Source organism: Marmota flaviventris, chromosome 1 (genome assembly GCF_047511675.1).
Source record: "Marmota flaviventris isolate mMarFla1 chromosome 1, mMarFla1.hap1, whole genome shotgun sequence".
Classification (NCBI taxonomy): Eukaryota; Metazoa; Chordata; class Mammalia; order Rodentia; family Sciuridae; genus Marmota; species Marmota flaviventris.
Window position 1 is genome coordinate 213,628,580 of NC_092498.1, and position 72,089 is coordinate 213,700,668.

The 72,089-nt window shown below is 37.3% G+C and overlaps 4 protein-coding genes and 2 pseudogenes across 4 annotated transcripts; 5 read left to right on the forward strand and 1 right to left on the reverse strand.

Moving 5' to 3' along the window:
• Positions 1-361: 361 nt before the first annotated feature.
• Positions 362-6,428, reverse strand: LOC114082402 (tubulin alpha chain-like; annotated as a pseudogene).
• Positions 6,429-6,939: 511 nt separating this feature from the next.
• Positions 6,940-21,431, forward strand: LOC114083711 (olfactory receptor 7E24-like). The gene is made up of 2 exons (XM_071601990.1): positions 6,940-7,001; positions 20,489-21,431. Exons 1-2 carry the CDS (start codon positions 6,940-6,942, stop codon positions 21,429-21,431), a joined length of 1,005 nt encoding a protein of 334 aa, XP_071458091.1.
• A 9,520-nt stretch (positions 21,432-30,951) lies between these two features.
• On the forward strand, positions 30,952-31,944 carry LOC114083710 (olfactory receptor 7E24-like). The gene has a single exon (XM_027924957.2). The coding sequence runs from the start codon at positions 30,952-30,954 to the stop codon at positions 31,942-31,944; it is 993 nt and encodes a 330-aa protein (XP_027780758.2).
• A 13,665-nt stretch (positions 31,945-45,609) lies between these two features.
• LOC114107499 (olfactory receptor 7E24-like) lies at positions 45,610-46,608 on the forward strand. The gene has a single exon (XM_071602001.1). The coding sequence runs from the start codon at positions 45,610-45,612 to the stop codon at positions 46,606-46,608; it is 999 nt and encodes a 332-aa protein (XP_071458102.1).
• An 18,341-nt stretch (positions 46,609-64,949) lies between these two features.
• On the forward strand, positions 64,950-65,863 carry LOC114107548 (olfactory receptor 7E24-like; annotated as a pseudogene).
• Positions 65,864-70,908: 5,045 nt separating this feature from the next.
• LOC139705216 (olfactory receptor 7E24-like) lies at positions 70,909-71,856 on the forward strand. The gene has a single exon (XM_071610127.1). The coding sequence runs from the start codon at positions 70,969-70,971 to the stop codon at positions 71,854-71,856; it is 888 nt and encodes a 295-aa protein (XP_071466228.1). The 5' UTR covers positions 70,909-70,968.
• The last annotated feature ends 233 nt before the right edge of the window (positions 71,857-72,089 follow it).

A 72,089-nucleotide genomic window follows, 5' to 3' on the forward strand; every position in this document is an offset into this window, starting at 1 on the left:
TCCAACCATTATGAACCCTCGACTTTGTGGCTTTTTAGTTTTGGTGTCTTTTTTTGGTTAGCCTTTTGGAATCCCAGCTGCACAATTTGATTGCATTACAGTTTACTACCTTCAAGGATGTCAAAATTGCTATTTTTTTTTTCTGTGACCCTTCTCAGGTCCTCAGTCTTTCCTGTTCTGGCACCTTCATCAATATCATAGTAATGTATTTTGTTGGTGCTCTATTTGGTGTTTTTCCCATCTCAGGAATCCTTTTCTCTTACTATAAAATAGTTTCCACTATTCTGAGAATCCCATCCTCAGGTGGGAAATATAAAGCCTTCTCTACCTGTGGGTCTCACCTATCAGTAGTTTGTTTATTTTATGGAACAGGCTTTGGAGTGTACCTTGGTTCAGCTGTGTCACATTCTTCTAGAAAAGCTGCAGTGCCCTCGTGTTGTACACAGTTGTCACCCCCATGCTGAACCCCTTCATCTACAGCCTGCAGAACAGGGACATTAAAAGTACCCTAAAGAGGCTCCACAATAGAATCATCTAACCTCAGGATCTTTGATGTCCATTTGATGGATAGTTTGGACAAAGCAATAGAAGCTAGCACCTAGACCTGTAAATCCCACCCCTTTGGTTACATTATTTTCTAGTTGATAACTTTAATTTCTCATGTTTCATTATGTAATGGTAGTTGTTGTAGTTTTTGGACAAGATTAAAGGGAATTTGAAAAATGTTTTTATTAGGGCATTATAGTTATACATTTGTTCCATTTCAATCTACGTACTTCTACCTTCCCTCCCCTTTTCCTTTCACCTGCTCCCCTTCCTCACTTTGGTACTCTTTTATTTATTTATTTTTTAAGTTGGTGGTTTACAAATATACATAAAGATATGTTCATGGCATGGTTTAGTCAATTTTATTCCACTATTTCTCCCTTTTCCCATCTGTCCTCCCTCCCTCTCAATCGCCTACCTCACTCCACTGATCTGCTTTCTGTTTTCAAGATCTTCTACCCTCATTTGTTTTCCATATTTCCTTCTAGCTTCCACACATGAGAGAAAATATTTGGCCTTTGACTTTCTGAGTCTGGCTTATTTCACTTAGCATGATATCTCCAGTTCCATCCACTTAACTAGCAAATACCACAATTTCATTCTTCTTTATGGCTGAGTAAAACTCCATTGTAAATATATACAACATTTTATTTATCAGTTTTTCTGTTGCATACCTTTTCCAGTCCCATAACTTAAAAAGGGGTATAAAGTTTCAGTTTAGAAAGGTGAAGAATTTCTGTGAATGGATCTTGGTGATAGTTTCCTATCAATATGAATGCAATTAATACCATCAAACTGTGAATTAAACCATGGTTGAAATGATAAATTTTTATTATGTGCATTTTACCACAACAGAGAGTATAAATAAAAATCAGATTGCTCATAAATTTTAAAAAGTTATTTCTATGGATATGCTAAAGAAAAAGCCGAAAGAGAAGGGTATAGGTAAATATGATTCATCCTGAGACATATTTTTGAATTCACATCACTCCAGACTCCAGGGCATTTGAAAATTTTATTCATTATTAAGCTCATTTTTTCCCATTGTAATGAAATTCTTTCCATTAGGTGGCCAACATGGCCTGGAGATGAGTGTTATTCCATCCACTTTGAGTAATGAGTATAAGCAGAGAGGTGGAGAGATTTATATACTTACTGCACATAGAAGCAGTTGATCAATATGGGACAAAAATGATCATTTTCTCATTTCCATTGTAGGTCATTCTCTGTTTTAGTGGCACAAAATAGAAATATTATTCCTTATACCAGATAAAATTTCTTGGTGATTTGTTATGGCAAGATTATTACTGTACAGACTACAATGGTGTTTCAGTAGTAGAACTTCAGAATATGAGAATGTTTTTAATAATGACTAATTTTTCCTTTGGACAACAAATATACATGTCTAATAGTAAAGATGAATATCCATCAATTGTTGGAAGTCAAACAAATATAGTCCACTCTCATATCATATAAAAATTCTTTAGTGTGATATAGAGAAAGGCAGGACCTTTTAAGGATGGTTGTAATAATAAACTGACAGATTGAATGATGTTGCTCCCTCCAGTTAAAGTCTGTGTTTGTGTTAAAGCATCTGTTGTAAAAAATGTACTTCAAAGACAGAATCAAATCCAGCTGTTGATGTAAACAAGACATTTCAGGGCCATATGTATTGTGTTGTAAACTACTTAGGTGAGCTTACTATTTTGTGTAAGGGACTATTTAGTGACCTTCCCATAAAAGTCCTAGGTTGGGTGAATATTCATGTATTGACACTTCCACTCAGTGTTTGTCCTCTGCAGTTCCCAGGATCACACCACTTTGAGAGATGACACTAAACTCTTAACTACAATCACTTCAGAGAAGAGCCACATACTAGTCAACCTTCAGAAAAACAAAAACTTGTTGATGGTGTTCTCTACAGTTCCTCTAATCCAGGTATAAACTTCTAGTAGTACTTTGGAATAGGTTGAAAAGTTAATTATTAAAGATTAAAGGGGAAGAGAGAAAAATTGGGCAAAAGAAGAGAAAAGACAGAAAAGAATAATATAAACCAAGGTAAAAAAAAAGAAGAAAAAGATGAATGGGGGGGCAAAATTTGAGGTAGTAGCTGGTAATGTAAGAGGAAAAGAGGGGTAAGAGGAGTGGATGTATGGACTGATTCCACTCAATGCTTTAAAACATAGAAAAATACAATCAAATAGGTCAGTGACACAATATTGAATATAAGGGTAACAACTATGAAATCAAAATGAATAATATAGGTATGAACAAAGTTGATGTTAGAGCTGTTTACAGTAAACTGTGTGAAGGAGAAGGTAATTCATATTGAGTTTTATTGTTCTGGACTTCATCAGGATTTGGGCCATTAGAAGATGTCCATTACTCTTCAGCTTTTTATCCCCCAAATGTTCCAGGGCACAAGAGCCACTCCCATGGTTGCTATGGACCCCTCATCAGCCAGTTCACAGTTTTCCTTTGTCAGTCCAGGGGCCTGAGTCTGGATGCTCAGAGGGTGCTGTGCTGCCCTGGCTGGCTCTTTCTACTGGGTGCAGGAGTATAGGATGTAGGAATCAGGGCTGTTGCTCTGAATGTAGTGGGACACCATTCCCTCCTCAGGGCCCTCTTCAAATTGGCATACAACCTGGTGGCTGTCTGCAAGCTCAGGACCTGTGGTTGTGGGCTCTCCATAGTAGTCTGTGGTGTAGAAGTGTCCCTGCCCTGACCAATGCAGATCACCCAGGCTGTGGCCTGTGCCTGCAAATCTTGGGTGTAGTGCCCTTCTGCTGCCTGGGACTGAGTCAGCTGTCCTGTCAAGGACAACTACCAGGGGTTGTGAATCTCAGGCACCCACTCCCATCTCTTCCCAAGCTGCTGCAGAGGTCGTGTGAAGCTCTGGGTTGGGTTAGCCGTTCCTGGAGTGACCAGCTCTCAGATCCCCACTCTGCTACCCACAGTGAGGGGGAGGGATTTGCAGCAACTTTCATCTAGTAGCCATTCCTCTACAAATTCCTTCCAGGCAGATGATTGAGATGTTCCACTGCAGAGGTTCTCCCTCTGGTTTTATTTGTTGCTATCTGAAGGTGGGAAGAAGCTATGTTGACTTAATTCCTTCTTGGAATTGACCAGCTGTGAATTCCACAAAATGAATTTCATGCTCAGCATGGCTTTGAGTTCACAATTTGGGTTAAACTGCTGTCCTCCACTGCTTCTGCCATGCTTTGATTTGGTCTTCTTTTCTTTCTGCCTCTTATTAAGGAGGTGAGTTTATTTGTTGTTCCTCTTTCTTTCTCTCTCTGTTGTCCCTCTCCCTGGTATGGGTTTGTGATTAAGCAACTCTGTCCTTGTTTTCTTCTCCAGTAACCAAACTTCAAGTCTCTCCAAACCTCAGACTGTCCAGTATTGACTCTTAGACCATTGACTCTGTCATCCACTTTTCTGGTCAGCTGTTTTTTCTCTGTCTCCTTTCTGGATTGTGGAAGGGTCAGGGTTCATAATCTATCTCTGCTTTATAGTGAGATTTAATAGGTTGATAGAAATAAGCCTATATTAAATGGAAAATTTAAGATTTTTTCCTTATAATTTCATTATGTTTTACTCATTGGTAGGTAAGTGTAGTGTGTACCGATACCATATTTGTAGATAGTAATTTTGTATGTTATTTGTATGTTATAGTCAGGTTTTTTGCTGCTGTGACTGAAAGACCTGACAGGTACAACTGTACAGGAGGAAAGTTATTCAAGGGCTCATGGTTTCAGAGGTCTTAGTTCACAGAAGCCTGGCACCATTCCTTGGGGTTCAAGGTGAGGCTGAACATCATGGTAGAAGAGGGAGGGAAGCAGCTCATATGATGATCAGAAAGGAGAGAGAGAGAGAGAGAGAGAGAGAGAGAGAGAGAGAGAGAGATCTTCATTTGCCAGATACAAATATACAACCCAAAGCCACACCCCCAATGCCCCACCTCCTCCAGCCACACCTCACCTGCCTTACCACTCAATTAATTGCATCAGATGATTAATTCACCAATTGGGTTAAGGTTCTGGTAACCCAATCATTTGTTCTCTAAACCTTCTTGCATTGTCTCATACATGAGCTTTTGAGGGACATATTACATCCAAACCATAACATATGATTTTTGGAATCTAAGTGTATTTATCAAAATTTAAAATCTACCAAGACTAATGATAGGAGTCATATATTAAATGATTTTTAAAAGATAATCATATTTGACTGAACACTTTTATCTACAAAGAAGGGAAAATGGAAAACCCAAGAATGATGAAAAACTCCTGGGACAAATGTCACATGACAAACTACCAACTTTAACCTATGGTTCAGGTAGGGCAGTCCTAGCTCTTACAGAGAGTTCACAAGCATTCTAATGCAGTTTTGTACCACTGTTGTGGAATAAAGCAAGGTATATTTGATTCTTTTTATTTTATCTTAATGAGAATGGCTTTCCTTAAAGGTTATGGACATTTTTTATTCTGTATTTTCTTCTTCAAAGAATAGAATATATTACAGAGCCATTATGGACTTGTTATCTCTCCTGCTTTTAGTCTACTAACGTTGCTCAGTTGATTGTCTCTAAAGAGGGTGTGTATAGGAGATAAATATCACAGAAACCAGTAATGCAAGAGTTCTAAGAAGACTGGGCTTGTCACAACTGAGAAATAATGCTGAAGTTGTGTGGACTTCAGGTGTGAATACTTGTGAATGTGTGAATTAAAATATAAACAGAGTTGTAAGTGCTTGCTTGTTCATGTCTTTCACCCAACCCTGTTTACATTTCCCAAAAGGTGTCAAAACACAATAGAAGAACAAAATCTTACTCATGGGTCAGAATCTTTCCTCTGGCCTCACAGGTGTTCTGGAACTGCAGCATTTCCTCTTTGGATGGTTCCTGTCCCTGTGTGTGGTTATGGTGCTTGGGAACTGCTCATCATTTGGCTATCAGGTCTGTTTCCTACCTCCACACAGCCACACACTTTTCCTCTCCAACCTGTCCTTGGTTGACTTCTATTTCTCATCCTCCACAGTTCCAAAGATGACTATAAACATCAACATTCACAGTGGGTTCATCTCCATAGAGGGCTGCCTGAAACTGATCTTTCTCTTTTTGAATAGAAACACTTATTTTTGATGGTCCAGGGCTACAAAAAGCAGAAATAAGACAAATATAAGACAAAAGAGTGTAAAATTGCAGCAGAAAGATGAATACTCTTACCCTCATCCTCTTTCTCAGCACTATCTGTTTCAACCTCCTCATGGTCCTTCTCTTGGACAGCCATGTCCTCTTTACTCTAACCCCTTGCCCATGTACCAGTGAACTAAGGCATGCTTGGCCTACATCAGGTTAAAATTGTGACCTGGATAAGCCCAGGCCTCAGCAATAACTGTGGTGTTGCTTAGCATACACACAGCTTGCTGTACCTTGACCAGGTGTTCACCAGATACCACAGAGGGAGGCTGATAATTAATGCTAGCCTTGAATCATTAGGGACCAATCCACAAACTGAATGGTATGCTTGGTTTTGATATCAACAATGGCAGCATTAACATCTTTGGGGACCACATCATCATGTTAAAACAGGCAGCAATCTATGTATTTACCATGGCAAGGGTCAGAGTTCACCATCAGGTTGGCTGGCTCAAAAAAAGCAATGGTGATCTCTGCTACAGTAAGCTCTTCATGGTAGGCTTTCTCAGCATAGATTACAGGGGCATATGAGGTTAAAGGAAAGTGGGTGTGGGGATAGGTTTAACTGGAATTCTGTCATGTCACCATACAGGACTCCATAAAATTTGAGGGAAGCAGTGATGGAAGACACAATCTGGCTAATAAGGCAGTTTCTGGATTTCGATGATGGCAATGATTGCATAATTATGTGAACACAATTAATTAAATCTATGAATTCATATTAAATATCCACCATGGTGGGTGGGTACTCAATATGGTTAAAATGGTGATTTTTTTGTTATTTATACTTTATCTCAATAAAAATGGATAAAAAAACAGACATACCTTTACAAAATGTAGAGGTGAAAGAAGTGAATAGTACATGAACTTCCTCCAAGGTAGAGGGAAGGTCCAAGCGCCTTTGTGGACATTCATTTCCTCTTATTATTCTTCCTCCATTAATGTTAGAAAGTCCTCAGAGACTGGGACAACATGGATTAATTTGGCTAATTATGAGCTCTGTGCATTTAACATCCAAGGTCCTTTAATAATCAATAAAGAGCCCGTGGCTTTAGTGTTTTTCTTTGATGGTCCATCCCAGAGACCTGCATACTGTGTCTCCTGCTGTGCTCGAATGCATCAAGAAGCTCCTAGTTGACACCCTATCCATATGAATGCCGTGAACAGGGCCTGAGTCTAATTGAGCCCCAGTCATGGGTAGATCTTGGGATCTGTACTTCTTGGTCATGACCCAGCAGAGAAGTGGCCTAACCCAGTAAGTGCAGAGGGAGCCAGTGGATGTGGGAAGGATTACTGGAATATTGTTTTTTCACCATGAGGATGAACATCACATTTTGGAGAGCCAGATGGGAGGATACCATATGAAAATTTCAGCTTTGGGGATTGTAAAGTTTACTGTTTGGTTTAAGGTGGGAATATCAGAAATCTTATTCAAAATTTGCTCTGTACCCACACTGGTTCTATTTCTCATAGAAATCTCACCAACAACAGCACAAAATGGGTCCTTCTAAAGAGTTTTCTAAGCATTGAAAAGGGACTATGATAGTGATGATAAGGATGATGAGGAGGATGATAGAAGCCAGAGCATCATGAACTGATACAGAGGGCTTCTCCGGTTCCAGGTGCTGAACAATGTGTTCTGTCATTTGTTTCATTTCATGTGTACCATCTCACTCTAGTTATATAGGTCCACTTTATTACTGTTTTATACAAAATGAAAAGTGTCTGGCTTATTTCCACTTAACACAATGTTTTCCAGTTCTATCCATTTACCAGCAAATGCCATAATTTAATTTTTCTTTATGACTAAGTAAAACTCCATTGTGTATATATACCAAATTTTCTTTATCCATTCATCTGTTGATGGGCACTTGGGCTGGTTCCATAATTTGGATATTGTGAATTGAGCTGCTATAAACATTGTTGTTCCTGTATCACTATGGTATCCTGCTTTTAGTTCTTTAGGATAAATACCAAGGAGTAGGATAGCTGAGTCATATGGTAATTCCATTATTAGATTTTTTTGGCCAATCTCCACACTGCTTTCCTGGGTAGTTGTAGCAATTTGCAGTCCCACCAATAATATATGAGGGTACCTTTCTCCATATCCTCACTGGACTCTTTTCTCTCACAAACAGAAACTAGAGCAAAATAAGGAAAAAAAGGAGGGATACTGTGAAAGTAGAAGTGAGTTCACTGGTGTAGAGGAAGAGGATAGAGGAGGAGGGTGGAGGGACGGGAAAAGAAAGAACCATGGAATGAAATTGACCAAATTATGATGTGCACATATATGAATACACCACATTGAATTTCATCTTTATGTATATCTATAAATCATCAGTTAAAATAATAACTAAATAGAAAGAAGACCCATAGAGTAGAGGAAGGGGAATGGGAGATGAGGAGGAAATGAGAAAGTGATGGGGATTAAAATGAAGCAAAATATATTTCATGCATATATAGGTTTATCAAAATAAATTCTACTACTATGTATAACTATAATGCATGAATAAAAACATTTATTTATTTTTTTTGAAGGTGCTGAATCCCAATCTTTACTTGTGAAGTTAATCATATATACTTTTCATTTTGGCAGGCTCACAGTATTTTGTGGTTACAAAACCGGAATCATTATTCAAAGAAACAAAATATTACGTAGCTACAAGTAGATATGAAGAATGTATATTGTGGCTTATGCATAAGCCAGCATTTTTACTTTCAGTTCGCATTTTGCTTTGAGCTGTTTCTGCTTAGTTAGCTTTTAATAATAGTTAGAAATGTCCCAGACTATTGGCCTATACCTTGACTATTCTTTCTTGACTTGCTGACTAGAACCGGCGCCACGGTTATGGCAAGTGGTTAACTTGAAAAGAGAGGCTACTAATTTTAATCAAACAAGAGTAAGAGCACCAAACCATGTTTTGAACAATCAACAATAAAAATTAAAAAAAAAAAGAATGAATCTGCTCTAAATGGAATGATTCAGCTGTGGAACATAAATTGTTAATGTTTAATGAGAAACCCCCTTTAGGAAAAACAGTCAAGGAAGTTTTTTTTTTTTTTTTTTTTTAATTTTTTATACGTTGATTTATTTATTTTTATGTGGTGCTGAGGATCGAACCCAGGGCCTCGCATGTGCTAGATGAATGCCCTACCGCTGAGCCACAATCCCAGCCCTCAAGGAAGTTTTTGAGAAATTAAATTAAAGTCTAGAGAAGAAAAATTAATATTAAGAAGACAGATTAGTGCTTGGTACTGGGCAACTTGTTCTTGTTCCTGTGCACAATGGTTTGGTGCTCTTACTCTTGTATGAATAAAAATATTTAAAAAATAAAATGAAAATGTGCATTATATTTATGTAACTTGTACTCATTTGTTAGGTAGAAAATATTAAAGCCATGTTTGCTTTGGGCTGTCTGAACATGGACACAGGGCATGGTGCAGGAGAATCCTGACAGGCTGTCCCATCAACAAGCCATTTCTCTTCCCAGCAGAAAGAGATACTTGCCCACTGTGTTCTTTCTTTTGGGATTCCTGGGAACCACAAGACAGAGTAGTTGGGGTGCCTGCTGCATGCACTATGGAAGAACAGCCACAGGTCACAGTAGGGGAGACTCATGATCATTCAGCACAGATCTCCATCTTGTACCCACTCTGGAACATCCTTACAGCTGACCAATTTTTGTCTGTGCTTGTAAATAGCCCACTCAATCTCAAAAAGTCACCTTATGTCAGGTCTTGATTTCATTCTTACTCACAGAACTGGGAAGACTTTAAAAAATATAACTTGAATTGTACCTGTGGTTAAGACCTCTGCTAAAAACGTTCTGTCAGCTGGGAAATAATGAAACATTTAGTGGACCCAATTCAGAGTCTAAGCATTTATTTTTTAATCTTTCTACTGTACTTATCATTTCTGAGCTGTAGGGGAACTTGTTGGTATCTGAAACTCAGCCTTGTTATCTGAGTTGATTTCTAGTTGAGATAACTCCAATGAGGAAGGATTAAATAGATATAGGGCCTCTGTATGTGATAAATGTTTGATCATATATAAATTTAGGAAAAAAAATAAATGTGTTATTACTAATGATAAGTTTATTCTTCATGCTATTCAGCTAAAATATCAGTCACCTGATGTTGCTGTTTTCCTGTTTCTTTATGGGACATTTTATTTTCAGTCCTACAGATGTATATGCTCTGTATTTGGGAAGAAAATTCTCTCTCTCATTTTAAATTCTCCAGAGCCTATGCTTGCTTGGCATGAGGAGACACAGCGTTTAAATATTGCAAACCAAAGAAATTAGTCCCAAGGTCTTAGAACAAAACAAGATATATTGGACTGCCTCTTAATTTCTTTTTATTAAAATTGTTTTTTTAATTAAAAATGTTTTTTTTTTTTTTAATAAAAAGGAAACTTAGCACCTTCTCCCATTTTCCCTTAAAGAGTAGGCTGCATTTTACTGTGATCACAACTTGTTCCCTCCATTGCCACTGGACTTCTGATGGTGTGGAAGGAAGCAATGAATAATGCAGAAAGCAATAACCAAAGAGTACAGGAAGACTGTGTTTTTTTGCTACTGAGAAGTATTGTTGAAGGTGCATAGATATTAAGCATGAATACGTTTCTTGTGAAGACTTGAATTCAAATGTATACAGAGTGCTGGGTGCCCATTTATATAGTTCTTTTTTAATCCTCTTTTCTTTTTCAAAAGGTGTCCAATCAATATAGACAAAATCTTACACGTGTTTCTAAATTTCAACTTGTGAACCTCTCAGAGGATCTGGGCCTGCAGCCCATACTCTTTGGCCTGTTCCTTTCCATGTACCTAGTCACAGTGTTTGGCAATATGCTTATCATCCTGGCCCTCAGCTCTGACTCTCACCTCCACACCCACATGTACTTCTTCCTCTCCAACCTGTCTGGCTGACAATGGTTTAACCTCCACCACAGTCTCAAAAATGATTGTGAACATCCAAACTCACAGCAGAGCCATCTCCTATGTGGGCTGCCTGACACAGATGTCTTTTTTCTCATTTTTGCATGTATGGATGACATGTTTCTGACTGTGATGGCCTATGACCAGTTTGTGGCCACCTGTCACCCCCTGCATTATCCAATCATTATGAACCCTCAACTCTGTGGCTTCTTGGTTCTAGCCTTTTTGAATCACAGCTGCACAATTTGATTGCATTACAGTCTACCACCTTCAAAGATGTTGAAATTTCTAATTTCTTCTGTGATTCCTCTCAAGTCCTCAGTCTTTCCTGTTGGGACTCCTTCACCAATAACCTAGTCATGTATCTTGTTGGTGTCATATACGGCTTTTTCCCCCTCTTTGGGATCCTTTTCTCATAAAATTGTTTCCTCCATTCTGAGGATCCCATCCTCAGGTGGGAAGTACAAAGCCTTCTCCACCTGTGGGTCTCACCTGGCAGTTGTTTCTTTGTTTATGGAACAGCTTTTGGAGTGTACCTTGGTTCAGTTCTGTCTCATTCTTCTAGAAAGGGTGCCGTGGCCTTAGTGATGTACAGAGCTGTCACTCCTATGCTGAACCCCTTCATCTACAGCTTGAGAAACAAGGACATTAAAAGTGTCCTAAACAAGCTCCTTAGTAGGATAGTGTAATCTCATTATCAGTGACATATATTTCATTTTTAATTTGGAAAAACAATGAAGTTTAACACTGGTACCTGTAAATCTTGCCTCTTTGGTTACATTACTTTGTAATTTAATAACTTTAATTTCCCATGTTTCACAGTGGAATTGTAGTTATAAGGGTTGGGAGAAGAGATTAATGGGAGTTTAGAGTTGAGTATAAAGGTTCAGTTAGGAAATGAGAAAAATTTTGTCCCTTTATGATGGTGATAGTTTTCTAACAATTTTAATGTTATTAATGATATTGAACTACAAAGTTAATAATGACTAAACCCATACATTTTAATATATTTCAGCACAATAGAAAATGTAAATTAATATTGGACAGACCTTGAATTTATAAAAGGTGATTAACATGAATATAAAAAGAAAAGAAAACAGCACAAAAAGAAGGGTGTAGGCAAAAATTATGATTTGGTCTGAGGCACATTGTAGAAATCACATTACTCCAGACTGCAGTGACAGTTGGAAAATTTATTCATCATTAAACTCACCTTTTCCATAGTGATGGGATTTTTTATTTGAATAATATCACGATGACCCAATATTCATTAAGTTCCACACCACCTGTGGTGCTGTGTTGTGGAGATGGGTGCTATTCTCCAAATTTTCATTAAGCATTATGAGCACAGAGAGGTGGAGAGACTTGCACACATTCTGCACATAATGTCAGGTCAGTGATACAGGGCTAACATGTTCACTTCCCGCCTCTCATCCCCGGTTCCTCTCTTTTCTACTGAAGCCAATAGAAATAATGTTCATAACACCAGAGGAAAATTCTTGGTGATTTATGGTGGAATTTTATTAATCAATAGACTGCAGTGATACTGCCATAATAGGTCATCAGAATAAGGGGATGTGATGGAAAATGACTGATTTTTAAAAAGTTTGGACAACAAATGTAACTTTTTTATAGTAAAATTGAATATCCAAAATGTTAAAAGTTAAAGAAATATCCTCCTACATATTATATGGAAATTCCCTTGTGTGATATGAAGAGAGGGACAAGAAGTTTTAAATGATTGTTGTAATAATAAACCGATAAACTAAATGATATCCTTTCCTCAAATTAAATGCTTTGCTCAGTTATAGCATTTATTGTACAGGTATGTACTTCAAAAATATAATTAAATACTCATGTTGATGTAAACCAGTACATATTGGGGGCAATAGATATGTTGTATAATACCTAGACAGTTATTTCTTGGTAAGATTCTATAAAAACTGTTTATGGATATATAAATTAATTGACATGAAAACTTTTGTGAGGAAAATCCACTTACAAAATTCCTTATACTATTTTCCTTTGCAGAAGAGGTGTGTAGGAGGAGGAAATCATGCAGAGATACAAAGAACTGAAATTTCATTGGTAATTATCTAAATATCTACAAAATATTAGTTTTGATGCAAATATGATTTAACTTCCACATTTAATATAGGTATTTGGGCTAGGCATGGTGGTGCTTGCCTAAAATTTCAACAAAAATTTCACAATGAGCTTTAGTGTTGTGTATAATTATAATGCACCACCAAACCCACAAAATTAATAAAAAATTATATATATATATATATATATATATATATATATATATATATATATATATATATATACATACATACACACACACACACACACACACATAAACACCCACACACACATAAAATACACATATAAGCATATTATATATATCTGGTCTTCTTGATATCAGTAATGAGCAATATTAATTGGCCGTTTCTCAATAACATAAATATTTTAAGGTCATTATTTTTAACATAGGTATAAGAATGGACCAACAAGAACTTCACAGGCATCCCAGGGGCTCCAGAGGCTAAGACAGGAAGATTAAAAGTTCATAGCCAACCTCAGCACGTTAGGGAGGACCTAAGAAACCTTGCAAGATTCTCTGTAAATAAAATATATTAAAAAAAATGTTCAGTGGTTAAGGCCCCTGAGTTCAATCTCTAGTACAAAAAACCTTAAAACCAAAAAACAAACAAAAAAACTTCACAAGCAGATGTTATGATTAAGTTGTTAGTGTGTTAAGCCAAAGTACCTAGATATTTCAAATATTCACGTCAATATATTGTTAAAAAGGACTGAGAATCACCACTGTACTCAATTTAAGAGATTTAATAAAAATTTTCTTCTTTCCCTGTATGGAGCAAGAGTAGATGAAGGGGATTGAGGGGAGGGAGGAGAGGAGAGACAGGGGCGGTATGAGGGAAAAAAAAATTGACAAAACTATGCTATGTTCATTGCAAATATGCCACAATGAATTCCACTTTTGTGTATAATTATAGTGTATTAATTAAAAAACAACAGATAGGAGACCAGTAGAGGAAGGGGCTGAAGGTGAGAGAGAAGGGTAGGGAAAGGAGAGGTCCTGGGGAATGAGACTGAAAAAATTATGCTATGTGCAAGTACAAAAATTTCACAATGAGTTTTAGTATTGTGTATAATTCTAACACACCATCAAAACCACAAAATTAGTAAAAAAAAAAAAAATTAAAAAGTCATATAACTTAAGTGATTGTTTTTCCTCTTTTACACTGGAGCAAATTACCCTGGTGTGTTTATATTATTTCCTGTTATTTTCTCTTTTGCTTTTTTCCTCCAGTTGAATCAGAGTGTGATCTGGAAAAATAATGGATTAGATTTGCCTTCAGGTCTCTCAAGTAAGCCAGTAGCAGTCCCTATAGTAGGAAGTATTGACCAGAAAGTCTATTGAGTAGGTATATGAAAGTTAGCACCCAAACTCTGGGGTTTAGCACATTTTCTGGTGTCAAAGTCTCCAAATAAAAAATGGAGAAAAAATAAACAAACAACAACACACACACACACACACACACACACAAAAAAAAAAAAAAAAAAAACCAAAAAAATAAAGAGAAAAGGAAAAGTATTATCAGACTAATGTAAAATGGTCAATGAGAAAATGCCACAAAATGTCTTATACGACAGATATTTTACTAAGATTTAATGGTCTGATAAAGAAACCTATATTGGATGGCAGCTGGGAAGAATTCAAATAATAGTAAATGTTGGAGAGGAGGATGTGGAGAAAAAAGAACACTTTTACACTGGGTGGGACTGTAAGTTAGTACAACTATGGGAAACAGTATGGACATTGCTCAAAAGACTAGGCATGGAACCACCATAACACTCAGCTGTACCACTCTTTGGTATTTATCCTAAAGAATTAAAGTCCTCATGATACTACAATGATGCATGCATACCCATGTGTACAGCAGCACAATTCATAATACCCAAATTATGGAACCAGCCTAGGTGTTCAACAACACATGAATGGATAAAGACAACCTCTCTCTCTCTCTCTCTCTCTCTCTCTCTCTCTCTCTCTCTCTCTCTCTCACACACACACACACACACACACACACACATACACACACATACACATTTTATTCATCCATAAAGAAAAATAAAATCATGTCATTTGCAGGAAAATGAAATGAATTTGAGATCATCAGTTAAATAAAACAAGCCAAATTCAGAAGGTCAAGGGTCACATGTTTTCTCTCATATGTGAAAACTAAAGAGAAAAAAGGAAAAGAAATGCGGTGGTGGGGGTTTCATGAAGATCAAAGGGAAATCAGTAGAATGGAGGAAAGGGACTGGGGGAGTGGGGGGAGGGAAAGCGAAAATGCTGAGGAGTGATGTTGGTCAAATTATGTTGTTATATTGTGTGCATATATGAATATATAATAACAAATTCCACCATTATGTACAACTATAATGCACCAATGAAAATATGGAAAAACCATATTAAATAAAAATTTCAAAAATGTTACTTCAAACTTCATTATGTTTTAATTATTGAGCAGTATAGTGTACGCTAATGCTACATTTGTGGTCAGTGATGTATATGTATGATTATGTAGATTGAACTAAACTATATTAAAACTTTTAGTTTACTATGGCAAATGAGTCATATATTAAATGATTTTAAAAGATAAATATTATTTGACTGAGTGCTTCATGTAGAAAGAAGGGAAATGAGAAGACCCAAAAATGTTGAAAAACTGCTGGAATAACTGGCCCACAATGTTTTCCAGTCATTAACTATTGATCATAAATTAAGGTCTGGATAAGGTAGTCCTAGTTCTTATAGAGTCTTCACAAGCATTCTTTGTTTTTTCTTCTTCTTTGTACTGGAGATTAAACCCAGGGGTGCTTAACTACTGAGCCACATCCCAAGCCATTTGTCTAATATTTTATCTAGAGATAAGGTCTTGCTGAGTTGCTCAGTGCCTTCTAAGTTGCTGAGGCTGGCTTTGAACTCACGATTCTCCTGCCTCAGCTAACTGAGCCACTAGGATTAAGTTCACAAGCATTCTAAACACAGATGGTTAGTGCCATTTTTGTAGAATAAAGTTTGCAATAATATTGAATTGTTTCTTAATTTTCCTTAATAAGTGACTTTTCTTTCTTTTTCGTTTTTGGTGATACTGAGGATAAAAATCGAGGGCCTTGTGCATGAGAGGCAAACAGTTTACCATTGAGCTACATCTCATTTCTAAAAGTGATTTTTATTAAAAGGGGATGTATATATATTATTCTCTATATTTTTCTTCAAAGAGCTGTATTTATTTTAGTTACCATGAATTTATCTCTAATGGTCTTGGCTTTTTATGATATCATGCTCAACTGAGTGTCTCTAAAGTAGGTGTCCATAAACAATAGCACAGAATACGTAACTTAAGTGTTGTAAAAATAGTTTTGTCACAACTGAGAAGTATTGCAGAAGGTGTGTGTACCTCAAGAGTGAATATCTTACTTTGAATACCTGAATTCAAAATATATACTGAGTGGTGGGTGTTTCTTTATTGTTCTTTTATTTATTTATTCATTTTCATTATAAATGTTAATACACTATTATACCATAATTTATCATATCTTTGATTACATACAAGGTATGTTGACACCAAATTCACATCTTCATACATATATTTTGCATAATGATGAGGGTCTCCTTTCACTATCCATACAATTCCCCTTCTCACTCCCTTTCCCTCCCACCCCTATTCCCTATCTAGAGGTAATCTTCCTCCCTTGCTTATTTGTTCTTTTATCCAACACTCTTTATTTTCCCAGAATGTTTCCAAACAATATATTAGAAAACCTTATATATGTCATAAAATGCTTATTCCTGGGTACCTCCCATGGTCCAGTTTAATCGTTCCTCTTTGGACTATTCCTGTCCATGTACCTGGTCACTGTTCTTGGAAACATGCTCATCATTCTGGCAGTCAGCTCTGACCTCCACTTCCACACCCCCATGGACTTCTTCTCTCCAACCTGTTATTGGCTGACTCTGTTTCACCTCATCAGGGTCCCAAGAATGATCGTGAACATCCAAAATCACAATAGAATCATTTCCCATGTGGACTGCATTACACAGATGGCTCTTTTTTTTTTCTTGTTTTTGAAGCAGAGATGGTATGTTGCTGTCATTGCCTAGGACATATTGTGGCCATGAGTTCCCCCCTGCATTACCCAATCATCACGAACCCTTGACTCTGGGTTTCTTAGTTTGGTGTCTTTTGGTTAGCCCTGGGACATTAAGGTGCACAATTTGATTGTATCATAATATTTTTACTCTATGGATATAGAAATTTCCAATTCTTCAGTGATCCTTCTCAACCCTTTAATGTCACCTGTCCTGATACCTTCTCTAATATCATTGTCAAGTATGGTGGCATATTTGTGTTTTTCCCATCAGGAATTCTTTTATCTTTTTAAAATATTGTCTCCTCCATTCTGAGAATCCCATCACCATGTGGGATGTATAAATGCTTCTGTAACTCTGGTTCTCTTCTGTCAGTTGTTGGCTTATAATGTGGAATCATCATTGGAATGTGCCTTGGTTCAGTTATGTCAATATCCCAGAAAGTGTTTGGTGACCTTCGTCATTTACACCTTGTTCGTCCTTACCCTGAATCCCTTCAACTACAACCTGAGGAACAGAGATCTAAAAAGTGTCCTAAGGAGACTCCACAGCAGAACTGTCAAGACCTTAGCAATCAGTTTAAATGTAGGGTGGAAAAGGCAATAGAACTACAAAAATAAACCTGGAAATCTAGCCTGCCTCTTGGTCACATTATTGTTGTGGTACAATGGCTTCAATTTGTCATCCTTTTTGATGGGAGAATGTTGGGTGCCAATTTTGTGGCTGGGAGGACTGTCAAGATTTTTACATTGTGTAGAAATTTTCAGTTTGGCTACAGATGCTGGTGATGGATTCACCACAGTGTGAGTGTGATTAATGCTGCTGATCTGTGCCCTTGGCAATAGGGAAAATTGCCATTTTTAGAGGGAATGAAATTTCGCCATCATAAAAATGGAACAAGGCAAAGGAGAAAAATTAATGAAAGAAATTATAATACCCAGGAGCTTCCTCTGGTGTAGAGGAAGAGCCCAAGAGCTTTTGTGGACACTGATTTTTCTCTTTGTCAGCTGGCATTGATATGCGGAGACTTTTAGAGTTTGTGATAACCTGGACCAATTTGGCTAATTAGGAGCTCTGTGCATTGGGCTTCCAAGGTCATATAACAGTCAACAATCAGTCTGTGCCTGCAGCCCTTCAGTTTGATGGCTCCAACTCCAGTGGGCTCCATCGCTGTGCCTCCTCCTTCCATGGTTGGTCTGCTTCAGGAAGCTCCTATCTGAGTCTGGATGCATAGAAATCCTGGGGAGAGAGCCTGAGGCTTCATTGAGTACCAGGCATCAGATGGGCTCTGGATCTTCAGTCCTTGGCCATGACCCACCAGAGTCCCAGTGCAAATCATTAAGTGCTGAGGGAGGCGAATCACGGAGTATGAACTATATGAAGCATTGTTTCCTCATCACCAGGACAGACATGCATTTTGGGAGAGCCAGAAGGGAGAAAAAAAAATGGGTCAAATTGTAGTTACCAGGATTTTGAAGTTTATGATCTTGGTTGTGGAGGGGTCCTAGAAATCTCATTCAGAGTCTTGCTTTCCTCTCACCCTGGTTCTACTTCCCATGGACAGCTCTCAGACCATAACAGAAAGTAGGTCCCTCTGAACTCTTTCCTAAGCTCTCCAAGACATTTATGAAGGTGATGATGAGGATGAGGATAGTGTCCATCACATCATGAGCCAATATTAATTGACCTATACAAATTTTCATCTTTATTAAATTTACTATTGAAATTCACCTTTTTGTTTAATAATAATTAAGCACACTGTTGTGTGCCAGTCATGGGTGTGGGCATTTTATACATGCTGAGTCTTTTTAAATGATAAAATCTTCATAACTAATTAGCCAGTCTGGCAGAATTAGAAAAAAATTAATATCCAGGATTCAAATACATGTCTACTTGGCTCAAGTATTAGCCTTTTAAATATTTTTGGCATATATTAATGACACAGAATAGTGGGTTTCATTGTGGCATATTCACACATGCATATAGCATAATTTGATCAACTTCGTTCCCCCCCACCTTCAATGAAGACATCTCCTCTTTTCTTCTGACCCTTGCCCCTCTAATCATGAACCATTATTGGGAGATTTCTGATTGCCAGGCTTTGATACTGCATACTATAGAGATTGTATTCATTTCTTTCCATGGTTTTCATAATGTTAAAACTGCTAAATATTTTAATTTTATATGAAATAAAATTAAAATCATATTTTTATGTAATTCATAGTAGGATTTTAGGTTGAAAACTCTAAAATCTTGTTTAAATTGTGTTTTCTTATTAGAGAGAGGCACGTGTTTTTAAAACTGATTGTTATATAATAAACTTACAGGTTAAATGATGTCCTTCCATTAGGTAATGTTTAATCAGATAAAGTCTTTGAAATAGAAGAAAGTACATCAAACAGACTTAAAAATCACATATTCATGTAAACTAGTACATTATAGACACATTAAGCATTGTGTTGTCGTCTACTTCGCTGTGCTTTAAGTACTTTTTTGGTCAGATTTTTAGGAAAATGGCTTCCAGATATGTTAATACTAATATGGAAACATCGACAAGAAATAATACCCTTCCTATTCATGACAGTACCTGTGTTTGGAACACAGCTGAGCAGGCAGGAGAGTGGAATTATGTTGTGATACCCAAAGAACTCAAATTTCATCAATAATTATTCAGGTCACTTTTAAATGGAGACAAGTATTATCAAATGCTGTTATTTCAATATGGATAGTGGGTATTATTGGCAATAATAAGAGAATAGCATAATCCTAATTTTTTGTTGGGGGACTGGGGATTGAACTCAAGGATACTCAACCACTGAGCCACATCCCTATCCTATTTTATATTTTATTTAGAGACAGGGTCTCACTGAGTTTCTTAAAACCTCACTTCTGCTGAGGCTGGCTTTGAACTCACAATCCTCTTGTCTCAGCTTCCTGAGATGCTGGAATTACAGGTGTGAGCCTGGTATCATGATCCTAGTTTTAAGTGCCAAGAAATATTTTAAGGCACTGAATCTCAAAGCTGATATAATAATGTACCACCAAGAACTTCAAATACTGATATGCTGACACAATTGCTTTTGATCTGAGATCAGGGTATTGGACAGTAAATGATTTTACATTAATAAGTGAGACAGAACTACTTGTTGTACAATTTAAAGAATTTTAAAGAAACTTTTGTAACAGCCATATAAAGTAGGTAAGCTTCAGTGCCATTTTATAGGATGAGGCAATTTCCCAGTGATGTTTACGTTATTTCCTGTTCTGTTCTCTTTTACATTGCTTTCCTGTTCAATCACAAAGCTGTAATAATGAACCTGAGTTTCCTTCATGTGGTTGAAGTAAGAGAATATGCATTACATGTATCAGGAAAGATTGACCAGAAAATATATGAAGTATAAATAAGAAGGTTGGGACAAAAACTGAGCTTTGGGGTTTTCATGGATGCTAAAATAGAGAGTGTTTCAGGGAGTTGGATTTTTCACTACTGAGAGTTATTGTTGAAGTTGTGTGGACTTAAAGTGAGAATATTTTTCACTTGCAAATACATGAATTCAAGTGTATTAGGTACTTATTACTGTGTCCCCTTTTCCTCAACCTCTTTTCTTTTTTTGAAAGGTGTCCAAACAACACAGAAGCACAACATAGAACACATATCTCTGAATTCCAACTCATTAGCCTCTCAGAGGACGCAGACCTGCAGCCCCTCCTCTTTGGACTGTTCCTGTGCATGTACCTGGTCACAGTGCTTGGGAACCTGCTCACCATCCTGGCTGTCAGCTATGACTTCCACCTCCACACCCCCATGTACTTCTTCCTCTCCAACCTGTCCTTGGCTGATATCTGTGTAATCTCTACCACAGTCCCAAAGATGATTGTGGACATTCAAACACACAGCAGAGTCATCTCCTATGTGGGCTGCCTGACACAGATGTCTATTTTTGCCATTTTTGCATGTATGGATGATATGCTTCTGACTGTGATGGCCTATGACCGATATGTGGCCATCTGTCACCCTCTGCATTACTTAGTCATCATGAACCATCAACTCTGTGGATTCTTAGTTCTTGTGTCTTTTTTGGTTAGTCTTTTTGACTCCCAAATGCACAATTTGATCATCTTACAATTTACTAACTTCAAAAGTGTAGAAATTTCTATTTTCTTCTGTGACCCTTCTCAACTTCTTAACCTTGCCTGTCCTGACACCTTCTCTAATAACATCCTCAAGTATTTTCTTGGTGCCATACATGGCCTTTTCCCCATCTCAGGGATCCTTTTCTCATACAATAAAATAATTTCCTCCATTCTGAGGATCCCATCCTCAAGGGGGAGGTACAAAGCCTTCTCCACCTGTGGCTCTCAACTGGCAGTTGTTTGCTTGTTTTGGGGGACAGGCTTTGGAGCATACCTTGGATCAACTGTGTCATATTCTCCCAGAAAAATTGTGGTAGCTTCAGTGATGTACACTGAGGTCACCCCCATGTTGAATCCCTTCATCTACATCTTGAGGAACAGGGACATTAAAAGTACTCTGAGGAGGCTGCACAGCAGGTCTGTCTAAACCCAGGACATTTGGTGTCCAGCAGCAGGGTATTTTGGAAAATGTAGTGAAGTCAGACATCTAGTCCTTTCAATCTCATCTCCTTCAAAACATTCATGACTTTAATTTCTCATCACATTTCATATAAGAATGGTTGTAACCAGGATTGGGAAAGGAGGTCTGGGGAGTTTTCAAAATGGGAACAAAATATCACTTTGAGATGGTGAAAAATTTCTGGAGATGGATGGTGATGATAGTTTGACAACAATGTCAATGTAATTAAGGCTGTTGTGCTGTGTACTTGAAAATGGTAAAAACTGTAATGGTTTTGAGATTTAAATTTACCACAGTTTATTTTTCTTACCTAATTTCTCTAACAAATGTTTCAAGGATGGTATTGAATAGAGGTGATGGAAGTGTACATTTTTGCCTTGTTCCTAAATTTGGGAAGGAAGAATAAAGAAACATAAATCATGTGGAAGAAGTCTAATTGTCTATTTGCTGAAGATATAATCCTATTCTTGAAGATCCTAAAAACTGCACCAATGGTTTCTTTTTCTTCTTATTATTATTATTTGGTTTGCTTTAGTATATTGAATATCTTTCTAAAATAAACTATGAGAAAGCCATTCTAATTCAATGGAAGAGATGCTGAAAGATTCAAGATTAACACCCATTATTAGCAATGTAAAATGGAGGGAAAGATCCATGAATTATGCTTGTAGAAATCTGCCCCCATGGTAGAAGGGTCAAGCCGAAAGCCATCAATGGGAAAGATGAAGAAAGATGGGCTCTCAGAGCAGGGGTTTCTGGCTAAAAGCTGTTCCTTGCTCACTGTGTCAATTTTTTTTCTCTCAGCCCCCTCAGGCTGATTCTTAGGCTAAGATGGTGGAGATGGTGTTTGCTGTAGTAGAGAAAGAAAGTGGCAAGTTGAACCCAGGGGTAGTGCTAAATAGCTTCCCAAGTCACACTTGGCTCAGGCTTCTCCAGGGAAGATGGACAGAGGAGCTGTCTCCCCTGTGGGACTTATCTAGCCCTATTAAGCCCTTGGTGGGCAGCCTGGGAGAGCAGGGGTCAGGGTAGCCCAGTGTTGGACAGGACACCATGGGAGACAGACCCTCATGTGTTTTCTGGCTCATCTCCATCTCTTAAAGCTTTTGGACATGCACACAGCTGGAGGAGATCTCCCTGGCAGAGAACGTTGGAAATCTCCCTCTAGTGAGACTGGGCAGGGGTGGCAGGGTTGGGGTGGGGAGTGCCTTGAGAAAGCAGCTGAGGAAAGGTTTCTTGAGCTTATAAACATATTGAGCAATTTTGTAGTATACAACATCAGCACACAAAAACCAGTTTCTTTCTTACATGTCAATAATGAATATGTTGAGAAAGAAATCAGAAAAACAATTCCATTCACACTAGCCTCAAAAGATCTTCAGAATTAATTTAACCAAAGAGATGAAAGAGCTCCTCAAAGAAAAGTATGGAAGGCTGGAAAAAGTAAGAGAGAAGACACCAGAAAATGGAAAGCCCTCCCATGTTCAGAGTTAGGAAAACATAATATTGTTAAAATGGCCACATTACCAAGCAATCTACAGGAGTCAATGCAATACTCATCAAAATATAGTTCTGAGAAGAACTGGAAATAACAGTTCTAAAATCTGTGTGGAAGAACAAGAGACCCAGAATAGCCAATGCAACTCAGATGCAGAATAACCAAAGCAGAGTAGAGCTGAAGGCATCACAATACTCAATACTGAAATACTGAAATCCTTCGGGATTTAGATAACATGGATCAATTTTTCTAATTATGAGCTTTTTGCATTGAACCTCCAAGGTCATATGAATGTCAATTATCAGTCTGTAGCCCTTCAGCTTGATCTATTTGATCCACTGGCCTCCATGATTATGTTGCTTCCTTCCATGGTTCTGCATCAGGAAGTTCCTATTTGATACTAAATTGATAGCAATCTTAGGGACTGAGCAGGCACTCAATGGGCACCAAGCAAAAGAGGGGTGTTAGATCTGTGTTCTTTAGTTGTAACCCAGCAGAGATGCACCATACACCAGTGAATCCTGAAGTAGACATTGGATGGAGGAAGGTCCATTAGAAATGTTGTTTCCTCCTCCTCAGGTCAAACATCACACTTTGACTAGCTAAACCGGAGGATACCAACATGCTAAATTTCATAATCCATTCTCCAAATGCCACATCAAAAATGCCACAATTAAAATCAGATGACTGAAGACTTGTGTTTCAAAACAAGAACCCCACAATGCCATCCAAAACCAAACAACAGAGGTCATTCCTTGGGCTTCTACTATTTAATGTGTGGTTTGTGGATGACTTGCTTAAGAGAACTGAAAGGCAGGAAAGAAGCAGGGAGGCCCATGTTGGGGTTGAGGGAAAGAAAAAAGGGCTTCTAGAAAAAACAATGATTTGAGATTGGAGAATATTGCTCCAGAAAATAGAAAGGATTTATGAAAAAAAATAGAAAAAAAATGAGATTAGAGAGAATATAGGAGTATAAAAAACAGGGTGCTGTCCATGCTTTGGATGCTTTGGACACAGGCATCAGACATTCTCTTCCTCTTAATTAAGAAATATAGGTGTGTGTAAGGAGGTGAACGATACATCAAATATTAATAAAATAATCCCAAGATCATTGGGTTGCTTACAACTGTGAAATATTACTGAGGGTGTATGGACCTCAGCCTGAATACTTTAATCATAAATATTTTTGTTAAAAATATACACAGAGATCTGGGGTTGTAGCTCAGTGGCAGAGCACTTGCCTAGCATGTGTGAGACACTGGGCTCCATCCTTGGCACCACATAAAAATAAACAAACAAAATAAAGAGAAGCTGTCCATCAGCCAATACAAAAAATAAATAAAAATTAAAAAAAAAAAATAAAATGCAGTTTTTGGGCCTGCATGTTTCCTTCTTCTTGTCCTCTTTTCTATTTAGAAGGTATATAAGCAATATAGAAGCATAGAATCTAACATGTGTCTCAAAGTTACATCTCCTGGGACTCTCAAAGGATCCAGAACTACAGCCCACCCTCTTTAGGCTGTTCCTGTCCATATTCCTGATTGGGATGTTTGGGAACCTGCTCATCCTCCTGGCCATCAAATCTGATTCCCCCTGCCCTCCTTCATATATTTATTCCTCTCCAAAGTGTCATTAGCATGCACTTTTAAATCTCCACCATCCAAAATAAGACTCATCGCCTATGTGCACTTCTTGACACAGATCTCTTTTTATCATTATTGGGTACATAGCTGATCTGCTTCTGACTGTGTTGGCCTATGACATCTTTTTGGCTTTCTGTCATCCTACATTACCCAGTCATCATGAGCTTTGGCCTCTGTGGCTTATTAATTTTTATGTCTTTTTGGTTAGCCTTTTGGATTATTAGCTGAAAATTTGGTTGTCTTACAATTTACTGACTTCAAGGGTGTGAAATTGTCTAGTTTCAGATGCTTTATCTTACCTGTTCTGACACCTATTCTAATAATATTGTAAAGTATCTTATTGTTCATATTTATGGCTCCCCCATCTCAGGAATCCTGTTTCTTAATGTAAAATTATTTCTGCTATTCTGAGAATCCACCCACAGGTGGAAAGTACAAAGCCTTTTCTACCTGTGTATCTCATCTGTCAGTTGTCTGCTTATTTTTCAAAACATGCATAGAAGTGAACCTCAGACAAGCTATATCATTTTCTTCTTGAAAGGTTGTGGTTACTTCAATGATGTACTCCTCTGCTGAATCCCTTCATCTATGGTATAAGGATCAGGGACATTAAAAGTGTCCTAGGGAGGCTCCACAGGACCTGTGGCATCCAACTGGAATATATATATTGTAAAATGTTGCAAAGCTACATTTAGCCTCCTTGGTGACATTATTTTTGTAGTTCCCTGGCTTTAATTTCTTGTCAGGTATCATAGGACACTGGAGTAGCCACTGCTGAGGAGGGTGTTTTGGGGAGTTTTTAAAATGGAAACAAAGCCTCCATTTGGAAACGTGAAAATTTTCTGGAGATGGATGGGATGATAGTTTACTACAATGTCAGTGTAATTAATGCCTATAAATGTGCACTTGGCAGGGAAGGACTCTCATTTTTCCCCAAATATTGATTTTACTGTAATAAAATGTAAATAAAAGCAAAATTCAACCCTAAAAAGAAATCAAAGAAATTAATTATACCCAGGAGATTATTTTTCAGTAGTGGAAGGACTACAAACACCTTTTGACATTTTCTCCCCCTCTTCCTCCAACATTAATATGAGGAAGTCCTTAGAGTGGGCCAATTTACCTAATTATGAGCTTTGAGCATTGAGTCTCCAAGGTCCTATAAAAGTCAATGTCAGCTTGTACCTCTAGTCCCTCAGCTCAATGGCTCCAGTCTAATGTATGCCATACCTATGTCTCTTCCTTCCATGGTTTGGATCAGGAGGCTGCGCTGATATCAATCCTAAAGCCTGAGCAGGAGGTCATTTACTACCAAGCAGGGAGGAGTGTTGGAACCACAGTCCTTCATCATGACCCACCAGAGACACAGGGCAAACCAGTAAGTGTAGGAACTGAAGGATGGAGGAGGGACTACCCAAAGCATTGCTTTCTCTTCATCAGGAAAGTCATAATATCCAGGTAGTTGTATTGGAGAAGAATAATGTGCAAAATTTTACTTATGAGTACTCTGAGTTTGCATATGTGATTTTCGCAAGAGAAAACTTTCCTCTCACACTCTGCTTTCCATAGCCTGTTATCCACCAAAGCAAAATAAATGTACCCTTTTCAACTGTGTCCTAAGCACCACAATAGTACCCATAGCCTCATGAATCTTTATTGGAGAATTTTGAGTGCCAAGTTCTGAGCTATGTGATCCATGTAGATTGTTTGAATTTATCTGCAAAGTTCTTCCCAAGGTATAAGTACTACATTATTTTTACAAAGACCAAAGGAGCACAGCTGTTTATGTAAATTTGTGCTAGGTGTTTAGGTTGGGTAGAATAACTGAAGCCATGTTTGACCTGAGCTGTGGATTTGAGACACAGGGTGTCTGGGCTCAACAATGCTGACAGGTTGTCCCCTCACAAGCCAACCATGCATTTCTTTTTCTTGGACTTCAGGATGGGACTTTACTATTGCTCCCATTTTGGAGTTTACGTTAGTTCTAGGGATACAATAATGTGTGACATCTGCTGCACAAATTCAGGTAGAATGGATGAGATGCCTGAGATCTAAGACAAAGAAGCCACACAATAATTCTACATAGACCTCCCTCCTTTCCCCACTCTGGGATTTCCTTTCAGCAGTCCATATCCTCCTGTTCTTATAAATAGAGCACTCAATTTGAAAAGGGGACATAGTATCACATCTCTATTTCATTACTATTCAGGAAACTGAAAAGAGATATTAATGTATTTGTTATGTGCCTGCAGTTCAGCCTCTGGATTATGTTTAAATATTCTTAAGTTTGGAAAATAATGAAAAAAAAATTAGCACATCAGACTCAGAGTTTAACAATTTCATTTTGACTGCTGCTGTTGGCTCCAACTTAGTATTTCTTGAACGTACTTCAGGTTGTTAGTATCTCTGAAAATCAATATTATCATTCAAACAGATTTCTAATTGATACAGATGTATTAAGTAGAGATTAAAAAGAAAATGGGTATTCCCATTTTATGTGATTAATATGTGATGAATGTATAAAACAGGGGAAAATAAAAGTTGGCTGGTTATTATTAATATGGCAATATGGCAAGGTTAATCTACATACTCCTTCAAATAAAATATCTTATGACCTGAAGTTAGTCAGCCTTTTCCTGTAATGTTGTATTTTAATTGTGTCCTTATGTCCTGTATGTTTGGAGAGGATTGTCTTATTTCTGATTCCCCAGAGCCTTAACATATTTGGTATAAAGGACATAAAAAAAAATGTTAAACACTGGATAGAACTTCCTTTGTTCACAGATCCTGGCCATAATCTCGGTGTCTTCAACACACTTGAGGCTTTCCTGTCTGTGCTTTCACCTTCTTAGGAACATGCCATAGAACAAGAGATATGATGTAACAACTCTTGTTTTTGCCATTGTCGTGGGCCCATGGGCCCTATACTTATGCTTCACAGCATCTAAAGCATTCAGTTATTTCTTAAACAACAACAGAGATTTTCATAGGTATAAGAAAAGCCAACTAGGTACTAATGGGAGTGCCAGGAAACCTCTTTTCTTGGGCTGAGACACATGTTAGACTTCCACATCATTCCATCGTTCCAGTGTCCTTTGACAATAGTGTTTGCCAGCAGATAGCGAGTAGGTAAACAGAGAACAGACTGTTTTCTTAGTGATTTCTTAAGAAAAACCCCATAATGATCAAGTATTTAGTAAGATACAAACATGTATATTATGAGCTACACATGGTGTGACCATGAGTGTTATTCTTCCTATTTCCATTAAGTAGTACGAGCACAGAGAGGTACTGCTTATGTAGCAGGTCAATATACATGCCAAGAATGTGTATTAGTAACTCCTAGTGCAGGTTATTTTCTCTTTTACTAAAGTCAAATGTAGATAATACTCCCAATACAATATAAATTTTCTGGAGTAGATACTTCAGATGAATTGTTCTTAGCTGGGTCTCAGGGGTAATTTTGATAGTGCATATTAGGAAAACAGTGGGTACACATGATGATGAATTTTTTTCCTGGGACAATAGATATAGGTGATTAATAATAATATTAACATTCATCCATAGTAGATGTCAAAAAATTATCCACCACACACACATTATAATTTTCACTTTTGTGAAGTAGACATAACAAAGAATATTTTGGGGGGGGTACTGGGTATTGAACTCAGGGGCACTCAACCAGTGAGCCACATCCCCGGCCCTATTCTGTATTTTATTTAGAGACAGGGTCTCACTGAGTTGCTTAGCACCTCACTTTTGCTGAGGCTGGCTCTGAACTCTCCATCCTCCTACTTTAGCCTCCCAACTCGCTGGGATTACAGGCATGTGCTACTCTGCCCAGCTAGACATAACAATTTTGAAAGTAGTATTATAATAATAAACTTAGAAGTTACATGATGTCCCTCTCTCAGGTCATGCTGTACATCACTTAAAGCTTTGGAGACCGGTATTTGTACTTCCCAGGGAGACTAAAAAGCACATGTTGATGTCCAGTAGTACATTTCAGGGACAAGAGAAGTTGTGCTGTGCACTCCTTAGATGAACTTATTTACCTTTTGGATATTTCTGAGAAAACTGTTTATGAATAAATAAATCAATTGTTATGGAAACATTGACAGCAGCATCTGTCCACCAAATTCATGATAGTAGCTGTGTTTGGAGGAGAGCTATGCAGAAGAAAGGAATCATGTAGAGATAACAAGAGCTCAAATTTCAAAGATAATAATTCAAATCTTGATATAATTTTAGTTGTGAAACAATTATTACCAAACATTTATACTTTCAAATTGATATTCTGTTTTATTCATTGTAATAACAGGAAATGAGACTGTACCATATCTTAAATCTTAATGCCAGTTATAATTTAAGACAGTCAGATATTCTCATGAAATTGGGTTTGGTGTGACACCAGGCTATCTGAATGTTTTAACATTTACATAGGTAAATATATTGATACACAGATTGAAAGCCACTAGTTAAGCAATATATTTTATTTAAAAATTTCTTACAACAATGTTGCAAATTAGGTCATTTTTTTTATTACTTTGTCCATATGAAGAATCTGTTCCTCTGAGTTCACAATGGTTCATGTGCTTTTCTCTTTTGCCTCTTATCTCAATTAAATCATAGTGAGACCTGACAAAAATCATAATCCTGAGTTTTTTTTCACAGAGTTTTCTTCACTAATTATAATTCATATACCAGAGAGATTGATGTGAAAGGTTTTTTTTTTTTTTAGATTTTTTAGTTGTCAATGGACTTTATTTATTTACTTATATGTGGTGCTGAGGATCTAACCCAGTACCTCACGCATGCTAGGCAAGCACTCTACCACTGAGCCACAACCCCAGCCCCTGATGTGAATATTTATATGATAATCAAAAAAAGTTGGAACTGAAACTGGGTTTTGGGGGCATATAACTGGTGTAATGAGAGTGATTATGATCAGAAAAATAGTGCTGGATGGGATCATGTTATCATAGATTATTCTATCAAAAACTACAAAGAGGAAATTAAATTCTGTGCATGCATGATGATGTCATAGTGAACTTAATTGCCAGGCATGGTGGAACATGCCTGTAATCCAGAGGCTTGGGAGGCCAAGGCAGGAGTATTGTGAGTTCAAAGCCAGCCTCAGCAAGGGCTAGGTGCTAAGCAACTCAGTGAGACTCTGTCTATAAATTAAATACAAATTAGGGCTGGGGATATGGCTCAGTGGTTGAGTGCCCCTGAGTTCAATCCCCAGTATTAAAAAAAATAAATAAATAAAACAAACTCAGCTGTTATGTATAATTATTAGACCCTAATAAAATCATTAAAAAACCCTGAAAGGGATAGTTTTCCCTCACCAGATAGGTATGGGGCTAATATAAATAAACTTGTATAAAATTAAAAAAATTCAAAACCGTTTTCTAATATTTCATTATTTTTAAATCACCGACAGGCACCATGTGCACTAATGCTATGATTTTGGTCTGTGACATCAATGATTATGTACAGTTATCAAACCATATTTCTTAACATTCAAGTCTATCTAGACCAAGGATAAGAGGAATATGTTGATTGCTTTTCAAAAGATAAAGAGTGTATGACCAAGGTCATAAATCCATGGAGGAAAATAAGAAAACCTAGAAGTGATATAACCCCGGAAGAAAACTGGTCCCTAGGAATCCATTCTGATTATGAATTTTCATCTTTAATTTAATATTCAGATCATGCAGTTCTAGCTCTTATGGGGTGTTTATAAATATTCTTCATAAAATGGATTTGTACCATTGTCTTAGAATATGGTAGTGTATAATAGACTGTCCCTTAATTTCTTCTAATAAAGTGTGTTTTTTTTTTTTTTTCTCAAAGAGGAAGCAATGTTTCTTATACTATTTTTTTTTTTTTCTGGAGAGTAGACAGCATTTTACTGTGGTTATTATCTTGCTATATGGAGTGTTCTTGGTTTTCTAACATTGTTCATTTGAGTGTCTCTAAATCAGGTATGTAGGTTGGGTGCAGAGATTCATGACTGTAATACCCACTACTAGGCTTTCTGAAGCAAGAGATCTATTTCAAGGCCAGTCTGGGCAACTTTAGGGAGACCCTGTCTGTCTCAAAGTAAAATAAAAGTGGATATATATACAGTTTAGTAGAGTGTTTGCCTAGTGTGAGACCCTGGGTTTGCTCTGTAGTATGGCAAAAAAAATATGTGTGTACAGAAGGGATAAATGATACATAAAACAGTATTGAGAAAGTTACAAGAGGATTTGTTCAGACTGTGAAAGGCTGGTGAAGGTGTACAGATCTGAGTCTGAATGCTCTAAGGATAAACAATTCAGTTAAATGTGCCTATGGAGTGATGAATGCTGCTCATTTGTTTCCTTTTTCCCACCCTGTTTTCTGTCAAAGATGTCCCAGCATTAAGGATGCACTAAATGTAACAGCCATCTTAGAATTCCAACTCCTGGGATTCTCAGAGGATCCAGACCAGCAACCAATCCTCTTTGGACTGTTCCTGTTCATGTACCTGGTCACTATTCTTGGGAACCTGCTCATCATCCTGGCGGTCAGCTCTGACTCCCACCTCCACACCCCCATGTACTTCTTCCTCTCCAACCTGTCCTTGACTGACATATTTTTCATTTCCACCACAGTCCCAAGAATGATTGTGAACATTATAACTCACAGTAGAGCCATCTCCTATGTGGGTTGCCTGACACAGATGTCCTTTTTTATTATTTTTGGATGTACGGATGGTATGCTTCTGACTGTGATGGCCTATGACCGTTTTGTGGCCATCTGTCACCCCCTGCATTACTTAGTCATCATGAATCCTCGCCTCTGTGGCTTCTTAGTTTTTATGTCTTTGTTGTTTAGCATTTTTGTATCCCAGATTCACATTCTGATTGCATTAGAGTTTACCAGCTTCACAGAGGTGGAGATTTCTAATTTCTTCTGTGACCCTGCTCAAGTTCTGAGTCTTTCCTGTTCTGACAGTTTCTTTGGTCTCATTATCAAGTATTTTATTGGTGCCATCTATGGTTTTTTCCCAGTCTCAGGGATCCTTTTCTCTTACTATAAAATAGTTTCCTCCATTCTGAGGATCCAATCCTTGGGTGGGAAGTACAAGGCATTCTCTATTTGTGGGTCTCACCTGTCAGTTGTTTGCTTATTTTATGGAACAGGAATTGGAGTGTACCTTGGTTCAGCTGTGTCATCCTCCCCCAAGAAAGATATGGTGTCTTCAGTGATGTACAGTGTGGTCACTCCCATGCTGAACCCCTTCATCTACAGCCTGAGGAATGAGGACATTAAAAGTACCCTTAGGCGGCTCCACAGTAGAACAGTCTAATCTCAGGACTTTTGGCCTCCATTTGATAAGTAGTTAGGAAAATGCAATAAGATGAAGCAAATAAATCTGTAAATACTGCATTATTAGTAACACTATTTTTGTATCTTATTGTATTTTATATATCAAGATGTTTAACAGCAGATTGATGGTTCATTATTTGTGGGAGGGATAAATGGGGAATTTCAAGTGGGATTTTGAAAGCTAAGAAACAATGTGTAGTTGTGTGGACCTTAGATGTGAACACATGTGGGTGGACCTTGCATGTGAACATCTGGTGGTGAACCTTGGGTGTGAACACATGCTAGGAGTTGGTGTAGTTTGGACCTGGAATGTCCCCCAAAGACTCACACATTGAGGGCTTGGTGCCAGCTCAGGAGTGCTCAGATGCTGGGTGAGAAATGCTGGATGAGAAATGGTTGGTCCCTGAGAGCTCTAACCTCCTCTGTGGAGTGATTCATGGATGGATTCATAGGTGAGAGGGCTTCAGGGAGGTGGTGGAAACAGTAAGAGGGGAAACATAACAACTAAAATATCCTCTGACCCGAAGTCAGTATTTAAAAAAAAAAAAATTCTATAATGGGCCCTTTTATTTCTATCCTTCTGCAAGTAAATGCTGTGTATTTGAAGAGGAATGATTAATCCTCTTTCATTTTTGATTCCACAAAACCTACACAAAGGCACAGAGGCATAAAAAGTAAAAATATGTTTTAAATATTGAAGAGATCATTCCCTGGGTCATAAAAATGTCCACAATCACTGTGTCTTCAACACACTCTGCTTTTTCTGCCTGCCATTTCATGCCTCTTAGGAATGTCTTATAGAACCTGAGGCAAGTTATGTTGGTACATTTTTGTCTATGTCATGGAAATACTGGCCTGTATTCCATTGGACAACACCTGCAGCATTTTTTTTAAATTCCAAGATCATGTCTGAGATTATAATGATTGAAAAAGAAAAAAAAAAAAAAACAAATAGAGGGGCATAAGCAAACACTGTGAAGGGGGCTATAGCACATTTAAGATCCACAGCACTCCAAAGTGAATGCCATTTGAAATTTTATTACCCATTAGACTAAATTTTTCCATAGTGATGGGATTCTTAATTTGAAAATGCCAGGGTGACCCAACATTTACTAAGTTTCAATGTTCCTTTAGGTATCACACCTGGCATGGAGATGGGTGTTGTCTCCATTTCTATTAAGCAGTATGAGCATAGAGAAGTGGAGAATTTTCCACATATTATGCACACGGTCAAATAAATGATATGGGAGAAAAATGTTATTTTCCTCACCCCATTTCAGGCCATTCTCCCTCCAATTGGATCTGAGTAGAAATATTATTCATAATACTGGATGAAATATCTTGGTGATTTATCATGGGAGCATTATTTATAAGATTGCTGAGATATTTCAATAATAGAACTTTGGAATAAGAGGATGTAGTTGATGATGACCCATATTTTTGTTTGGACAACAGATATAGGTTTTTAATAATAAAATGAATATATATCAATTGTTTAAAATTGAACAAATATCTTCCATCTGCATATTATATGTAAATTACATGGAGAGAGGAGCAAGAATTTTTAAAGGCTTGTTTTGATAATAAACTAACATATAAAATGATGTTCCTCCCTTACAATAAATACTGTGCATCAGTTAAGGCATTTCAAGTAGCCTTATGTCTTAAGCCAGTCCTTCAGCTTAACAGTGTCTGTTCTGAGAGCTACACTGATGGGCCTCCTCTTATGGTCATCTGCTTCAGGAAGCTTCTATCTGACATGATCTTCATATGAATCCTGCAGATGGGGCCTGAGCCTTTATCAGGCACCTGAGATTGTTGGGACTTGGGATCTGCAATTCTTTGTTATGGCCCAGCAGAGACATAATGTAATCTAGTAGTGCAGAGGAAACCTTGGGATCTTGGAAGGACTGTTGGAAGTATTATTTTCTTATCATGAATAGAAACATCACAGTTTAGTAGCCAGCTGGAAGGACACAAATATGTAAAGTTTCAATGATGTGGATTGAAAGTGAATCTCACCATTGTGTACCTCCACAAGAAATTAATTAAAATAGTAATAACTATGGGTAAAATGGCAGAAAGATCAATAGAGGGAAGGGAGTATGAGGTGGGAAAAATGTAGGGGAAGAATAGGTCCTATAGTCTGTATATTAAGAAGATATATTCCATGCTTGTATAATTATGCCAAGATAGATTCTACTGTCATGTATAACTAAAAAGAACCAATAAAAAGTTGGAGTGTCAGAAATCTTATTCAAATCTTGTTCACTCTACCCATTGAGTTCTTCTTCCCATTGAAATCATGTCCAAAACAGCACAAATGGGTCCTTCTAAAGTGTCTCCTCAGTACTATGAAGATCCATGATGGTGATGATCAGGATGAGGAGAATGACAGTAGCCTTAACATCATGAACCCATAAAGAATGCTTCCAAGTTGCAGGTGATGAGTGACACTTTTACGTCATATGTTTCATTTCTTGTGCATCATCTAATTTTAGTTATGTATGCCCATTTTCACAGAAAATGAAAAAGTTAATTATCCTTATGTAACTTGTACTCATTTGTTAGGTAGCAAAGAGTGAAGCCTTGTTTGCATTGGGTTGTGTGAGTATGGACACAAGGCATCATGGAGGAGAAACCTGGCTTGGCTGTACCATCAACAAGCCAATCAAACATTTCACTTCTCAATTACTCCAATATGAAACTTTTTTCCCTGCGCTCTTCCTTGTGGGATTCCTGGTGATCACTGGGCAGAATACCGGGTGGTATCTGCTGCATCCACTATGGAAGAACAACCACAGGTCACAGGAGAGATCTCATTCAGTACAGGTCATGCTCTTGCACCCACTCAGGGGTATTAATGCCCCTGATCACATGGTCCTCCATGCTTGTAAATCTCTCAATCTCAAAAGGAAACCTAAGGTCAGCTCTTGATGTCATTCTTACTCATGGAACTGAAATGAGTTTAAAAATATTCCTGAGATGTACCCATGGTTAGGACCTCTGCTGAAAACTTTGTCATCTGTGAAACACTACAAATGTTGAGTGGGCCAGACTTCAATTACCCTTACTGTGACATGGGCAGGCTGTTTATGTCTGAGATTCAACATTGTGATCTAAGTTGATTTCTAGCTGAGACAAGTGCCGTTAGTCAGGATGAAACAGAAAATAGGTGCTCTCTGTATGATTAATATATGAGGCATGTTCAAAATTAGGGCAAAATAAAATTTAGATGTTATTATTATTATTACTGATGATAAGAGGTATTCTTTATGCCCCTCAACTAAAATATCCATTGACCCGAAGGTATGTTTTCCTGTATCTGATTGGCCATTTTATTTTTGACTCTACAGATTATATGCTGTGTATTTGGGAAAAAAATATCTCTTTCATTTCTGATTTGCCACAGCTGGTGTTTTCTTGATATAGGAGGTACAGTTTCTTAAGTTTTATAAGTCTAAGGGATTTGTACCAAGTTCTTAGTACAAAAAAGGTGTAGTGGACTGTTTCTAATTTCCTCTTATTAAAATTACTTTTCTTTATAAGGAAGGCTGTTTTTCCCCATTTTTTCCTTAAAGCATAGGCTGCATTGTACAGTGATCATGAATGTATTCTCTCCACGGTCCTGGACTTCAACATTGTTCAGTTCAATCTCTCTAAAGTGAGTGGAAAGTGAGTGTAGAAAAGAGTGAATAACACAGAGAATAATCATGAAAGAATGTATGAAGATTTGGCTTTGGCTACTGAGAAGTGTTGTTGAAAACGTCTGGGAATCAAGTGTAAACACATTTCTTAGGAATACTTGAATTCAAATGTGGACAGAGTGCTTGGGACCTTCATGTATTTCTTTCTCTCATCCTATTTTCTTTTGCAAAAGTTGTCCAATCAATTCAGAACCATCTCCTGAGACTCTCAGAGGACCCAGACTGGCAGCCCCTCTTCTTTGAACTGTTCCTGTCTATGTACCTGGTCACAGTGCTTGGGAACCATGTCATCATCCTGGCCATCAGCTCTGACTCCAACCTCTACACCCCCATATACTTCTTCCTCTCAAACCTGTCCTTGGCTGACATTGGTTTCATCTCCACCATGGTCCCAAAGATGCTCAAGAATATTCAAACTCACAACAGAGCCATCTCCTATGTGGGTTGCCTGACACAGATGTCTCTTTTTATTATATTTGTATGTATGGATGATCTGCTTCTGACTATGATGGCCATCTGTTACCTCCTGCATTATCAAGTCATTATGAACACTTGCCTCTGTGACTTATTAGTTTTGGTGACTTTTTTGTTAGCTTTTTGGAATCCCAGCTGCATAATTTGATTGCATTACAGGTTACCACCTTCAAGGATGTGGAAATTTACAATTTCTTTTGTGTTCCTTCTGAAGTACTCAGTCTTTCCTGTTCTGACCCCTTCACCAATAACCTAGTTGTGTACTTTGGCAGTGCCATCTTTGGTTTTTCCCATCTTAGGGATCTTTTACTCTTACTATAAAATAATTTCCTCCATTCTGAGAATACCATGCAGAGGTAGGATGTACAAAGCCTTCACCACCTGTGGGTCTCACCTGACAGTTGTTTGCTTATTTTATGGAACAAGCATTGGAGTGTACCTTGGTCCAGTTGTGTCACATTCATCTAGAAAGGTTTCAGAGGCCTCAGTGTTGTACACAGCTGTCACCCCCATGCTGAACACCTTCACTACAGCCTGAGGAACAGAGACATTTAAAACACTGTGAGGAGGCTTCTTTGTAGAATTGTCTGTTCTTATTATCTGGGACATCAACTTAATGTTTAGTTTGGAATAACAATAAAATTTGACATCAATACCTATAAATCTTGCCTCTTTGGTCACCTTATTTTTTGTAGTTTATTAACTTTAATTTCTAACATTCATGGTGAGATTGCAGTTGTCAGCACTGGAGAGAGGCAGTAATGGGGTATGAAGGTTCAATTAGGAAAGATCAAAATTTGTTAGAAATTTGTGTTGGTGATACTTTTCTAACAACATGAATATAATTAATGCCAATGAACTGTGAAGTTAACAAGGCTTAAAATGGTACATTTAAATTGCACATGATAGAAAATATAAATAAATATGTGGTTCTCAAATGTGCAAAATGGTGATTTCTAGAAAATAAAACTAGAAAAGATAGCACAAATAGATGGGGCTAGGCAAAAATTGTGATTTTATTTGAGGCACATTTTAGAAATCACATCACTCCAGGATGAAGTGTCATTTGAAAACTGTTCATCATTAAACTCACATTTTACATAGTGATGGGATTCTTTATGTGAATAATTCACTAGAGAACAAAATTATGTGATTTCTATGTATGAGTATACTCCAATGAAACCCATTTTATGTGTTTATAATTTTGGAATTAGAAAAAAAAATTAGAAAGGAGACCAGTACAGTAGAGGAAGGGGATAAGGCGGAAGAGAAGGGGAAGGAAAGAGAAGGTACTGGGGAATGAGGTTGAGCAAGTTATACTATGTGGTGATAGTTTTCTAACAGTCATGTCACAATAAATCTGATTATTATGTACAATTATAATGTTCCATTAATACCATAAAATTAACAAAATTTCTTTTTTCTTTTTCTTTTTAGTACCAGGGATTGAACTCAGGGGCACTTGACCACTGAGCCACATCCCCAGGCCTATTTTGTATTTCATTTAGAGACAGGGTCTCACTGAGTTTCCTAAGGGCCTTGCTTTTGTTGAGGCTCGCTTTGAACTCATGATCCTTTTGCCTCAGCCCCCTGAGCCTCTGGGATTACAGGCATAAGCCACTGTGCCCCACAATAAAATTTCTTAAAAAAATCATATAATGTAAATAATTGTTATACCCATTTTACACATGAGGAAATTGCCCAGGTATATTCATAATATTTACTGAAATTTTCTCTTTTTTATCTGTTTTCTATTAGATCAGAGTGGCCTGACAAAACAGTAAACTGGGTTTGTCTTCAGGTAGCTGAGGCAAGAGAGTTCTAGTCCATGTTTCAGGAAGAATTGACAAAAAAAAAAATCTATTAAGTAGGTATACAGTTAGCACCGAAACTTGGGGTTTGGCATGTTCCCTGTTGCCAAAATCTTCAACCATAAAAAAGAGGCTTTATGACCAGAAAAAAAAGTATTGCCAGGCTACTACAAAAGGGAGAATCAAAATGGAGAAAAATACTCGAAGACATCTTATAGACAATTATTTTACTGATATTTAATGGGTTGATCAAAAGGAAGGCTGTATTAAATAAAAATTTTCAAAAATATTCTTCAAATTTCACGATGACTTAATTATTGACAGGCAAAGTGTACAATAATTCCACATTTATGGTCAGTGATGTCTGATTATGTGGGTCGACCAAATTATATTATCAAAAATTTACATCTACTGTGACCAACAATTCTAATCATATATTAAGTGATTTTTAAGATAAATCTTATTTGTCTGAGCACTTGCATCCACAAAGGAGGGAAATTAGAAAACCCAAGATTAATAAAGATATCTCTTGGTTTAACACAATGCTTTCCAGTCATAATTATGAGTCTTAACTTAGGACTTAGATAAGGCAGTCCTAAATGAAGAGGGTTTGTATCACTAGCACAGAATGAAATGAATTATATTGGGCAGCTTCTTAATTTCCATTTATAAAAGTGATTTTTCTTGAAAAGGAAAGCATATTTATTATTTTCTATGTTTTTCTTCAAAGAGTGGTATTTACATGACCATTATCTCTAATGCTCTTGGCCTTCTATGCATGCTCAGCTGAGTGTCTGTAAAGTAACAGTTTATGGAAGATAACACAGATTATAATAATGCAAGGGTTTTAAAAAAGATTTGTTTAGTCACAACTGAGAAGTATTGTGAGGTGTATGTACCACAAGGTATGTGAATACCTTCCTTTGAATACCTGAATTCAAAATGTGTACTGAGTGGTGGGTGTTTGTTTATTTGTTCTTTTATCCAACACTCTCTATTTTCCCAGAATATGGTCAAACAATACATTAGCAGAGACTCTTACACATGTCACAAAATTCTTACTCCTGGGCACCTGTGGTGGTTGAGATGTTTAGTCATCCCTCCTTGGATTGTCCATGTTCCTGCTCCTTATCCTGCCAACACCTCTGCAACCTGTCCTGGGTCTGCCAAGGTCTTAAAGATGACAGTGAACATCCAAATCCACAATAGAATAATCTCTTTTGTGGGTTGTATTATACAGATGGCTTTTTTCTTGTTTTTGAAAGCATATGTGATATGCTTCTGAGTAACATGGCCTATGAACTGTAGCCATCTGTCTCCCCTGCATTTCCCAGTCATCATGAACCCTCACTTCTGTGATTTCTTAGTTTGGTGTCTTACATGGTTAACCTTTTGGTTTCCCAGATGCACAGTTTGATTATAACTTCCCTACTTTATGGATGTGGAAATTTCCAGGTTTTTTAGTGATCCTTCTCAACTCCTTAATCACACTGACCTGATACCTTCTCTAATAATATTGTCAGGTATTCTTTTTTGTACCATCATATAATGTAAATAATAGGTACATTTCTGAGCTCCAGTCTCTGACTTTGATAAAATGATAAAATCTTAGGGAGTCTTTATCTTTCTAAAAAATTGTTTCCTTGATTCTGAGACTCTCATATCAGCTGCTAAACAAAAATGCTTCTGTCCTGTAAGACTCTTTCATCAGTTGTTGGCTTATAATGTGTAACCATCATTGGAGTTTTCCTTGGTTTAGTTTTGTCAAAATCTCTGAGATATTGCCTTAGTCATTTACATGTTGCTCATCCATGTCCTGAATCCCTTCATCTTCAGCCTGAGGAGCAAGTACATAAAAAGTGTCTCAAGGAGCCTCCACAGCAGAACTGTCTGGACCTAAGCAATCAGATTAAATGTAGGGTGGAAAAGGCAACAAAACTACAAAAATAAACCTGGAAATCTAGCCTGCCTTTCCATCACATTATGCATAATGACTTCAATTTGTCATCCTTTTTGATGGGAGAATGTTGGGAGCCAATTTTGTGGCTGGGAGGACTGGCAAGTTTTTTACGTTGTGTAGAAATTTTCAGTTTGGCTATGGATGCTGGTGATGGATTCACCACAGTGTGAGTGTGATTAATGCTGCTGATCTGTGCCCTTGGCAATGGGGAAAATTGCCATTTTTAGAGGGAATGAAATTTCACTATCATAAAAATGGAACAAGGCAAAGGAAAAAAATAATGAAAGAAATTATAATACCCAGGAGCTTCCTCTGGTGTGGAGGAAGAGCCCAAGAGCTTTTGTGGACACTGATTTTTCTCTTCCTCAGCTGGCACTGATATGAGGAGACTATTAGAGTTTGTGATAACCTGGACCAATTTGGCTAATTAGGAGCTCTGTGCATTGGGCTTCCAAGGTCATATAACAGTCAACAATCAGTCTGTGCCTGCAGCCCTTCAGTTTGATGGTTCCAAGTCCAGTGGGCTCCATCCCTGTGCCTCCTCCTTCCATGGTTGGTCTGCTTCAGGAAGCTCCTGTCTGAGACTGCATGGATAGAAATCCTGGGGCAGAGCCTGAGGCTTCATTGAGTACCAGGCATCAGATGGATCTTCAGTCCTTGGCCATTACCCACCAGAGTCCCAGTGCAAACCAGTAAGTGCTGAGGGAGGTGAATGATGGAGTATGAACTGTATGAAGCATTGTTTCCTCATCACCAGGACAGACATGCATTTTGGGAGAGCAGATGGGAGAAAAAGAACGGGTAAAATTTCGGTTACCATGATTGTGAAGTTTATGATTTTGGTTGTTGTGGGGTCCTAGAAATCTCATTCAGAGTCTTGCTTTCCTTCCACCCTGGTTCTACTTCCCATGGACAACTTTCAGACCATAACAGAAAGTAGGTCCCACTGAACTCTTTCCTAAGCTTTCCAAGACATTTATGAAGGTATATATTTATTATGATTCATATAGTAATTTATTTGTTATATATATATTTTTTATCCTAATAAGAATGGGCTTTAAAAGCTGATGTATCTTTGAAAAACACAGAAGTGAAAGAAGAAAATTAAGTATGCAATTTTCCTCCGAATTACACCTAGGGTCCAAATCTTAAGTGGACCTTCATTTTCTCTTCTTCATCTTCTTGCATTAATATTGGGAAGTCCTTAGAGATGGGCATTGCGTGGACCAATTAGTCTAATTGTGAGCTCTGTGTATTGAGCTTCCAAGATCCTATATTAGTCCACAGTCAGCCTGTGCCTGCAGCCCTTCAGTGTATGGTTCCTGACCAGTGAGCTGTGTGGCTGTGTCTCCTGCTGTGGTTATGCATCAGGAAGCACCCAGCTGACAGCGTATTCATAGGAATGCTGGGCACAGAGTCTGAGCCTTTGTTGGGCACCAGGTATGGATGGGTCTTGGCATGTGCAATTCTTAGTCGTGATCCAGGAGAGAATCATTGTAATCCTGTAAGTACAGAGTGAGCTTTTGGATGTGCTAATGAATACAGGGAGTAATATTTCCTCATTTTGAGGACAAATTTCACTGTTTGAGTAGCCAGAAGGAAGAACACCAACATGCAGTTTTTGTATGAGTTGGTGAAGTTTTGTTTTTTGTTTAAGGTGAGGGTATTGGATATCATTTTAAAAATTTTATCTCTACCAGACTGGTTCTGTTTTCCATAGAAATCTCACCCAAAACTGCACAAAATGGGTTGGTCCTTTAAAAGTGTTTTCTTACCTCTATGAAAGGACTATGGTGGTGAAAAGATGATGAGGAGGATGACTGAAGCCAGAGCATAATAAATCGATATGCAGGGCTTCCCAGGCTCAGTGCTGAGCAATGTGGTCTATCTCTTTTTTTCATTTCATGTATATCACCATGCTGTAGTTATGCATGCCCAATTTATTATACTTTACAATAAACAAAGAAGAACATTATAATTATGGAACTTGTTCTTGTTTGTTAGACCAGAAAAAGTGCAGTTTTGTTTGCACTGGGCTGTCTGACCATGGACACAGGGCATCACAGGAGAATCCTGGCAGGCTGTCCCATCAGCAAGCCCACTAGCCATTTCTCTTGCTTACTCTGTTCTTCCTCTTGTCATTCCTGGTGTTCACAGGCAGAGCAGTGAGGTCGCCTGTTGCATGCACCACGGAAGAACAGCCACAGTTCACAGGAGAGGTCACAGCAGGGGAGGCTGATGATCATTCAGCACAGATCACACTCTTGGGCCCCCTCCAGAACCTCCTTGAGCTCACCACATGATCCTCCATGCTGGAAAACAGACCTGTCAATCTCAAGGCAAACATAATGTTAGGTTTTGATTTCATTCCCATTCATAAAACAGTAAAGATGCTAAAAATGCCAGAGATTTACCAGTGGTTAAGATCTTTGGACCTATACTGAAAAATATCAAGTGGGAAAGAATAAAAATAAAAGTAATCCATCTGTTTCAGAATCTCTCAGTCCTAATACCTAACTCTGTGTCTAGATTCAGACTTGTCATCTGAGTTGATTTCCCACTGATGCAACTGCAGAGTAAGGATAAATACATTGTTCTTCTATTTGAATAATATGGGATATATGAATAAAATCCAGGCAAAATAAAATCTGAATATTGTTGTTACTGTTAGTCCTGACTAGGTTAATCTTTATGCCACTCAATTAATATGTCCAGTGACCCAAAATGACCATTTTCCTATCTCTAGATAGGCATTTTAATTTTGACCTTACAGATATGTGTGCTGGGTATTTGGGTAGAATGTCTCCTTTTTTTTTTTTTTTTTTTTTTTTTCCAATTCTGACTCCCTGAGGCCTATGCTCTGCTTGGCACAGGGAGGCATCCAGAATAAGTCTGTTCAGCATTGAACCCCCAGCACCATTTCTTTTCTAAATTGACCAAAATGAATTTGTATTAGCAAATTGTGGCCTCCTGTCTGTACTTTCTTTCCTTTCAGCAGTGTCCATGGGTATAGACCCAAGTTAAAACTGTCTCTCTGTGTCTACGTTTTGGACATAGGGACTCTTTATTTTCATTTAATATCATCCACAGCAGAAAAAGTTTCAGAAATCATGGCAGAGATTTTCATGGGTTTGAAGAAAGGCAAGGAGGCAGAAGTTGAAGGGCACTTAACACTGCAGCCTTCCAGGAGGCACAGGTCAGAGTTTCACTTCATTCCAGCCTCCAGTGCCCTTGACTATGGCTTTCCTCCATAATGTGGATAGTTACCAAATCATGGATTTTTTTTATTAAATCACAATGACCAAATATTTGGTGAGTTTCAAATATCCCTTTGGAGAGGGTGTTATTTTCTGTGTTTCCATTAAGCAGTGAGCAGGGAGAGGAGGAGAGATTCACACACTGTGCACACACTGGTAGGTGGGCTGTGGGTCTGAAATGCTGCCTTCTTGACTCCAGCATGATCTCTTCTGCTGGATCCAAGGGAAAGAATATTTCCTGAATTTGACAAATTTTCTTAAGGATTCATCAAGGAGAGATTATTACTACTTGGGGTGATGCTTCATTTTCCTGATACATATTAGGATTGAGAAGATATGGGTAATTCTGGCTGTCCTTGAAGGGCATAAATGTAGATTATTAATAGCAAATTTGAACATGCATTTTTCTATTGGAAATCAATTGCCTAGCCCCAACCAACATATTTATTGGAGTTGGATATTCTTATTTGAGTGACATGGAGATTGGCAGAGGATTTTGAAATGATTATCAAATTAATAAACTATCCAATTAAAAGATTGTGTCCTTTCAACAGATAACACTTTGCATCAGATAAAGACTTTGCAGAAGGTGAATGTACTTCACAGAGTACATTCTCAGGTTAATGTAAACTTGCATATTTCATGGGCAATAGGTATTGTTTTGCAGAATACTTAAATTAAGTATTTTAAGTACTTTTAAGGCAACATTATAAAGGAAAACTGCATGGTAGATGATTCTGACATGAAAACACCAAGAGAAAATTACATATCCCCACTTCAAGACAATATCTGTGTCTGAGAGACAGGTTTGCAGGAGAATGGAAAAAGGCAGAGATACTAAAACTCAAATTTCCTATATAATAATTCAGATCTCTAGCCAATGTTAGTCCTGGAACAAGTATTATCAGATTCATATGTTTTAATATAGGTGATGATTTTATGGATGATAAGAATAAGCAATATTCACGGAGCATGTTCTACACACTAGGATATTGTTAGATAGTCGATTTCAGCTGTGGTATAAAAAAGACCACTCAGAAATTCACATGTGGATATGCTGATACAATTAGTGTTGTAATGACATCATTATGTTAGATATCCTAAAATATGCACAGGTAGAACTACAAGTTATGCTATTTGAAAGATTTGTTAAAAAAATTTTCTGATGACAGCCATACAAAGTCTGTAATTACTACCCCTCTTTTTACAAATGAGGGGGTTTCCAAGAAGTTGTTACATTATTTTTTGTTGTACTCTATTTTATACTGTATCTAATTCAGTCACAGTGAGAAATGATAAATAATGAACCTAAGTGTACTTCATGTAGCCTAAATAGGAGAATTGAAATCAATGTGTCAGGAATGATTGACAAGAAAATCTATGAAGAAGAAATAAGTAGATTGGAAATAAAACTTGGAGTTTTGAGTCTTTACTTAGTGTTTAGATCATCAACAATGAACTTAAGGGTTTAAGATCAAAAAACTATGATCCATTTTTATCAAGCCAGATGGAGTACAGAATCAAGAAAATGAAAAAAAAAATCAAGAGGCATTTTATATAACAGATATTTTGCTGATATTATATGGGTTGATAAAATAAACCTGCATAAAATAAAACTATTCAAAGGAGATTGTTACAGTCTATGATTTTAAAATCATTGACAGATACAGTGCACACTAATGCCACATTGTGGTCAGCAATTTTATTCTTGTAATCATGTTTATCAAAATTTGAAGTTTACCAAGGATAGGATTTTTATTTATGTTATTTAATTTTTAATTAGAAAACTTTAATGAACAAAGGAGGCAAATGAGAATGATGAGAACCCTTTGCAGAAAATGGGTCCATACTGCTTTCTTGTTATGATCCATCAACCTTCATCTAGTTGTCAGGAAAAGCAGTCCTTATGCAGTCTTAAATATCTTGTCAAAGGACTTTGTTGAAAGGCCTTAGAACCAAAGGAGGTATATCAAACTGCTACTTAATTTCCTTTAGAGGAAGATCATTACTTATTCCCTATTTTTTTCTTAAAGATAAGCAATATTTCATTGTGATCATGAATTTATTCCCTCCTTTGCTTCTGGACTTCTACATTGATCAGTTCAATGTCTCTCAAGTGAGTATGGAAAGAGGTGTGGATGATGGAGATGTGGTTTTTCACTATTGAGAATTATTGTTGAAGGTGTGTGGACCTAAAACTTGAGGATGATGCTTCATTTTCCTGATACATATTAGGATTGAGAAGATATGGGTAATTCTGGCTGTCCTTGAAGGGCATAAATGTAGATTATTAATTTCCTGTGCAAACTTGATTTCAATGTTTCCAGAATGAGGGGTGCCTGTTTTATGTATTTTTAAACACTTTCTTTGTTTTTCAAAAGGTGTACAAGAAACATACAACCACAAAATTTAACCCGTGTCTCTGAATTCCTACTCATGAGCTTCTCAGAGGATCCAGACCTGCAGCCCATCCTCTTTGTACTATTCCTGTGCATGTACCTGGTTACCATCCTGGGAAACCTGCTCATCATCCTGGCTGTCTGCTCTGACTCCCACCTCCACACCCCCATGTACTTCTTCCTCTCCAACCTGTCCTTGGCTGACATTGGTTTCATTTCTACCACAGTTCCAAAAATGATTGTAAACATTCAAACTCAAAATGATATCATCTCCTATGAAGGATGCCTGACACAGATGTCTCTTTTTACCATTCTTGTCTGTATGGATTATATGCTTTTGACTGTGATGGCCTATGACTGGTTTGTGGCCATCTGTCATCCCTTGCATTATCCAGTCATTATGAACCCTCGCCTCTGTGGCTTCTTAATTTTGGTGTCATTTTTGCTGAGTCTTTTGGACTCCCAGCTGCACAATTTGATGATCTTAAAAGTTACCAGCTTCAAGGATGTGGAAATTTCCAATTTCTACTGTGACCCTTCTGAACTTCTGAATCTTTCCTGTTCTCACAACTTCTCTGATGACTTTGCCAAGTATGTTCTTATTGCCATCTATGTCCTTTTCCCCATCTCAGGGATCCTTTTCCCTTATTATAAAATTATTTCTTCCATTCTGAGGATCCCATCCTCAAGTGGGAAGTACAAAGCCTTCTCTACCTGTGGCTCTCACCTGGCAGTTTTTTGTTTATTTTTAGGAACAGGCACTGCAGTGTACTTTGCATCAGCTGTATCACATTCTCCCAGGAAGGGTGCAGTGGCCTCTGTGATGTACACTGTGGTCACCCCCATGCTGAACCCCTTCATCTACAGCCTGAGGAACAGGGACATTAAAAAATGCCCTGAGGAGGCTGCAGATGAGGACAGTCTAATCGTAGCCCCTGTGGGGTCTAGTTGCAATGCATGTTTGGAAATGCAACAAAGCCAAATACCTGGTCCTGTCCATGTGCCCCACATGCCAATTTCTCACCAAGTTTTATAGTAGAATGGTTGGAATTCATGCTGGGAAAAATTAAGAAATAGTTCTGTAGGTGTCTCGACCTTGAATGTGAACAGCTGTTAGAAATTGGTCTGTTTGAATCTGGAATGCCCCTCAAAGACTTGCATGTTGAAGTCTTTGTCCTAAGAACAGCAGTGTTCAAATATTGGGTGAAAAGTGGATGTTCCATGAGACCTCTAACCTTATCTGTGGATTGATTCCCCACTCCTCTTTTCCCTCTTTCCCTTTTTCCTTCTTTCCTTTCTTTCTTTCTTCTTCCTGCCAGACATGAGTTAAGCAGCTTTCCCCTATCATGCTGTTTCTTCTGTGATGCTCTGGGTCTCCTCCAGCTCCAAGCAATGGAGCCAGATGATAATGGACTAAACCCTCTGAAGGTATGAGCCAATACAAGTTTTCCCTCCTTTAAGTGATTTTCCTCAGGTATTTTTTCACAGTAACAGAAAGGTGACTAACACAGAAACCAAACAACTCGGGTGCATCCACATATTATATTAAGGCTCCCTTATATGGTATGGAGAAGGACACGGATTTTGAAAGTTTCATTGTAATCAGAAACTAAAAAAAACGAATGATGTTTGTCTCTGGGGTAATGCCACATAGCAGTTTAAAGCCTTCAAAATAAATGTATGTACTCTTTAGAGAAACTTTAAACTACATGTTGAAACAAATCATCACATTTCAGGGCAATAGGTGTTTTGTTACATACTACCTAGGTGAGATTATGTACTCTTTTAGGCATGTGCTTAAGAAAACTGTTTATGTATACAAAAATAAATGCAGATATGAAACCAGTGCCAGGAAAATCTACCCTCAAAATTTCTGACAGTAATTGCCACTGGGGCAGAAATATGCAAGAGGATAGTATCATACAGAGATGCCAAGACCTGAAATTTTATAGTAATTCATTAAAACTCCTACAAGATTTAGTTGTCAAGAACAGTGATTATAGTTTTTTTGATGATGAAGTGGATTTCTGCAGTTTTTCCTTGACATTTTTATCGGTGCATTTTAGTTGTGCACAGTGTTGGGATCTATTGTTTCATATTTGTACATGCACACAATATAACAACAGAATTCAGTCAGTATAACTCCCCAGCACTCCCCCTCCATCCCGTCTTCTGCTCCTCTCACCATTCATTTCCTCTACTCTCCTGACCTCCCTTTGTCATGCAATAACCCTTGCCTTTCTTTCCCTTTCTCCTCTATAGCTTCCACAAATGAAAGAAAACATGTGATCCTTGACCTTCTGAGTTTTACTTACTCCACTTAATGTAATGTTCTCATGTTCCACCCATTTTTCTGCAAATGACATAATTTCATTTTTCCTTATGGCTGAATAAAACCCCATTGTGTATATTTACCACCTTTCTTTATCCATTTATTCAATGATGGACACCTATTTTCCCTTCATGTTACATTTAAAAAATTCACTGAAGAATATTAATCCTACAGGATAGAGGTCTTACTGTGGTGTATGGATACATGCAGGTGACATACTTGGTCAGCGATACTCCTAAGCCCTTTCTTGTCTGTCACTTCTTCCCTCCCTGTGCACACTTCCCTCAACCGTAACCCTCTGCCCCTTACTTCATGACAAGTAATCCTTTCATCTCAGTATGAAGTCATTTCCTGGGACAATCCCATCCACAGGTGAGAAGGATGAAGGAATTTTTTTGTGTGGGACTCTCCTGTAATTTATTTGTTAGTTTTTTGGCTCTAGCATGGAAGTGTCTTGTGTTGCAACTGTGTCACATTCTTCCAGTGACATGGACTTTCTAGTGGCCTAAGTGATGTATCCCACGGGCACCTCTATGCTGCATCCCTCCTGTGCAGCCTGAGGAACTCAACATTAATGTCCCCTCTGGAAGCTCTGCGGCAGAACTGTCTAATCTCAGGACCTGAGCATCCAGCTGGGATGTAATGTCAGAAAACGCAGCAAGATTAACATATTTCCTATAAATCCAGCTTCCTAGAACATATTGTTTTTGTATGTTGATGGGTTTAATTCCTTATATTTCATAAGCAAACGGTGGTCACCAAGGTTGTGGCATTTTTAAAATGGATTCCCAAGTTTGGTTTGAGTGGATGAAAAATTTCTGGAGATGTTTGATGGTAATAGTTGCACAAAGATGTGAATGTAACTAAGGCCACCCAAGCACGGACTTGACATGGTTAACATGGTAATTTTTGTTGTTTATATTTTCTTCTAATAAAATAAACATAAAATCAGATGAATCTCTGCAAAATTTATAAGTGGAAGAAGTGAAGTGTGTGTATGAGATTCCTTCTAAGCAGAGGGAGGGTCCATATGTTTTGTGGACATTCATTTCTCCCTCTGCTTCCCCTCCCCATCTCCTCTTCTTCCTCTTCCTCCTCTTCTCATCTGTTTACATTAGGAAGTTCTTTGAGACTGGGATAACATGAACCAATTTGGCTAATTAGGAGCTCTGTGTTAAGCTACCAAGACAATATAATATTCAGTAATCAGGCTGTGCCAACAGTCCTTCTCTGAATGGTTCATGTCCAGTGATCTCTGTAGCTTAATCTCCCTGTGACACTCTTCACCAGGAGGCAGCTATATAATAATGCAGTACTCCGATGAATCCTGAAGACACTGTCTGAGCTTTCACTGGGCATCAGGCATGGGAATGTCTTTATTTCTGCACTTGTTCATGAACAGAGACACATCAACCAATAAGTGCAAAGAGATCCCATGCATTAGGTGAGGATTCATGGAAGTATTCTTTCCTTATCATGAGAACAAACATGATAGTTTAGGTAACCTGACCCATGTGCATCCTAATATGCAAAGTTTCAACTATGAGAATTGAGACCATTTATGTTCTTATTTATGGTGCAGATACCAGAAACCTTATTCAAAATTTGCTTTTTACCCCACACTGTATCTACCTTTCATAAAAGTCTCACCCATTATAGCAAAAAGTGGGTCTTTCTAAACAGTTCTAAAAAGATTAGGAAAGTGATGTGAGGATGAGATCAAGGCCAAGAGTAACCCTCACATCATGGACTGATAGAGAGGGCTTCCTGCCCACCAGCACTGAGTGCTCTTAGTCACTCATTAATTTTTATGTATATCATCTTATTTCATATATATATATATATATATATATATATATATATATATATATATACACATTAGTATTATTTTACAGAAAATGAAAGGCCACATTATATTTATGTAAATAAAATTGTACTAGTTATTAGGAAAAAATGAAGCCATGTTTGAATTGGTCTCTCTGGTTATGGACACAGGGCTTCATACCAGGAGAATCCTGGCAGATTGTCCCCTTGACAACCCCAACAGTCATTTCACCTCTTGTCACTCCAGGAGGAGACCTCTTGTTCATTGTCCTCTGCCTTTTGTGGGTTCCTGGTGGGTCACAGGACAGAATAGTGGGAGGAGCCACTTGTATCCATAATAGAAAGAGTAGCCAGGAATCAAGGGCAAATTTGCCAAAAAGTGTAGCTGTGTCCCAGTTCTGCACAGATCTCTGTCTTGGCCCCCTTGCAGGACCCCTTGTAGCTGATCACTCTCTCCTCCGTTCTTAAAATCACCCTAATCAGCTTTTAAAGGACTCACAGGGTCCAGTCTTGATTTGATTCCTTGATTTGGCACAGGAAACAAGAAAGAATTTAAAAATGTACTTGGTGAAGACAGCAGGTCCTCTGCTTAATACTTCCTATTGGCTGGGAGACATTAAAAACATCAATGGATTGGACTCAAAAATCTGTCAATTTAAATTTGAATCCTGTCTATGTCACTTATTTCTACTTTGACATAGGACACGTTTTTAGTATCCCTGAGACTCAGTGGACACTGAAATATGAATGGATTTCTAGTCTAGACAAGTTCATTGAATATGGATTCAATAGATAATAGAAGCTTCCTATGGGATTAATTTATGAGGTAGGTATTAAAAAGGGGCAAAAATTTAGATAGTGTTATTATTATTTATAGTGATGAGGTTAATCTTCATAGTATTTACTGATAAAGGGGTTAAACATAAAAACCCTTAATTTTATTTCAATATAATCTATGAGTCAACATTTAATATCCTGTGACCTGAAGTTACCATTTTTCTATTTCAATGGGAGTTTTCTTTCTTTTTTCTTTTTCTTTTTTTTTTTTTTTTTTTTTTGTACCAGGGATTGAACACAGGGGCACTCAACAGCTGAGCCACATTCCCAGCCATTTTGTTTTTTATTTTTTATTTTGAGACATGGTCTTGCTGAGTTGCTTATGGCCTTGCTAAGTTGGTGAGACTGGTGTTGACTTCCATCCTGCTGTCTAAGCCTCTGAGCTGCTGGGATTGCCCAGCAGGACATTTTAATTTTGTTGCTATAGATGTCTGTGCTATGTACTTGGGGAAGACTGTTTTTTTTTTTTTTTTCTTTCTTTCTTTCTTTCTTTCTTTCTTTCTTTCTTTACTAATTCTCAAGAGATAATCTTTGCTTGCCACAGAAGAGGCATCAAAAATCTATTAAAGTTTGAATCACTCTTTCCTTAGGTCACTAAACTGGCTCTATATACATTTGAAAAATACACTTGGTATTTTCAGTCTGCACTGTCACCCCTCTTGTCCCCCTAGAACTAGAGACAAGTTAAAATAGCTCCTTTTTTGTGGGCATATCATGGACTCACAGCACATTAATTTTATTTGAACACCATCTACAAGATTCAGTTTTTGAAAGAAGAAAGCTGAGATTGCAATGAGGATGAAAAAGAGAAAAGAGGCCAAAACAAAAGGGAAAGAGGAATCCCATAAAAATAGAAGGGAGATGGTAGAGTAAGGGAAAGGGTGGGGGCAGAGAGAGCAAATTATATTCTAACCATAATTTTATATCTAAGTCAAAATGAACCCCAATATGATGTATAACTATGATGTACTAATAAAAACAGAAAAAGATTTCATCCCAAGGTATCAGAATATAATGTGGTATATTAAACTGCTTGTTTATTTCTTGTTATCAGAATGATATTTTTCATAATGAGGAATGCTATAACTTATTCTTCACTGTTTTTCAGAATGTTTGGTCAATATTTCATTGTGATCATTTGGTTGTTTTCTCTAATTCTCTAGGTCTTTTTAAAAAAAATATTTATTTTATAGTTGGACACAATACCTTCATTTCACTCATTTATTTTTTTATGTGGTGCTGAGGATCAAACCCAGGGTTCCACGCATGGGAGACGAGCGCTCTACCACTGAGCCACAACCCAAGCCCTAATTCTCTAGGTCTTTTAACATTGTTCAGTTGAATATGTCTGAGGCAGTTTTGGCTATAAGGCAGATAATACAGAAAATAATGAAGAGTCAACGAAATTGTGTTTTCCATAACTGAGAAGTATTGTTGATGGTGAATGAGTTAAAATATGGATTCTTTTTGGTCACCTCAAATTTTTTTTTTTAATACTGGGATTAAACCCAGGATCACTCTACCATCGATCCACACCCCAAGCCATTTTTCTTCTTTATTTTGAAAGAGGTTTTCACTAAACTACCCAGGCTGGCCCTCAACTTCTGATCTCAGATTCCTGTCTCTGGGATTCCAGGGTTGTACTACCTTGCCTGGTCCAAACTTCAACTTTTTAAAAATTAATTATTAAATTAATTTTAATTAGGTAGATATGACAGCAGAATGCATTTTGATTCATGTATCTAGGGTTATGATGTCAATCTCATTCCACCATCTTTCCTGCCCCCATAAAACATGGATTCTTTATTTGAAAATATGGAATTTAAATGTAAACAGAGTGCTCGGTGCCTGATTGTGTATTTCTCCTCTCCCAAAGTGTCTAAGGAATATGAAGTACAAAATCTAATATGTGTCTCTGAATTTCAACTGTCAAGTCTCAGGGGACCCAGACCAGCAACCCAACTTCTTTGGACTGTTCCTGTCCAGGTACGTGGTCACAGTGCTTGGGAACCTACTCATCATCCTGGCTGTCAGCCTCGACTTCCACCTCTACACCCCTTTGTACTTCTCGATCTTTAATGTGTGTTCAACTGACATCTGTTTTATATCCATGATGGTCCCAAAGATGGCTGTGGATATGCAAACCAATAGCACAGTCATCAGTCATGTGGCTGCCTGACACAGAAGTCTCTTTTTTATCATTTCTGCATGTATGGATGTTCTGCTTCTGATGGCGATGGCTCCTGATTTGTCACCCCTGGCATTATCCAGGCATGAGGAATGCCTGCCTCTGTGACTTCTTAGTTTTGTGTCAGTTTTGTTTAGCCTTATAGACTCCCAGCTACACAATTTAATAGTCTTACATTTTATCTACTTCAAGGTTGTGGAGCTTTCTAACTTCTTCTGGGAACCTTCTCCACTCCTTAATCTTACCTGTCTTGATGCTTCATCTAATGACACAGTGAAGAATTTTGTTGGTGTTTGCTTTTTTCCATCTCAAAAATCCTTTTTGCTTATTATAAAATTATTTCCTCCATTCTAAGAATCTCATCATGTGTGAAGTACACAGCCTTCTCCACCTGTGGGTCTGAATATTTTTATGGGACAAGCCATGGTGTGCTTTGGTTCACGTGTGTCACAATCTTCCAGAAAGAGTTTTTACATGTAGTCCTGTAAGTTTGTAGATTTAATTTCTCAACACATTTAATAATAGAATGGTAGTAGCCAGTGTTATGGTGGAGAGGAATGTGGAGTTTTAAAAATGGGTGCAGCTTCCACATATGAGAGAAAACATTTGATCCTTGACTTTCTGAGTCTGGCTTATTTCACTTAATTTGATGTTCTCTAGTTCCATACATCTACCAAAAAATACAATGAATTTATTATTTATGGCTAAGAAGAACTCCACTATGTACCTCACCCATTTTTTCTTATACATTCATCTGTTGACAGTCATCTTGGCTTTTCCATAACTTGGAAAAACTGTAGTGAATTGCCCTATTATAGACACTCATGTGGCTGTATCACTATAGTATGCTGATTTTAATTCTTTAAGATAAATACCAGGAATGGGAGAGCTGCTCCATTCCTAGTCTTCTGAGGAATCTCTATATTGATTTTCAGAATAATTTTGCTGATTTTCAGCCCCACCAACAATGTATGAGAGTACATTTTCTCCACATCTTTACCAGCATTTATTATTATTATTATTATTATTTTTTTTTTTTTCATAATGGCCATTCTCACTGAAGCGAGATGAAATATCAATGAAGTTTTTATTTGCATATTCCTGATTTCTTGGGTTGTTAAACATTTTTTCATATGTATGCTGGCCATTTGTATTTTTTCTTTTGAGAACTGTCTGTTTAGCTCTTTTGTCCATATATTAATTTATTTGCTTTTTGGTATTAAGTTCTCCATATATTGTGTATATTAATCATCTGTTGGAGGAGAAGTTGGCAAAGATTTTTTTCCAATTTTGAAGTCTCTCTGGTCATGGAGGCTAGACAAAAATAGGAAAAATATGGGGTGGGGGAGTCCCATAAAAATAAGAGAGAGATCAGTGGTAGAGAAAGTAAATCAAGGGGGAGGGAAGGAAGAACTGGAAAACAGGATGGTGGAATGAAATTGACCAAATTATGCTGTGTGCATTCATAAATATACCACAGTGAATTTCACCTTTACTTGTATCCATAAAGCACTGATTAAAAAAATTAAATTATACCAGATGGAAGGAAGACAAGTGGGGAGGAGGAGGGGGACAGGAGGAGGGATGAGGGAAGGGAAGGGGGGGTACTGCCTGGGAATTGAAGTGGACAAATTACATTCCATGCTGGTATGATTACATCAAAATGAAACCTGATATAGTGTATAACTGTAATGCACTAATAAACATATAAAAATTGTAAAAATGTGTACAAAGTCTCAGTTTGGTAAGATGGAAATTTTCTGTAGATGAAATGGTGATAGTTGCATGATAACAAGAAAGTAATTAATCCCAATGAGCTGTGCACTTAAAATTGGTGAGAGATGTAAATTTTTTAAAATTAAAATTTAATTACAATTAAAGGGATATAAAAATCAAATACATCTTGCTAAGAAAGGAAATAAATGAAGAGTGAACATGAACTTTCTTTCCCGTAGAGGAAGAGCCGGAAAGAGTTGGTAGACATTCATTTTCTTCTCTGCTTCTTTCTCCATTAATATAGGAAGTCCTTAGGGATTGGAATAACATGGACCAATTTGGCTAATTATGAGTTCTGTGCTTTGAGCCTCCAAGGTTATACAATTGTCAGCAATCCGCTGTTCCTCTAGTTCTTCAGCAAAGTCTGCCATCCAGTGGGCTCTATACTTGTGTCTCCTCTTCCCATGGCTGTCTGCATCAGGAAGCTCCTGAGAATGCATTGAAATAAATACTGGGAACAGAACAAGGTGTTCACTTAGCATGAGGCAGGGGAGATCTGGTCATGGCCCAGTAGGCACACAGCATAAACCGGTAAGTGCTAACAAGATTCTGAGTGGATAAAGGCCCATTAGAAAGCCAGTTTTTCCCTCATTAGGAAAAACATGACAGTTTGGGTGGCCACATGGGACGATACCAATGTGCTAAGTTTCAACTGTGAAGACTGACTTTGTACACATGGTTAGGTGAGAGTCCCTGGGATCTCACTTGAAATTTTGTTTTCCTCCCACACTTGTTTACTCCCATAAACTCTCATCCATTATAGCAGCAAATGCATCCCTTAAGATTATTTCCTAGTTACCCCAAAAGCTTTGTGAAGGTGATGCAGAAGACGGGGACGAGGAAGACAATAACCAGAACATCATGAACAATTATTGAGAGGTTCCTCAGTGCCAGGCAATGAGACATGAGTTCTATACTGGTTGTTTGAAGTCATCTCCCTAGTTTCCCACAGGGAATGAGTGCCACATTAATTTTTTTTACAGAAGATAAAGGAACATGGACGTTTTATACAACCTGTGTTAGGTGTTTAGGTCAAAAACTCTGAAGTCATGTTTGAATTGAGCAGCCTGATTAGAGGTGCAGGGCCTCTGGCTAGGAGGACCCTGGCAGGTCGTCACTTTCCCCCAGCCCCTTCACTCCAAGATGAGACCCAGTTCTTCTCTGCACTGAACTTTGTTGGATTCTGGTAGATCAGTTTTCATAGTGGGTGGTCTTTACAGCAACAATTTAGGAAGAGTACCTGAGATATAGGAATAAAGCACAGAAAGGGAGGTCCACACTCTTTTAGCAGAGAGCTCTTTTTCCACCCCAGGACATACCTGTGGCTCTTCACATCCTCCTGCATTCCTGTAACCAGCCCACTCAATCTACGAAAGAGACTCACATTCACGTCTTGATTTTATTATTACTTAGGAAGTTGGAAAGAGGTAAAAATGTACTTGGCAAATACACTTAAAAGTTCTGGACCTCTGCTTTAAATGCTCTGCTAGGATCAGTGAATCTCACCAGGTGATTGACAGTTTAATCTGAGTGCTTTCAGCTCTGCTCAGGGTTTCCTAAACTTAAAGCGGGTTGTTAGTGTCTCTGAGATTCAGCAATATCGTCCAAGTTGAATTATAGTTGGTGTAACTTTATGAAGTTAGAATTAAGGAGGTGATGTGTGTTCTTTATGTGATTAACTTGTGCAGAACAAATAAAATACCGTCAAATAGTAGGTAGCAATTTCTAATGATAATGCTAATTTTCATCCATTTAAGTAAAATATAATTGTGACCCAAAATTGCCATATTCCTATTTCTGTGTTGTTGCATTTTGATTTTATCCTATGTAAAGTCTGTGCTGTGTAATTTGATAGGAATGGCTATCTTTCTTCTCTGAATCCCCAGAGACAAGATGGTTTTTGGCATAGAGGAAGCATCAAAATTAAAAGAATGTTAAACTTTGAACAGACCTTTCCTTGTTCACAAATCCTGGCTGTACTTAGTGTGGCTTCAACATACTTGGTTTTTTTCCCATCTGTACTTTCACCATTTCAGGAATATCCCTTAGAGACAAGATTGAACAGCTCTTGCTGGTGTCGGTGTCATGGGCACCTGAGAACTATACTTCTCTCCCACAGCATCGACAACAGTCAGGCATTTGAAGGCAAAGGCACAGGTTTTCACAGGTATCAAAAGAACAATAGAGGTACAAAAAGAAGGGACAGGAATGACTTATTGCTTGGGCAGAGACACATTTTAGACTATTATCTATGACAATTATGTATATGAATTGACTCACTATTTTCTTAACCATTGAATTCTTTTTAAAAGATATAATATCAAAATATTTGTTAGGTTCTAAACATCACTTATATACACATTGGTTGGTGACAGGCATTATGCTCCCTATTTTCATTAAGTAGTACATGCTTTTGGGAGGTGGAAAGTTTACACATGTTCTGCATGTGATTCAGGTCAATATATAGCATGAAAACCTGGATTTGCTAACTTCCATTGCAGGGCGATGTTTCTCCTTTTGGAGTTGCATGGAAATAGAATTTCCAATACAATATAAATATGAATCACCTTGATCAGTTATCTTGGAAGGATTATTACTAGAAGGACCTCAGTGATATTTTTGTTGATAAATCTTATGAAAAAGTGAATTTCACATATGACAATGACTGGTTTTTTTTATTGGAATAGTGTATGCAGGTGATCAGTTATTATACTGAACATGCATCGATTGTGGAAAATTCAAAATATACCCTCTCTCCACTATTATATAGTAATTTTCACTTTTGTGAAATTGTGAAAGGCAGAAGAATTTTGAAAGGATTTGCATAATAATGAACTTATAAGGTAAATGATGTTCCTCCTTTGGGTAATAGTGCACATCACATAAAGCCTTTGCATAAATGTGTATTTCATGAGTGACTTTAATCCACACGTGGATGCAAACTAGCACATTTCAAAGGTAATAGGTGTTCTTGTTAGCCACTTAGATGAGCATTAGGTACTTTTCAGGTAAGTTTTAAGGAAAACTGTTTATGGACACATACATTGATACTGATGTGGAAACATCAACAGCGAACTACACCCACCCGATTCATGACTGTAGCTGTGTTTGGGGACAGGTCTGCAGGAAAATGGTCTCTTACAGAGATACAAAGAACTCAGTTTTCATAGGTAATTATTCAAACCTCTATCAAATGTGGGTTTTGATGCAAATATTATCAGATGTTTTTATTTTAATATGGATAGTGTGTATTAATGGAGAGTAGCAAAGTTAATATCCATGCAGAATTTTCTAAATGCCAGAAAATATTCTAAAGTTGGAGTTCTTAACCCTGCTACTCACTCAAGAACTTCAAATGCACATTCTGATTAAAGTGATTTTTTGTTTGAGACCAAGGTATCTGGGTATATTAAAATCTCCACAGGAGAGGTAGGAGAGAGTGGAAAGAGGAAGTATTTGGGACTGAAGTAGAGGTGAGTATATCCATTGGCTGTGTCAAAATGATCCCAATTATATGTATTACTATGGTGTACTAATAGTAAAAATCTCCACAGGTGAACATATTAAATAATGAGCCCCCAAACCATTAACATTTAAAAGATTTTAAAAATACTCTCTTACTACAGAAACAGGAGGTAATTATCACTGCCATTTTATAGATGATGCAAATATCCTGGCTGCTTACATTATTTCTTTTATTGTTCTCTTTGGCATATTTTCTTAATTAAATCCTAATAACGAACCTAGTTTCCTTCAAGTAGGTGAAGTAAGTAATTGCAATCCATGTATCAGGGAATATTCATGTGAAAATCTATTAAGTAGAAATAATGTTGGGACATAAATCTATGCTTGGGCCTTTCTTTGGTACTAAGGTCTTAATCTGTAAATTTGATAGGTTATGTTCTGAAATTCCATGAAGTATTCAAGGCCCCAATCAAGTCCAGTATAGAAATATCACAAAAGAATAAAAAAGAGCATTTTTATATATCTTATATTTCATGAATTATCCCAAATAAGCCTGTATAAAAATAAAATATTCAAAGAAGGTTCTTATCTTTTATGGTCTATAAATTATTGACAGTTTCAATGTACAATAATGTCACATTTTATATCAGTGGTACTATTGATTATGTGAATTTGACCATGTTTATCAAAATGGGGTGCAGGAGGAGAGAATAGGAAATAATTGGAAATTAAACTGTCCAAATCATATTGTGCACAAATATGTCACAGTGAATCACACTCTTAGGTACAATTATTACAAAACCATAAAAAATTTTAAGTCCACAAAAGCAAAGAATAATTATTTATTACTGCATAATTTTTAAAGTATACATTTAAAGAGGAGGGGAATCAGAAAAATAAAATCTCTAGAAGAAAAACTGCACATAAAATGTTTTCTGACTGTAAATAATCAACCTTGATTTAATTGTAAGAGAATGCAGAACTTAATGTTTTTAATATTGTAATTCAAAGATTTTGTCCCTAAGGACTTAGAATGAAGAAAGATATTTTGGGCAACTTCTTAATTTCCTTTCATTAGAAAGATTTTTTTGCTAAATATGAGGAGGCATATTACCCATTATTTATTTTCTTTTCTGAAGAGTAGGCTGCATTTTCTTGTGATTATGGACTTATTTTCTCTAATGCTTCTGGTATTCTAATATTGTTCATTTGAGTGTTTATATTTAGGTGTAAATGGAAGGACATGAATAACACATCCCCCAGATGAAGTTACTTTTGAGAATTTTTAACCCTAGGTTCATTTTGCCTGAAATCATACAATATACATGGTATTAGATCAGCTGTCTCCACACACAAAATTTTTGAGATTCAAGCAGGGTGTGTATTTTCCTTTGTTTTTCTGAGAAATATTGCACTATATGGATTCAGGACAATGTGTTTTCAAAAACATTTTGCTTATTTCTTATTTTGGACCAATAGGACTACAGGGCCTGTGGACATATGTAAATACCTATTCTACTTATTTTAATTTCTTACTAGTATTTACATACTAATGATAGAGGTTTTCATGTTTGCTAGTTTCTCTGAAAATTTCAATATCTATCTTAACATACAGAGTTAATATTGTATGACTTTAATGACTACAAAATAGAAACCATTATAAGACTTTATTTTCTTCTGTCTTTGTACAGCTGTTGTACATTTTGTATCCACAGATTATAAACCTTACAATATAGTGTTGTAAATTTCTCACTGAATAATCACAGGTTTTGAAAAAAAATGCATTACAGTATATTCAAAAGGATTTACATTAAGCCAGGCAATCTAATATTCTCTTATGTTTCACCCACGGTTTTGCATTCATTGGTGACCACTATCTGCACTAGTAACCACTATGGTATCCTACAGATGATTTTTCTGTTTTGTACAATCCCCTATATTTAGTTTTTATTAGTGAATTGTAGTTATACACTGTACTGGGTTCATTTTGACATAATTACACAAGCATGGAATATAATCTGCTCTGATTCAGTCCCTAGCACTTCACTTTCCCCCTTTCTTTCTCCCTCTTCCTGTTTCGTTTCCTCTATTGGTCTTTCTTCTACTAACTTACACTATTTAATATTAGTATTTTATAGATATACACAAAGGGGAAATTCACTGTGGAATATTCACATATGTTCATATGCTAATTTGGTTAATTTCATTCCACCTTTCCTCCCATTTCCCATCCCTCCTCCCTTCCCTGACCCTCAATTCTCTTCTATACTGTATTGATCTCTGTTTTCATGAGATTCCAACCCTTTCCCCCCTTATTTTGATCTAACTTCCACATATGAGAGTTTCTCCAGTGTTTTCCACATAAAAAGTACTGGACTTTGTCAAATGCTTTTCTTCACCTTATTGAGATAATGACATATTCTTGTCCTTAACTCCATGTATGTGGTGTATTACATTTATTGATTTGCATTTGTTGAAGAAACATTGGATCCCTGGAATGAAAACCACTTAATCATGCTATACTAACTTCTTACCGTTTTTTTGAATCAAGGTTTTGTTAAGAATTTTTGCATCTATGTTCCTCAGGTTTATTGATCTTAGGTTTTCTTTCCGTGATATGTCTGTCTGGTTTTGGTATAAGGGTGATACTGGCTTTATAGAATAATTTAAAAGTGTTCCTTCTTTTTCTATATCATGAATAATTTGAGGACAACTGGCATTATTTCTTCTTTAAAGGTCTGGTAGAACTTGGATTAATATATCTCTGTTCTTGGTCTTTTCTTTGTTGGAAGTCTTTTAATTGTTGGTTAAAATTATCAGCTTGATATTGGTTTATTTAAGTTTCATATATCCTCCTATTTTTGTTTTCGTCATATGTGTCTAGAAATTTTGTCAGTGTCTCATGATTTTCCATGGTACTGGAGTATAAATTTCCAAATTGTTTCTAATGGTCCTCTAGATTTCAAAAGTATCTTTGATGATATTTTCTTTTTTTCACTCTAATTTTGTTGATTTGAGCCTTCTCTCTCTTTATTTCAGTTAGTTGGTTAAAAGTTTATTAATTTTCTTTATCTTTTCAAAGAAACAACTCAGTTGCACTGATCCTGTATATTTTTTAATTCTCATTTTTATTAATTTCAATTCTGATTTTATTTATTTCCTATCTTTTACTGATTTTGGAATTAGTTTTTTTCTTTTTCTAGGGTCTTGGAGTCATAATGTTAGATTATTTGTTTGATACTTTTCTATTTTTTTAATGAAGGAACTCAGTGCTATCAACTTTCCTTTTAGAATTATCTTCATCCTGTCCCAGAGATTTTCATATATTGTATCTCTATTCTCATTTCTTTCTAAGAATTATTTTATTTCTCCTCTAATTTCTTTTATGGTCCATTTGAAGTTAAAAACTGTGTTATTTAATCTCCTGGTGTTAAAATGGATTTTTCATTTTATATTATCATTGATTTCTAACTCAATTCCATTATGATATGATAAAATTCAAGAAAGTGTATCCTCTTTTTATAATTACTAAGATTTGCTTTGTTCCCTAAAATCCAATGTTTTAGAAATGTTTCATGTGCCACTGAGAAGAATATGAATTCAGGTTTTGATGGATGAAATATTCTGTAGCTGTCTCTGAAGTCCATTTGATTAGTAATAATATTCAGCTCTGATCGGTCTTTACTTATGCCTGGATGACCTATCGGACAGTGAGAGAGGGGTGTTGAAATCACCCATTATAGCACTGGGACCTGTTTAATTCTTCATTTTGAGAAGGTTTGTTTTATGCATGTGTGTACCCAGCATGAGGATTTATGTTCATTATGTGTTGTTGTTGGATGAGTCCCTTTGTCACTGTGAAGAGACAATTTTCTTCTCTTCCAGTTAATTTGTTTGAAGTCTACTTTGATAGGAGAGTGACTCCTGCTTGCCCTCTGTTTCCATTTACATGATAGATCTGTTTTCATCCTTGTACATTGGTTCTTTGGATCTCTTTTCCTGTAAAGCAAGTTTATAAGTCAAGTTTCTTATGCTCTTATATTTAATACAATCTACCAATCTCTGTCTTTTGATTGGACAGTTTAGAGCATTTATATCAACATTATATGAGAGATATTTTTTATTTCTTGCCATTTTGGCTTATATCTAATTCTTAACTCAGACTTGATTCTCCTTAAGTTGACTATTCTTTTAGTGTGATTCATCCATATACTTGTCTTCATTTTATTTTTCTTTTATTTGGCATGAAATATATTTCATTGAGTATGCTTTATAGTGCTGGCTTAGTGGCTATAAATTCTTTTAGCTTCTCCTTATCATGGAAGTTTTACCCTTCAGCTTCAACTCCAGATTTTTATCCAGTTTTGCTGGATATAGTAATCTTGGTTGGTGCCCATTTTCTTTCAGATGTTTTAAATACTTTTTCAAGGCCTCTTGGCTTTTAGGGTCTTGGCTGAGAAATCATTTGATTTCTGAATTGGCTTATCTCTAAAGGTGATGGGCCATTTTTTTCTTGAGGCCTTTAAAATTCTATCCTTCTTGTATATATATTAGGCATTTTCATCATAATGTGTTTTTTTATGATCTTCTTTGGTCTTTATTGTGTGGGGTTCCATTTGCATCTTGTATTTGGATTTGTGTCTCATTCCTAAGGCTGGAAAAGTTTCTAATATTATTTCATTGATAAGACAGTATATTTCTTTATTTTGTATTTTGGAGCCTTCATCCACACCAATAATTCTTAGATATTTTTGTCATAATGTCATCCCAGATTTCTTGAATATTATGGTCATAATATCTTAACACATTTTCTTTATCGTTGAGTTTATTTTCAAGATTTTATAATGTATTCAAAGCCTGAGGATGTCTTTAAAGTGGTCTACTCTATTGGTGATGCTTTCTATTGAACTCTTTGTTTGATTTATTGAGTCATTTCCACAATTTCTGTTTCATTCTGTTTCAGAATCTCTATTTGTTTATTGGAATGATCATTCAGTTTTTGTATTGTCTACGTTAATTCCTACATCTTCCTTTATCTTATTGAACATTTTAAAAGTGAACTTTCTAAATTTTTATTCTCTAACATTTCCTCTATTGTGTTGTCAGTGGGAACAGGTCTTGACATGTTTTGGGTTGTTTGGGGTGTTTTCTTTGGTGGCTTTTTTCATACTGCTTGTATGTCTACCCATCTGCTGGGCTGATTATTGCTTCTACTTTTATGGAAGGTATTATTTAGTAAACTTCTTTTTCTGAAGATCTCTGGATTGGGAAAATATCCAGGTATCGATACTTTCATTCAATGTGAGTCCTTGCTGTTTCCAATTTGACAGAAGAATTAAACCCCATTTACTACAATTACTTCAGAAAAAACTTCATAATAATCAGCTTTAGTAAAAACAAGAACTGGATAATATTCTCCATTCTTCCTCTAATCCAGGTATAAAATTTCACTTATGTTCATTTTCTGGCTACAGGCTGCCCATTGTTCTTCCTCTAGATCTTCTAGTACCTGCACAGCAGAGCAAGTGGGCCTTCTGAGCATAGGACAGGGAGCCTAGAGAGGGATCCTCAAAATCTCAATCTCAAAAAAAATTTTTTGGGGGGCATACTGGTTATTGAACCCAAGGGTGCTTAACTACTAAACCACATCCCCAGCCCTTTTATATATTTTATTAGAGACAGGGTCTCACTGAATTGCTTAGGGCCTAAGTTGCTGAGGCTGGGTTTGAACTTGGAATCCTCATGACTGATCCTCCTTAATCACTAAGAATACAGGCAGGTACCAGCACACCCGTCTCTCATCTCAAATTTAAAAAAGTCTTACAGCAACTCCACCAAGTCAGTAATTATTATTAATGTTTAACAGATGAGGAAGTTTCCAGAAATAATTATGTTACTGGTTGTTCTTTTCTGTTTTCTATTATCCAATTCAATAGTGAAACCTGACATATAGGAACCATCTCTTTCCTTCACAAAGCTGAAGTAAGAATTTCCATACAACTGGAGAATAGAATGAAGATTTAAAAAAAAAAAAAAAAAAGAATGAAGAATTGTTTTGTATAGTAGGTATTTTACTAATATTCTATGGGTTCATAAAAATATCAAAATTTATAGAAATTTCAAATTTATGCCAAAGAGAAATAAAATATGCTTAAATTTGAATGTAAGTATCAAAATGTAATCTATTCAAAAGTTTTTCTTAGGGCTTAAGATTTTAGAACTATTGACAGGTATAGTGTATATAAATGCTGCATTTGTGGTGATACCATTGATTGTGTGCTCTTAACAATATTTACCAAAATTTAAAGTTAATCAAAGAGAAGGATATTTATTAATTTATATAAATTTTCAAGAACAAACTTAAGGGGAGGGGAATAAAAATTCAAAAGAATAATGAGATTTCTTGAAGACAATTGCCCATTATATTTTCTAATTATGATTTCTCACCCATGATGTAGTTGTCAGAGAAATTAAAGTACCTGGTACACAGTATTTTAAATATCTTAAATCAAATGAATTTATCCGAAGGTGATAGAACCAAACAATGCATATCAAACTGCTTCTGAATTTCCTTTTATTAATAAATAGTTTCATTAATAGTGTTTTCTTAATAATGAAGGCCATTAACTATTCTTGATTTTTTTTCATAAAAGAGTATGCAATATGTTGTTGTGATCATGAACTTGTTTTCCCACTGCTCCTAGATGTCTAACATTGTTCAGATCAATGTCTCTCAAGCGGATATGGAAGAGGGGTATAATGCAGAAAGTGAAAGAAGAGTGTACAAAGATTGTGTGTTACACTCCTGAGAATCATTATTGATGCACAGTATTCAAGTGTGAATAATCTTGTGAATACTTCCATTCAAATATGTACAGATGGAGGGGTGCTTGGTACATGTTTCTTTATTCTCACATTTTTTGATTGTTTAAAAAGGTGTTCAAGCAATATAGTAGCACAAAATCTAACGCGTGTCTCAGAATTCCAACTCATGAGCCTTTCAGAGGACCCAGACCTGCAGCCCAACCTGTTTGGACTGTTCCTGTCCATGTACCTGGTCACGGTGCTTGGGAACCTGCTCATCATCCTGGCCATCAGCTCTGACTCCCACCTCCACACCCCCATGTACTTCTTCCTCTCCAACCTCTCTTTTGTGGACATTGGTTTCATCTCGACCACAGTCCCAAAGATGCTCTTGAACATCCAAACTCACAATAGAGTCATTTCCTACAAGGGCTGCCTGACAAAGATATCTCTTTTTGGCATTTTTGTCTGTATGGATGACATGCTTCTGACTGTGATGGCTTATGACAGATTTGTGGCCATCTGTCACCCCCTGCATTATACAGTCATTATGAACCCTTGTCTCTGTGGCTTCTTAACTTTGGTGTCATTTTTGCTGAGTCTTTTGAACTCTCAGCTGCACAATTTGATGATCTTACAAATTACCAGCTTCAAGGATGTGAAAATTTCCAGTTTCTTCTGTGATCCTTCTCAACTTCTGAATTTTTCCTGTTCTCACAACTACTCTTATAACATTGTAAAGTATTTTCTTGCTGCCATATATGGCCTTTTCCCTATCTCAGGGATCTTTTTCTCTTACTATAAGATAATTGCCTCCATTCTGAGGATCCCATCCTCGGTGGTAAGTACAAAGCTTTCTCCACCTGTGGCTCTCACCTGGCAGTTGTTTTCTTATTTTATGGAACAGTTGTTGGAGTATACTTGAGTTCAGCTGTATCACATTCTCCCAGAAAGGGTGCAGTGGCCTCAGTGATGTATACTGTGGTCACCCCCATGCTGAACCCCTTCATCTACAGACTGAGGAACAGGGATATTAAAAATGCATTTAGGAGATTCCAAAGCTGAATTTTTCAATCTTAGCAACTGTACTGTTCAGTTGCAATATCTTGGAAAATTCAGCAAAGCTAAAATATTGGCCCTGTTAATGTGCCTTTTCATAACATAAATAGTTTTAATTTCTCACCATTTTTTATAGTATAATGGTTTCAGCCTATGTTAAGGATCAAGATTTCACTGCATGAAGATGAAAAATTTTGGAGATGGATGGTAGTCAATTTCACAAGAAAACAAATAATAATAAATGCCACTACACTATGCACTTGACAATGGTGAAATTTGTAACTTCTTTTTATTTACATACTGCATATTAAAAGTGACAAAGCCAATGAGTTTTAAAAATGAAATTAAAAAGTTGCTGGGTACTGTGGTGCATGCCTGTAATCCCAGAGGCTCAGGAGGCTGAGGCAGGAGGATTTAGAGTTCAAAGACAGTCTTGGCAATTTAGCGAGGCCTTAAGCAACTCAGTAAGATCCTGTCTCTAAATAAAATACCAAATGAGCTGGGATGTTGCTCAGTGGGTAAGGGCCACTGTGTTCAATCCCTAGTAAAAAAAATAAATTAATATAGTGTTCTATAGTTTTCATTGCAAAGGTCCTTCAATTATTTTGAATTGACTGATTTGCAAGTAATTTATTGTTTTGAGGCTATTGTGAATGGGATAGTTTTTCAATTTCTTTCTCAGAAGATTAGTCATTGAAATATAGAAATGTGATTGATTAATGACAATTGTTCTTGTATCATGTTACCATGCTGAATTCATTTATGAGCTCTAGAAACTTTCTTTTTGAGTTTTTGGGTCTTCTAATTATAGGAAACATGCCATCAGTGAATACATAATTTGAGCTCTTCTTTTCCTGTTTATATCCCTGTAGGGACAAGTGCATGGAGTACTGCATACATGGCATACATTAAGGGCATCAGAGTGGTAATTGTTTGCATTGATATTTTATCCCAATAAAATGAACATTGATCACAGATGTCTCCTTAAGGAACACAGAAATGAAAGAAAATAAATAGAATATGTAAACTTTTTACTAATTAGATTTAGGGCCAGAAACTTATGTGGACATTCAATTTCATTTGTGTTCCTCATTAATGACGGGGAATCCTTAGAGATGGGGATTTCATGGACCAATTAGTCTAATTACAAGCTCTGTGCATTGATCTTCCAAGGTCCTACATTAGTGCACAATTAGTCTGTGCCTGCTGCCCTTTAGTGGATGGTTCTTGTCCAGTGAGCTGCATGGCTGTGTCTCCTCCTGGGATTTTCTGCATCAGGAAGCTCCTGATGACACGATCTCTTCCTGTGGACACAGTTGCTCCTTCCCTGGGCTCCACACTTGGTAGGGCCTTAGGATCTGCACTTTTGGTGATGACCCTGCAGGGAAGCAGCGTGACCCAGTAAGTACAGAGGGGGCCTTGGATGTGGGAAGGAATGGGGAAGTAGTATTACCTCAGCAAAGGGACAAACACCACAGAATAACCAGATGGGAGGACACCACATGCATGTTCAACTTGGGGTTGTGGGATTCAAGCTTTTGTTTCAGTTGGGGAGATGAGAAATCTTATTCAAACTGTGCTGTCCACCCACACTGGTTCTGATTCATACAAAAATCTCCCCCACAACAGCACAAATGGGTCCTTCAAAAGTGTTTCTTAACCTCTAAGAAAGGACTTTGATGGTGGTGATAAGATGATGATGAGGATGACAGAAGCCAGAGCACCATGCACTGAGGTGCAGGGCTTCCCAGGCTCAGGTGCTAACCAACTACCTTTTTTTTTCCTTTTCATAAACACCATCCTACTTTAATTATATGTGTCCACATTATTATTATTTTATAGAAAATGAAGCCTTTTGTTATACTTTTGTAACTTGTACTCCTTTGTTAGGTGGGGGAAAGTGCAGCCATGTTTGCACTGGGCTGTCTGGCCATGGACACAGGGCATCACAGGAGAACCCTGGCAGGCTGTGTCCCATCAGCAGGCCAACCAGCCACTCCTCTTCCCTGACACTGCAGAAAGAGAGCCTTGCCCATGGTGGTCTTTCTTGTGGGATTCCTGGGGATCACAAGGCAGAGCAGTGGGGTTCCTGGTGCATGCACAATGGAAGGACATCCACATGTCACAGGAGAGATCACAGTAGGGGAGGCTGATGATCATTCAGATTAGATCACAATCTTGGGCCCCTCCAGAACCTCTGGGGAGCTCCCTCTATGCTCCTCCATGCTTGAAAACAGCCCTGTCAATCTCAAAGCAAAACTAAGGTCAGGTTTGATTGCATTTCCCCCCAAATACTGGAAATATTTAAAAAATGTACCTAATATTTACTAGCAGAGAAAATGTCTGGGCCCATACTGAACACTGTCAGGTGGGAAAGAATAAAATAATTAAATCAATCATTTTCAGACTCTGTCAACCCAGTCACTGTGTCTATAAAGCAGTCCCTGGTTTCACTGGTGTCTAGACTCAGCCCTGTTATCTGAATTCATTTCCCATTGATGCAACTACAGTAAGGATAAAGTAGATACTTGGTTCTTTTATGTAAATAACATGGGATATGGGAATAAAATGAGAGCATAATAAATCTGGATATTATTGGTACTGTTAGTCCTGATAGGTTAATCTTCATTCCATTCAACTAATATATCCAGTGACCTGAAGTGACTGTTTTCCTGTTTCTGGATGGGACACTTTATGTTTGCCCTTACAGATGCATGTGCTGTGCATCTGGGAGGAATGGCTTCCTTTTTTCTATTTCTTACACCCCGGAGCCTGTTTTCTGCTTGGCACAGGGCGAAGTCTTGAGCAAGTCTGTTGAGAATTGAACCACCCCACCCTTTTCCCTATATTGACCAAAACAAATTTGGATGAACAGACTGTGGCCTCCTGTTTGTCCTTTCATTCCTTCCATCAGTGTCCATGGGAATAGACAAGTTCAAACAGTGTCCTTTGTGTCCATGTTTTGGTCATAGGGACAATTTACTTTTATTTAGTTTCATCCACAGTAGGCAAGTATTCAGAAATCATGACAGAGATTTTCAAGGATTTGAAGAAAAGCCACAAGGCAGAAGCTGAAGGGGCATCTAACACTGCAGCCTTCCACTGAGCCCTTCGTCAGGGTCTCACTTCATTCCGGCCTCCAGTGCCCTTGACCATGGCTTTCCTCCATAATATTAATACTTATGTAATTATGGGATTTTTTTTTTACTAAAATAAAAATTTCCAAATATTCATTGAGTTCCCAATGTTGCTTTCATGCTGCACATATTGTGGAGATAGCATTATTTTCTGTGTTTCTATTAAGCAGTGATCAGGGAGAGGAGAAGTGATTCGCACACTGTGCACACACTGGCAGGTGATGCAGGTCTGAAATGTTGCCTGCCTGACTCCAGTCCAGGGCACTGGCTCTTCTGTTAGAGCCACAGTAAAGAGTATTCCCTGAACAAGACCAAACTTCTTCAGGAGTCATCAAGGAAGAATATTCCTAGTTAGGGTGCAATTGCATTTCCATGATACATATTAGGATTGAGAAGATGTAGGTGACAGTGACTGTTCTTGTAGGTACCTAAATGTAGGTCATTAAGAGTAAATTTGGACACATCTTTTGCACTGGAAATCAACCAACCATGTCCTGACAACATATTATCCAGACACTATTATTTAAGTGACAGGCAGACTGCTTTGAAATGATTGTCATACTAATATACTACTGAATTAAACAATGATGTCCTTTCTATCACTTTGCATCAGATAAAGACTTTGCAGAAGAGAAATTTACTTCATTGAGAAATTAAGAGCTCAGGTTAATATAAACTTGTACATTTCATGGCCAATGGGCATTGTTTTGCAAATTACTTAGATGATTTTTTTAACCTATGTTTTAGGTAATTGTATGAAAGAAAAGTGTTTGGTAGATGACTCTGGCATGAAAACTCGAGCAGATAATTACACCTCTGCATTTCATAACAATAAGTATGTTTGGGGAACAGGTTTGCAGGAAAATGGAATCAGACAGAGATATTAACTCAAATTTCTTAGGTAATGTTTCAGATGTCTATCCAATGTTAGTCCTGAATTATTATCAGATTCATATGTTTCAATATAGGTGATGGGTATTATGGACAATAAGAGTAGGTAATACTAATGAAGAAGGTTATACATGGCAGGATATTGTTAGACATAGGATTTCAGATCTGGTGTAAGAAAGAACCACTGAGAACTTCACATGTGGATATTCTGATATAATTGGTATTAGTCTGACATCAATGTTGTATGGATATTCTAAAATACAGACAGGTAGATTTAATAATGAGAGAGAACTACTAGTTATGCCACTTGAAAGTTTTTTTTTTTTTTTAATTTCCTCATGACAATCATACAAGGTAGGTAATTACTACCTCCAATTTACAAATGAGGATGTTTCCAAGAAGTTGTTACATTTTTACTTGTTATACTCTGTTTTGTATTGTATCCAATTATTTCACAGTGAGAAATGATAAATAATGAACCCAAGTGTACTTCATGTAGCCTAAATAGGAGAATTGAAATCAATGTGTCAGGAATGGATGACCAAAGAACCCATGAAAAAGAACTAAGATTGGAAATAAAACTTGAGTTTTGGGGCCTTCCTTGGTGCTGGGTCATAAACAATGTACTTGATGATTTGAGATCAAAAAACCATGAAGCACTTTTGGCAGGCCAGATAGAGTACAGAATCAAGAAAAAGAAAAAAAGGGTGGGGTCATTTATATAACAGATATTTGGCTTACATTATATGGGTTGTTCATGGGCTTCTTCTCTGCTCCTGGACTTTTAACACTGCTCAGCTCAATGCTTCTTAGGTGAGTATAGAAAGAGGGGTGAATGATGGAGAAGGTGATAATGAAAGAATATGTAGAGACTAGGGGGCTTCACTACTGACAGCTATTGTTGAAGGTGTATGGACCTAAAGCATGAGCTCCTTCCTTGTGCATACTTTAATTCAACTATTTCCAGAATGAGGAGAGCCTGTTTTACATATTTCTTTTTTAACACCTTTTTTGCTTTTTTTCAAAAGGTGTCCAAGCTACCTACAAGAACAAAATCTAACCCGTGTCTCTGAATTCCATCTCATGAGCCTCTCAGAGGACCCAGACCTGCAGCCCCTTCTCTTTGGACTGTTCCTGTCCATGTACCTGGTCACAGTGCTTGGGAACCTGCTCATTATCCTGGCTGTCAGCTCTGACCCCCACCTCCACACCCCCATGTACTTCTTCCTCTCCAACCTGTCCTTGGCTGACATCGGCTTCATCTCCACCACGGTCCCAAAATTGATTATAAACATTCAAACTCACAATGATGTCATCTCCTACGTGGGCTGTCTGACACAGATGTCTCTTTTTGCCATTTTTATTTGTATGGATTATATGCTTCTGACTGTGATGGCCTATGACAGATTTGTGGCCATCTGTCATCCCCTGCATTACACAGTCATTATGAACCCTCGCCTCTGTGGCTTCTCAATTTTGGTATCATTTTTGCTGAGTCTCTTGGACTCTCAGCTGCACAATTTGATGATCTTACAAATTACCAGCTTCAAGGATGTGGAAATTTCTAGTTTCTTCTGTGACCCTTCTCAACTTCTGAATCTTTCCTGTTCTGACACCTACTCTATTAATACTGGCAAGTATGTTCTTTTTGCCCTATATAGCTTTTTCCCCATCTCAGGGATCCTTTTCTCTTACTATAAAATTATTTCCTCCATTGTGAGGATCCCATCCTCAGGTGGGAAGTACAAAGCCTTCTCCACCTGTGGCTCTCACCTGGCAGTTTTTTGCCTATTTTTAGGAACAGGTTCTGCAGTGTACTTTGGATCAGCTGTATCACATTCTCCAAGAGAGAATGTGGTGTCCTCAGTAATGTATACTGTGGTCACCCCCATGCTGAACCCCTTTATCTACAGCCTGAGGAACAAGGATATCAAAGGTGCCCTTTGGAAGCTTCACAGCAGGGCAATCTAATCCCAACTTCCGTGGTACTGGTTGCAATGTGTGTTGGAAAATGCAGCAAAGTTACATACCTGGACCTGTTCAGATGTGCCTTATGCTAATTTCTCACAAAATTTTACAGTAGAATGGTTGGGACTCCTATTGGCAAGGGATGTTTGGCACTTTTTTACATTGGAAAGAAAGTTTCACTTTTGTAAGATAAGGAATGGGGGAGATAGATGATAGTGATATTTTGGCAACTATAC

Bases quoted from the DNA above. Each gene is read 5' to 3' on its own strand.
- LOC114083711 (XM_071601990.1), top strand. From the start codon at position 6,940: ATGGGTAGATCTTGGGATCTGTACTTCTTGGTCATGACCCAGCAGAGA. The intron at 7,002-20,488 runs GTAAGTGCAGAG...TTTTTTTGAAAG, and splicing joins CAGAGAAGTGGCCTAACCCA to GTGTCCAAACAACACAGAAG.
- LOC114083710 (XM_027924957.2), top strand. From the start codon at position 30,952: ATGAATGCTGCTCATTTGTTTCCTTTTTCCCACCCTGTTTTCTGTCAA.
- LOC114107499 (XM_071602001.1), top strand. From the start codon at position 45,610: ATGAGCTTCTCAGAGGATCCAGACCTGCAGCCCATCCTCTTTGTACTA.
- LOC139705216 (XM_071610127.1), top strand. From the start codon at position 70,969: ATGAGCCTCTCAGAGGACCCAGACCTGCAGCCCCTTCTCTTTGGACTG.